Here is a 58497-nt window from a genome sequence, read left to right as displayed (position 1 = left end):
GTTATTATTCATCCTAGCGTTGCTTCCCAGCACATGATCCAGTTTTAATTCACAACTGTTGAATTACAAAGGTGTCTGGTGAATGGGAGGAAAAAATGTCACCTTTCTTTCAAGCACAATTGGAGTTTCATGCCGGGCAGCTCCATCAATTTGCCCAAGAGCTGAGAAACACTGAACTAAATTATTCACATGGTTCAATTAATGATAGCCTCAATGGTAAAGTCAGTTTAGCTTGTGCTACAGGTCCTGAAGAAAATATTGCTGAAGAAAATAGCTTTTTATTCATTCTTTTCTTTTTTATTTTTTTCCCTGCCCCCTTTAACTCTTTTGACTGATTTGCAAATATTCAAGGATTTTCCATTACTTTGATTTCCTATGAAAAATGTGTGTTCTTTAGGTGCTGAAATAAAGCCCAGTACAGAGAGGTACAAATGTTCAGGAATTCTCATGTAATTTCTCCTTATATTTATTGTTCCACATCACTATCAAAGGAACAAACTGATACATCATGTTGTTGAACTTGTGTTTCTCATGGGCTGTCAAAGGGAAAAGCTCTCAGGCCTCAATTTTTTGTTGTCTCTATTAATAATCCCCTTTAAAAATGCAATAATTTGGGGTAAAATTTTAAGTGATACAGAGTTTGAAAGAGGTAAGTGTTGAAGAGACCAGGCTGATAGTGGTCTCTGATTAGTGAAATAATGACTAAAATCACATGAAATATTGCTCTGAATGACCAAAAAGGACAACAATCCATCTGGAAACAAGGCTGTATGTCCCACAGCCACCACAGGAAAGCATGATGTTTGTAAGGGCATCGGTAGGATCCAAAATTAAGAGGCTCAGAGGAGAACCAGAAGGATTTGGAAGATTATTTATTTCTAAGGCCGTATTTTCTAACTGCTGTGCTTATATTCCGAATTTCATCTCCCAAATGTTTGGGACCTTCTTGTGGCTTCAAAGATTTTCTTGTGGTCTTTCATTACATAAAGAGGCTTTGTAAGAAAGGTGGAGCAAGACTTTATTAGGGTTTTAGACTGAAAAAGGATAGGTTGAACTTGAATATAAAGAAGACATTTTTTTGCTATAAGTTGAGGTCCTGGCACAGGTTGCACTGAGAAGCCGTGGCTGCCCCATCCCTGGAAGTGGTCAAGACCAGATTGGACAGGGCTTGGAGCAACCTGGGATAGGGGAAGGTGTCCCTGCCCATGGCAGGGGGTAGAACGAGATGATCTTTTAAGTCCCTCCCAACCCAACCCATCCTATGATTCTGTGGTTAAAGAACAGGGCAAGGGAACTGTCTTCCCTAAGACAATATCACTTTTACTCAGAGTTTCTGCAGAAGGTAAAGTTCCCCCCAGAGGGTACTTGTCATTTCTTGCACCAACAAAGGATTCACTTAGGGTACCAAATGAACTTTGGCATCTGATCTCCTCTGGCTCAGTTTCAGGGTGGCCTTTCCAGAGAGGACATCAGTGAGACTTTTATGTATCTGACCAACAGTTAATTGTTCTTACAATGAAAAATAATTCTTCCTGGCACACAAACTGGCAAAGATGAGTCACACCACATTGAGTTACAGGTATGTTTAATACAATTTCCTGAGAGAATGTGATGTCAGGACTGTTCATTGCACCCCCAAATCCAGGAGAATGATGCATGTGGCTCATTACTGCTCCTCAATGGATCCTGCACATCTTGGGAAGCTGACATTGAACAGGGTGGAGCTGGGAAACACCATCCCACCAGTGCCATGTAGTCAGCTCCTCTGCTGTGGTTGTTCACATGCTGTGAAAGCAGTTAAAAAATAATTTTAGCCATATAAACCCATTTAATTTCATGAATTCTTTTATGGTTTTTAGATTTGTTTTTTATTTGAAGGAATAGAGCCCCTGAGTTCCAAAGGCACAGAGCTGTTGACTTTTCTGGTAAAACACAGATTCACTGTGCACCTACCTTAAAATCTGAGGAAGTATTAGTCAAAACTAATTAAAGGTACTACAATTTCAGGAATGGCTTGGGAGAAGCTAAGGGGATATCACAGATGAAACTAAAAGGTACTATAAATATTATTTATTTGCATCAGTCGTCAGACAATATTAGCTGAAAACAGAGTCTCGTTATTAGGTGTAATTTACCATTCATAGTAAAAGAGAATTTCTGTCCAAAAAGCTCACAATCTGAAGAGGTGGAAAAGACAGGAGAAGAAAGCAACACAAGACATAAGAATATAACTGCTACCACAGAGAAGGGGCATTCAGGAGGGAATAAAACTTGCTGCAGGTTGCAAATGAGTGCACATGAGGTCCCACTCAATCACAGAACTGGGGTTCTTTTCTGGATGAAATAATTGTGGAGGGAGAAGCTCACCTGAGCATTGCCAGAACCTGCCAAACCCAACACTGATCACACAGCTGCAACCTTGCAACTAAGAAAAATAAAAAGCATCTTAAACTTGAAAGACGTTAGTGTATGTAAGAAATTAAAATGTCAGGGGTAATTTGTGACTACATCTAGTAGGTGATAAAGGAAAACACAACAGTCCTCAGACAGCAAAGTGCATCAGCTGGATGTATCTCCAAAGTACATGTATGAAGGACAAAAGATGAAGAACTGTTTGGGCATGTGTTTTTCTGAGAAGCCCGAGATGTAAGGACATGAAGATAAAGGACTTCATAAGGAAAATGTGGCGAGATGAGAAACCATCAGAGCCCGTCTGCACATGTAGTTCCATGAGAAATGGAATTTATGATTAATCCTTAGTCTTACGTTAACCCCAGACCCAAATACATCAGCCCAGATTTCTTAATTGACACCATTACTGATAATTTGGTTTCTTCTAATTTTCGCAGGAGAGAGAAGGCTGGTTCTCCCATCAGAGAAGCACAGGCAGGAGGGAGAAAGGTTTCTACCTCCACTGGGACACATCTGCTGTAAGCCCAGGCCTCTTTCCATGGTCATGGGTGATGTTCATCACCACGACCAACCAAGCTCTGGTGGGTCCCATGTGGATTTCCCCAGCCTGGGTTTCTGGTGTCTAAGGGAGTGCCTGAAGTGATATTACCAATTTCCAGCCAGTGGAAATGTTGATTTGTGTTTCTCTTCTCTACCACATTGTCAAGAATGAACTTGAACACGAAACTTAACCATTAGGTGAAGTCTGAGGAAAGTATGCTATAAACACAATTTTTTATGGGATGACTGATGGCACAACTGCCTTCACCTCACTGCCAGAGGAAACCAGGTTAAAAATAAAAATCCTCACAGGCAAAACATGAAGCAAGGTTTTGCTCTGCTCAGTATGACTTCTGTAATACTAAGACTTGTATTTATTATTTCATTAAACTTCAGTAACACAACTATGATAACATACATGCCTTGGTTTATTCTATAAATCGATCATATGGGAAGAAATCCACTACACTGTGGAATATCTGTGGATCATGCAGGGTCTATGTGGGACATCTGTCCCTAAACATAAAAAAAAAAAAAAAAAAAGATTTAAAAAATCAGCAGCCATTTGCTAAACAGGTTTATAATTATAGCATCAATTAGGAGTGGAATAAATTTTAGCTCCTTTCTATTCTTCAATTTATGCTCATATTGACATTCATTTCCTGTTCTCCAGTAGATCCAATGGTGCTTGGACTTTCCTCTGCTTCCTTTACAGGGAAAATATCAGCTGAGGTTGCCTACCACTGCTATGAACATGTCACAGCACTCAGGTACTGTGGGACCTGCTGTGCAGTGGGATGCCCTTGATCAAACAGATCCAAAAGCTTTCTCTGAACTTGTAAATATTGAAGAAAACTGAACACAGCAGAGCCAAAGGCCATGATTCTCCAGTTGCCGTAATTAACTGATCACCATCAACAGCCCTGGTTTCACAGGGAGGCTGCCTCAGCTGACATGTATTTACTATATCATATTCTGTGAAAATTTAAAAATATTCTTAACAACTTTGTCACCGATTAACTACTTAACACCTGGAGATTGTTGATTGCCTGTTATTTCTCCATTCTCAACCATGAGATTGCCACTACTCTCCCTTGTGACGCTGTCATATGACGGAGGGATGGACACTGAGGACGAAGTTTCAGACTTGTTAGCATTCCTACCGTAATTTGCATGCAGCATAGATGCAATAAGTCCTTCGTTTTCTGGAGCAGCATCCCCCAGAGTGTCAGTGCTGCAAGTTCTGCGCTGGTACAGGTAGGAAGCCTGTTTGAGGGAGCGCAGGAGCAGGTGACACCTGTAGGCACGCTGGATCACCGTGGCTGATGCTTCCTCTTGCCTGTGTCTGAGTGTAGTTGATATTGGCTCGTAGGATTGTTTTGATGGGTTGGCAGCCATGAATTTCTCCTCCATTTGTACTTTCAGAGAATCCAGCTCCCCAGAATCTCCCAACACCCTCTTGGTGAAAGCAAACAAGATATCCAAGCAGTGTATCTTGTCCCCACTGACCACAGGCAGGTCCATTGCTGTGAGTTCAACTTTGTTTGGTTTTGGTACACGCAAAGGCTTAGACAGAGCATCTGCAAAGTCTGAAAGTACAGAGACGGTTATAAACTGGGTTGCCTCAGGATCAAACTTCTCCCAGATTTCATAAAAGATGTCAAAGTCATCTTCCCCTAAAGGCTCTGTACTTTCCTCAGTGGCAACATTGAAGTTCTCTAGAATAACAGCTATATACATGTTTACAACAATGAGAAATGATATAATGATGTAACTTACAAAATAAATAATACCTATGGCAGGTTTACCACATTCACCTATGGTACCTTTTACGTTTGGATCACAGTAGGGTGGCCCAGTGTTTAAAATAGGACTGAGAAGACCATCCCAGCCAGCTGATGTGGTGATTTGGAAGAGACAGAGCATGCTGTTAGCAAAGGTTTGGAAGTTGAACATATCGTCAATGCCACCTTCCATCTTCACATAGGCAAAGTTAGCCATGCCAAAAATGGCATAAATGAACATGACCAGAAACAGCAAGAGGCCAATGTTGAACAGAGCAGGTAGGGACATCATTAAGGCAAAAAGCAGAGTTCTAATTCCTTTGGCTCCCCGGATGAGTCTCAGGATTCGCCCAATCCGGACCAAGCGAATGACCCTGAAGAGTGTGGGTGGTAAGAGATGTTCGAAGGCTTTGCCAATGCTGGAAAGCAGTAAGGCTGAAAAGGAAAGGATAACAACTCATTAGAATATCACAATTTTCCTTAACTAGTAAGGAGGCTGGAATGATAATATCTTCAGAGCTCAAAAATATCTGATGTGTGCTTGCTAAGCTCTACCAGAATTACTTTTAGGAGAAGCTGACTGAAAAAAATAGTTGTAGAAATCAGCAATTATGAACTATATTTTTCAGCCATCAGAGGACAGTCCCTGTTGCACTAAAGATGACAAGGAACTTTCTGTGCACAACTTCAAATATCTGTATCAGTTGACACTTGGTGACTGATGGTTATCTTTGGCTCTGGTTGCATGAATATTTCAGCAGGTTCAGGTTACCTTCTACATTTGTCTTCAAATACTGACACTACAAAGGTAAACTAAGGAAGCAAGATATAATGCAGTGTCATGGTTACTATTGAGATAATATAGGCAAGATATGCAGAAGCAAACACAGTAATGGATGTAGAGTGGCATGCACAACTTCTACAATGGCTCTTGGTTCATTTAGGGACATAGCTACACACGGATGTTACTTTTTCTTTGTTTGAATGAAAAAGGTGACATCTAGTAGCACTAGAAGAGGCTTGTCTTTTCTAAATGTAGCTATTTTGGGTACATTTTTCTGTATTTACAATCCAGAAACTTAATTTTCTCAAGAAAGGGCCATAGTCTTACTGGAATCTTACTTACCCAAGACATGAGTCATACTAAAGAAATGAAGTATCCTTCTTCCCCTAAATGCCTGTTGCTTGTTGGCAGTACTAGCCCTAGGAATAGTTAAATGGGCAGAAAGCTCAAATTTGCAACTGAGCTCTTTACCTCATTCTTCCATTGCAATCCCTTCAAATTAAAACTAATACATTTTTTGTGATCTTTTCTATCCTGGTACACAATGTGTATTTTCAGTCAGCAATGCCCGAGTTTAGAGAAACTGAATTCCATTGTCTATAATCTAATTCCAGTCTTCCTATTCTCCATATATTTCAGTCATCTATCAAAAACACAGATGACAAAACCTAACAATTTGACCTGATTGAAGATTTCTTAGTTGGCACTAAATCTGTGACAATGGAAATTATCATGTAATGTGATAATGCTATGATGGGATATTCATTCTGTATTTCTGATGAGGAAAAAAAACCCCTAAAGAACCATTATGAATATATACACACTTTTACTAAAATAATTGTTTTAAATCTCATTTAATATTATTTAATATCATCATAGGGGGGTACTTATTTTTTCTTTAAGACTTTACAGTATTACGACTTACATTTCAATGCCTATTTGCAGTTACTAAATTTTAACTACCTCTTTTTTCCTAAAAAGAATAATAATTGATATAGTAAAGAATTTTCCAGACAATTTTACTTACCAACAAGTGATATAATAACAACAACTAAATCAAATATGTTCCAGGCATTTGAGAAATAGTACTGCCTCAGAGCCAGCAATTTCAGCACACATTCTGCAGTAAAGATGGTAACAAAGAGTATATTGATTTTGCTGAGCACGTTTGTCTTCGTTTCACTTTGCTCATAGGTTTCCACCATCATCGTGATCATGTTGAGGCAGATGAGACCCATGATGACAACATCAAAGATTTGGGATGTTGCAATGTCGAAAAGGAAGCCTTGATATCTGTTCTAGAGGGGGGAAAAAAATACATCTGACATCAGTTATGAAAATAAGGAGTACTCATCCATACATGTTTCCAACATTTTCAATTTTTATGTTGCAAAGCCACTCAGCTACAGTGAAGTTGGTGAAATTGGAGAGGGGCAGAGTATAAAAATGACACTGAAATCCCTTCCCATCCTGAAGTTTCATCACTTTCAAGGTGAATATAAAACCCAGTAATATTTATGCAGAGAAGTTAATGAATATTTAACCCATAAAATAATTCAGTCAATGTGTATCAATGTAAAGACAGTATGAATCATTTGTATGCAATATATAAATATATGCACTTTTCAGTGAATTAAATTGTACTTTTGCAATGTTTTTTCCCTTTGAAGAATTCAGTCTTACCAGTGGTCTTGGAATAGGTTTTTGAGGTTTCTTGGATCCCAACTTTTTCATTGCATTGTAGTATTTTTTCTGTTCTTCTGTCATAAAGATATCTTCCCCACCTAAGTATACAAGGAAATGTCACTGTTATTTGGTGAGAAGATAACTATTGTAGTTAAAATGTCTAAAATTCTCGAAACTGGCATTCCTTCCATTTTTACACCTTGCTGGTACTGGCCCTTTTCATATCATCTAACTGTGTCCGAAAAATCAGTGGCACAAACCAGACATTCACAGAGTAGAAGTCTTGGTGTGAGGCTCACTCAAAAAGCATGAAAACAAAAAACATGGACAGGAACAAATCTATCCCTGACTTCCCACATGCTGGGCTTGCTGAATATCCAAGATACTCTTCAGAGCACCTGTAGCAGACCACTTACTAAATAACAAGTCTCCTGTCACGCTCAGCTCCCAAAAAGGAGTGAAATTTTAAGAGGCTTTGAAATGTTTCAGGAAGATCTAGGTGTTCAGGTTACAGGGGAAAAGAAAGGAAAAAGTTATTTCTTGTAACTTAATCATTAATACTCTGGTAAATGCTGATAGAAATTTTAGATTCCAGGTATAGGACCTTGCTCTCAAAAGCACAGCCAAGGCACTTATCTTTTTCTTTTGTTGGTTGAAGTTGTCAATGATTACACCGACAAAGAGGTTCAGGGTGAAAAAAGATCCAAAGATGATGAAGTTCACAAAGTAGAGATACATATACAGACTGTTCTCCATCTTTGGCTGATCATCTTTCTGCAAGAATGAGAAGCAACTTGAGAAATAATCAACAACAACATGGGCCCAGTTCAGAACAATCTTCATGTTGAAGCTCCTCTCAAAAATTGATTCCAGGAGTAATTATGATTTACAGCCTTACTGCTAATTGTGACAGAAGTGGTATAGTTTAAAACTACCAATAGTGCATAACTCAAAATTTTGTTTGAATATTCTTGACATGATTTTCACAGGCATTGCAGAAGTTCAGTTCCTTCCAATAAGAACAAGAGCTGTAAATTTCTCAGTACATGAAAAATCAAGCAAACTATGTAGAAGTCAAACTCCAAGCTCTTGCCATTAAAAATCTTGGCCTAGATATGTTGTTATTCTTTTTTCTCTTCTTAGCAAAAAACTTCTGTGATGGTTATTATTAATAAAAACAAAATCAGAAGAAGAAAAATAACTTTTCACATTGAAGAACAAAGAAGAAATACATTGAAACACACACAAAAACATATCAGTATATGAAAATACTATTATTATTTTAATATTTATATTATTATGATATAAATATTATAATTATTACTATATGAATAACATTGTATAATATATATTATTTTTATTTATCTGTATTTTCATATATAATATTAGCAGTATTAAAATATTAAAATAATGTAAAAATTCTTTTATTCCTTCGAGCTCATAATAAAATTAAGACATCCTCTATATTTCAAATTCTTTCCCTTCAAAGTCATTCCACTTTGTTCTGTTTAAGTGGGTGGATCTAGAGCTGAAACCCTCTCCCCATTGCAACAGAGGAGCTTTAGGATACTATGAATCATTTGCAGATTAAATGTTTATATCATCTGATAAAAAATAATTACTGGAAGTATTTAGCGCAGACAAACAGCAGATGTAGAAGTGCAAAACTAATAATGCATTAGGAGAAAGCAGTAGCATTCACCAAAAATGTGGTTTGAATACAATGACTGACCTCTCGTGAATCTACTGCTGCATACATGATGTCCGTCCAACCCTTAAATGTTGCCTGGAATGAAAGATGATGGAAAATGTGTTGAACTTTGACCTTAAAAGTCTTCACATTATTCGCAATATCCAAATGACCCTGACTGGAGCAAGAGCCTTTGCTGCGTTCCCAAGCACAAAGCACCGAGCTCTGGCTGCTGCTGTGTGTGAGACATTCTCAGCCTCGTTAGGATATGAAAGCTCTCAAGGGTGGGACAGAACACTTTATCCTAGGATTCTGACAAAGCAAACCTTCATCAGTGTGGTACTTAAGGCCATGCAACCCTCATGGCTGAGCAAATCCATATTTTGACAGAAATGTCACTATTTGCCCCAGATTTCCATCTGAGATTGACTCCAGCTCTCAGGATCGCAAAACTGCTAGAGGCTGCAACAGCACCTGCTCACCAAATGTTACTTTATCACCTGGAAAATCACAGCAGGATCTCATCTGTCCCCCTTTTGCCATTTGTGTGCATGAACAGCCAGCTACAAGGGGAGAGCAAGTTGTAGGATATTTCACTGCTTGCATCACCCTCAGAGACGAGTTAGGAATTGACAAAAGGTCAAGCCCATCTGACAAGATGCTGACTACTGAGGGTAAGCAGCACTTACCACCTGAAGAAGAGCCAGGTAGCCAGAGCCAACGTTATCAAAATTGACTTTAACGTTGACCCAGAATATTTTTCCAGTGTTGTTATACATCCCACAGTCTGTTTTGTTGTCGATGGAGCTATTTAATTCAGAATTTTCATCTGTCATATTGACACATTTCCCAAACTTCCCAGCAAAGAGGTTCACTCCCATGATGCTGAAGATGAGCCAGAAGATGAGGCAGACAAGCAGAACATTCATGATGGAAGGGATGGCTCCCAGGAGGGCATTGACCACAACCTTGGGTGAAAAGGGAGAGGAAAAATACACTTCAAAAAAAAAAGGATGGGCCTGGGTATCTGTAAGCAGTCACTTAGTTGTCTCTGCAAGAAAAATATCTGATGTTTTCCATGTAAGTACTAGAGCTGGCAGGGGGACCTTGAACAATGTCTATTAGGCTTTCAAAGCAAGAGCTGATACTTCTTGGTCTGCTGTGAGACCCTACTACTACTAAAATGCACTTCCACCCTCTTTTTTTGACTTTCCCTTGGTTCTGGAATAGGAGAGAGTCCATTTGCTTCTTTGTTTTAAACTGTATTAACATAAAATTTCTGAAGTATTCATCCATGAGCTCTAGTGCAGAGGACTATTTCTGAGATTGTCAAAAGTAGTTTTTAAAAGGATCAGTAATAATTCTCCACTAGTAATTTGCTTCATTTACTTTTAGCAGATTATGATTGTGTTTGGGGTCTATAACCATGAGCCAGGTACATTTTCTGTGCTAAGTGCTGTACAGGCACAGAAAAGTGCCTGTAAATGTAGATTTTAACATATGCTAAGACATAACAGATTGCTTCATAAAATGGGGTAAGGGAATGGTGGGAACATTTCTTTGAGTTTCACAGTGAAGGCAGCGAATTCATCTGTGAGGTAGCAAAGAAAAACTTGATGGACCAGCAGAAAAATTCAAAGGCCCTGTGAAGGTCTTTTGGAGACCCCGTCACATGCACACTTCATGGCAAGACAGAAAGTATGACATCACCTGTTTCAATTTCAAAATAGACTCCAGACATGGAAATTTTGATAAATTCTGATAATTCATTTAATGCCATTTCTGTCTCTCTTCATAGTGTCAAGATTGCAATCAGAGAATTTTCAGTCTCACTTCCAGAATGTATCCAAAAGCAATTCATGTCCCAGCTGCATCGAGTCTGCTTTTTTAGAAGCACAGAATGGTTTTGGCTGGGAGGGACCTTAAAGATCATCCAGTTCCAACCCTCTGTCACAGACAGGGACACCTTCCTCTATCCCAGGTTTCTCCAAGCCCTGTCCAAAATGTCCTTGAACACTTCAAGGGATGGGCCAGCCACAGCTTCTCTGGGCAATCTGAGGAAGCAATTTCTTCCTAACATCTAATCTACATCTCTCCTCTATTAGTTTAAAGCCATTGCTCAGGTAAGTGTGTGACAGTGATATTGTTTGCATTTCTATCACCTGTTTCCACATGCCAGAGCACATCCCACAGACCTGACTTTTGCCTAAATACCACTGTGGTTATCCTACTGTTTCACATTGCAGTGTACAGATATATTTTACCAGATGGATAAGGGAATCCCTCTCTGCATTTGTACAATGGTAAATTTGTAAATAAATGTAATTAATGTCCAGCAGCACCTCTTTGTTCCAGGTGCTTTTTTGATGGAAAAAAAAAGCATCAAATATTCTACAGACAAACACTTTTGCTTTCTGAAAGAACACTATTTGCAACAATAATTTGAGTAAAGTACCTTTTAATAGGCTACAGGTTTTGTAAATCAATCCAGTAAAATCTTTCAGAATTGAAATGACTCCTCTGAGTTGGCTTGCCATCAGACTTCAAAAATTGTAATTGTGCTCACAGTTCTTATTCTCTACTTTATTTTTGTCTACCTCAGTAAGACAGGAACACAAGAATGATTGAGCAGCAATGGAACAAGATTCCACCTAGGCCAGTTTTAGTTTCAACAGCATTTGGATCAATCACTCCAGGAAAGTCTATAAGGAACATACAAGTACAGAAAAGCACAACTAAGGGGCTCTTTAAAAATTCATTTTATAGTTCCTAAACTGAACTCAGGGTAAACGTGTGAACTTCATAAAGACACAGCGATGAGTTATAAACCTGTTAGGTGCTCATCAGTTCTGACAAGCTCTAATTTGCAATCAGCCTTACCCTCATTCCCTCAAACCGTGACAATGCTCTCAAGGGTCTCAGAGCTCGCAGAGTCCTAAGAGATTTCATGGGGCCAAAGGTACTGCCAAAGAGGTTTACCAACGAGACCTGAGTGGGAGGACAAAAGACAAGTATGAGCAATGTCCTGTCACCTTTATTTCTGTTAAAAAAAAAAAACAAAAACAAACCAACAAGCAAAACCATACTTTTGGTGCCTGGAATACAATATCCCGACACCATTGCTACAGGAGTTGAGGGCACTGTCTGAAATCTGCATCCAGGAAATAATCAGGGATTTTGCTACTATTCCTGTGTAGAAACAGCAAAGGCAGAACTCACATTTACAATAAGGAAGTCCAGCCAGCACCAGGCATTGGTAAAATACTTCTTGAAGCCATAAGCCACCCACTTCAGGAGCATTTCCAGAACAAAGATGAAAGTGAACATTTTGTCAAGAAATCCCAATATCGCTTGAATTCTTTCTCTCTTATGAATATGGATGTCTTCAAATGCCTGAAACCATAATTGATATAGATAAATGGCAAAAGTCAGAAATGAACCTTATACTGTTAAAGTCAAGCAACACTGAGATCTCTTTGTCCCTCAGTTTGTTTTAATACAGAACTGAACATCATCTATTACTAAAATCTATGCCAGCTGATAAAAGTATAGTTCTCCCTGTGCCTTCTCTTTTTTTTTCTCTATGTAGTACAGCCCTGTGGATGCATCCTTCCTGCACAATGAAATTGTAAGAGGACAGTATATATTTTTTGAAATTTATATCATAAAGTTTGTATATTGAAAAAAACTAAGTATTTTTTTCCCAAGTATTAAGAATCACTTGTTTGTTTTAATGGTATAAAATTTCCTTAATATTTCACAATTGTGACATAACTTCCTGAGAAAAATCCAGTATACAGCCAGAACAGAAACAGCTTCTGAGATTTATATATTCTTAGCTTTGCTCATGGTCTCTTATAATTTTTAAAAATATCAATAATAGATTTGCAATAATTAAAATGGTGAATAAATGACTGCTATTTGAAGACTCTTCCCTCATTATGAGTTCAAAGATATTCACTGTGTTTGCTGCTAAAAACAACTTCTCTGGGTGTAAATTAAAGCCAAAAAATCCTTCTGAGTAGATACATGAAACTGTGCTACACAAACCAGGGCTCCACTGCTCAGAAGAATCATGAATACGATAAAGGATTCAAACCAAGAATGTTCAACAATCTGGTAGCAGGTTTTTCTCAGATTCCACCAGGTTTCTCCTCCAAACTTTACAGCACTACCCGGGCAACAATGAAAGTACCGAACACAACCTGAAAGTGAGAGACAGCAATGAGTGCATGGAAGGAATGTACATGAATGTGAAGGCATGGCCAGGAAACTTCTGGGGATAGGAAAAAGTCAATGGTCACAGTTACTGCATCGTTGTTGTTGGTTTTCCCTGTTTTATCAAGAGAAAAAAAATTGGAATACATCTAGTTTGTCTTGTAGTTCCTATTTTTATACACAGTAGGGAGAGCCCCTTTGGACAACTTTCCATTATTTCAAGAGCTTTCTGGGACACTGGACAGGCTCTCACTGACCTGAGGCTGGGACACACAAAACGTCAAGGCCATGGGAAGGGTCTTGATACTACTAAAGCCCTTCTCAGTTTCTGCATACTCTTTGGAAAGCAGAGGTGAGATGCCCCTGAACAAAAAGGCTCGGGAATAGAGGAGGCAAACAGTTGTCTTCAATATTGCAGCATTACACTGTGCCTTGTGAGGTCTATTCATTTATTTATTTGCTTCTGAATTTTATTTATTTGCTGATTTTATACCATAGAACCCAAAAAAACCATGTCATGTTCTAGCTGATACATAGACCCCATAAAATGAGACGTCTCCTTTCCAGCTCACCAGATTCCTTCTCACAGCAGACAATGATGCCAGGGCCACCTAATATTTCCTGATCACCCATTTACAACATCCTGGGTTTGCTTGCTTATTGATTTTTTCACTAATTAATTCTCTTTGGCTAACTTTTTCCTTTCTGTATTCTCTGCATTAATTCATTTTCTCACTATGGCAAACAATGTCAGTCAGAAGGCTTCTGTCATTTCCAGGCATGGAAAAAATAACGTGTATATATGCAAAATCTTATACATTAATTATATAGCAACCTATACATAACTTGCATCCATGATAGGTTATAATATATGTAAAAAAATATTCATATTCTTTTTATTGCAATATTCTCCAGTAATGTGGATCTGGAATTTGAGGCAAGGAATGGCACTTGCACAAGATAAGGACTTTGAGAGGGGGGGAGGGTGAAATCTGTGTTAGGTAAAGGCTTGCTGATTGATTTCTCTCATGGTTTTGCCACAGCAGGCACATTCCAGCCAGGGACTACAGAGAACAAAACAAGACATTTCACTTTTCTTCTCTGCAGCAGGAAAAAAACAAAAAAACCACTTTATTTATTTTGTTCTAATGTCTGAACTGGCACAAAAATGCCATTGATGAAGTAGTTAAAAAAAAAACAAACAAAACAACAGAAACAAACTAAACTAAAATTAACTGAGAATAATCTGACCCTATTGGCTCAGTATCACTAGAGAAACAAGGTGAGATTTCATTCTTCTCACTTCCCAGTAGTGAAACCGTGAGAGCCTTACCTTCTGGAAAACATTGTTCTGGAGTCTTGAAGTCTTCAGAAAATTCTGGAATCTGCTTTAAAACATCTTCAGGATTTGTCAGATCCACTGTGCTGACTTCAGAAGAGCTGACACTGACCAACTACCGAGCACAGTAATATCAGTTACTGATTCTTTCTAATTCCGGTACATGAATTAATCCATGAACAAATAAAACTCAAAATTAAAGCTTGGTTGTGTACTAATATTACAAGTAGTATTGGTAATGGAATAAACTTTGTGACTTTAAAAGGTACAAGCTTAGAAGTACCAATGGGTGCATTCAAACAGAGGCCAAAGCTCTATAATTACAATATCTATCTACATGAACCAGATGTAACTGCCTAATCAGCTGGGAAATTGAAGAACTTTTAAATTGCATATTAGTGTATGTAGTTCTCAAAATGGGATAAATTACTTGGGTTAAACCCATGAAATCATGGAAATTGAATGAATCACATGCATTCACACAGGAGATCCAGATAAATATATCTGTTGTCATGCCAGGAACTGAGCACCCATGACAGTATTCCTGAAGTAGAAATTGGAATTATACACTGCATTCTTCAGTTACAAAGCTTTTTGCCATCCCATTAAACCAAAGACAATGTGTTATGAGTCAGCAATTACGTACTCTCTGCTTTTGTTCCTTCATGTTTCCATAATGCTGTTTTTTACTTCTTTGAATGTATTCTATATTCAAAATTATTTGTAAAATACTTTAAATTACTAACTATCATCTTTAATGACATAGAGAGAAACTCATTTCAAGCATTATGTTTCTTGAACCCAAGATACTTGGACACAGGCAGACTTGATGGAATTTCCCACATGGAAGCTTATCTTTCTTTGAATATATTTTTAATCCTCCTCCCCTTTTTTGGTGGACTCAGATTTAATAAATAGAAGGTATCAGAGAGTATTTTATAAATTATTCATACCCATTACAAAAATTACATTGTAGTTTTCCCATTTCTACATGCTCTCTTTCCTACACTTCTATTTTTCTTTAAAATAAATACCTAAAAATCCTTTGATTTTGCTCACAGAATTCCAGCTCCAGTATTGGCTTCGGTCCAGACAGACCAGCTACTGCAAGTTCAGAGCTGCTTCTGGCACTAAACTCCACTCTGGTAAATCCCTGAACAGGAATATTCCTGTATTTGACCAGTTTTGGAAAGACAACATCACTGAAAAAAAAAAAAAATTGTTACCTCTTTTTCTTCTGGTGATGACAGTTCACCCTTCCTGTCCTTTCCTAGATAAAGCACACTGAATTCTTCAGAGGAAAATCCCGATCCTTTACTCCAGCTGCTGGAATTTTTTATTCTGTCTCCTCTTTGCCTCAGGTGATTTTCATCCTGAAATTAATCTGTGGATTAGAGGGGCTTTCTTTTGCCTTTTTAGGGAGTGTACAAGTCAGAGGGAAAAAACCAATAAGCTATAAATTTCATTTAAAGTGGGAATCTCCAGACAAGAGCCATAAGAAAGGATCATACTGAGTCTCTGATTTTACCTAAGGATAGAACTTTTTCCCAAAACAGATGCAGAAATTAAAGGATTTTGGTGATCTATCCAAAACTTAAGTGAGAATTTTTACATAGGAATTAAGAGGGAAACTTAAGGTGGGAAATTGTGATACCAGAATGACAATTGTGATTAAAACAGAACTGAAAAATTCATAGAGCACAAAGAAATAGGGTAAATATATGATGTCATATCAAAAATATGTCCTTAGTAGAGCCACTCCACACTTAATCCTATCCACTTCTAGTAATTACTACATTCTACACACAGCAAGGACAAAGTAAGGATCAGAGCTATAAATTCATATTCTGAATCCATGATAATGTTCTGTATGCAGAACATGTATTTTTACTCTTTTGTGCAAATAATACCAAACCAGTTGACATTAGTCACATAGATTTTTACAAAAAACATCCAGGTTCACCAAGGACTATCACAATTACCTGTGTGCACCACAGCATGTCAGCTAGGAATTCCTGCAACAATTTTCTTTTAAAATCGTGAAAGAATCTTGGTTTTAAAAGGCTCCAAGTGACGATTTACCCTTGCTCTAAATATTTTCACTTTTGGTTCTAGTTCAAAACTTTGTAACTCTCTGGAAATGGATCAACATATCCCACCCTGTTCTGCTAGAGACCGTCTTCTCCCACGCATCCCTCCCTCCCTTCATCTCTCTCCATGATTCTAGTGTTCCAACACAAATAAAGGAATCCATTACCTGTTTGCTGTGTTCTGTGTCTGTAAATGAGCTCAGTTTATCGTCATCTTCAAAACCCTCACTTGTATTCTCTGCCTCAGCAATAGGGACACAAACAAATATATTGGGGTTGCTAACAAAGTCTTCAAGACCTGGGCATTTGTCCCTGTTTTTCTCAATCCATTCATTATTGTAATTCTCTTTACAACTCTTTGTTTCTGTGCAAGGAAGTGAGTTCTGTGCAGTCAATCTGATTTTCTTCCTGTGTATTTTCTTTATCTGCCTGAGCTTCCTACAACAGGCATCCCACGTCACGCTCTTGACAAAGTGGAATCCCTTGTGGATCCGAGCGAAGGCAATCCGAAGATTGTTCATTTCTCCATCATCCTCTGTTGTCTGGAGACTGTCAGTACTAAAAGAACTCAGCAGCAATGCAATGAAAAGGTTGAGAACCTGAAAGCAGTCGAAATAATAAAAAAATTAAAAGTCCGGAGAGTAGCATTCAAAAATCTGAATTCTAACTTTGAAGAACACAGATGCTACCAAAGTTCAGTCTCTACTGAGCAAACCAAGAAAACCAAGGTGATAAGGAAATGACAGCGACTGATCACATTTTGGTTGATGAAATCCTCTGTCAGAAACGTCAATGTTCCCATTGCCCTCCTCCCAAAAAAAGTAATTTAAAATACCAGAGAAAACAGACCTGTGTGTGACAAAAGCATTACTTGGCCAAAGCAACTTTTCAAAGGTTAAAGTAGTAACATAGATTCACATCTTGTCAGTTTAATAATTGTCTCTTCATTCTTCAAATTAGAATTAAATCAGGCCTCTGTAGAGTTACTTCCAGAATTCTGTGAGATCAGATTCAGGCCCAGAAATTTCCTCAAATCTGCCACATTATCACAAAAATCAAAACCAAGAGAAGCTTGAATTTCCCATTTTTTAAGTACCTTCAAATAAGGGAATTTTTAAACCTCTGTTTGTTTTTTGTTTGTTGGCTTTTAAGGGAATGTGAGAATTTAATTTTTTCACTAGTGTTTTGGTTTTGAATGGGATCCATGTATCTTAACTTTTATCATGGCAGAACTGGGCAGATAACACCTGTGAGCCATCCAAGGACCACAGGCAGTGGAGAGTATCAGCTTTCCAGAGATCAATTCATCCCATCTGTCTTAGTTATTGACTTTAGACTGGAATAAATCTGTCCCAGATACCTCTCTCGGCTTCCTTGGACCATAAGAAAGCCTGGAAAAAAGTGCAGGCTAAACACTTCATTGCTTGACTGTTAACGTTATGTGATAGAAATATCACTCACAGCATTTCATCACTGACATCAATCCTTGCGGTGTGGAACAGGCAGGACATTAAATACATATTTGGTACTCAGCCACAGAACAGATATTTCCCATAAAGGTCTGCCTAGAGTTAATTATGTTCAGATTTTTTTTTTACAATTAAGAGAAATTTGGTATATGAATGAAGGATGCGAGGAACAAAGTTACTAAAAGAAGATATTTATGACTTGGGCATTAAGAAAGGAGAGCATAGGACAGGAAGGCAGGCTTGTTTCAGCACAGAGTGTGAGGCTGTGTAGGTTATGCCATTACAGGATCTAGCTCTTGGATGTAAATGTACTTAGAGATTCCCAGAGAAAATCCTGATTTCAGTGGTAGCACTGTAGATTCTGCCATTTGCTGATAAAGAACTCAGTACTTGCGTGAGATCTTAAAAATAATTAAATAAAATTGATTTAGAGAGGGACTTAAGCACTTGGCCTAATTAATTCAAGCAGGTAAGCCATAAGCCTCACTGATTATTTACATCCAAATCCCAAGATGTGAAGAAACATAGCTGCCTGTATTGTATTTACCATGAAGATATTCCTTGTCACATTGCCCCATGAAAAGGTCAAGTGATGCTGTGTGCAAAGCACACAAAATGGGAAAATACAGGCAATGGCTCAAAGGTGAAAGGAAAAGGAGACTAAAACATAGATAGGTAACTTTTCCACCTGTTTTTAGGCAAGCTACCTTTTGTTGACAGAACAGCCATTAAGTGGAGTCCACCATAGACAGGATGATGAGAAGGAAACTTACCACTAAATTTCCTATCACCATGACCAGCAGAAAGACAACAAGACACAGTGATGGTTCAGCAACCACCATGCAGTCCCACATGGTCTCAATCCATTCTCCACACAGAATTCGGAAAATGACGAGGAATGAATGGAAAAAGTCCTTCATGTGCCAGCGTGGCTTGCAGTCTTTGTTTATTTTAGAGCAGTTGAGCACATAATTTTTCCCAAAAAGTTGCATCCCTACTATAGCAAAAATGAAAATGATGATTGCCAGGACGAGGGTCAGATTACTCAGTGCTCCCAGGGAGTTACAAATTATTTTAATTAGAGTGTTTAAAGTTGGCCAGGACTTTGCCAGTTTGAAGACCCTCAGCTGTGTAGCAACATAAAACATAGTGTTAGACATCGGTAGAGATAACTCATCTTTGCACCATGCAAATCCTACAACAGCCAAATTACTGATATTCGGAATTATTCCAGCCATGCAACATTTGTGGCACATTAATACTTTTTAAAAGTATTTATAGATGTTTTTTCTTTTGACTGGGCAACATTGCAGACATAAATTAGTCACCTCATAAAGGACCAGACTAAATTGAGACCCTGATAAATGCTTGGCTCACAAAGGGAAATGTCCATGCAATGCTCTTGATGTAGATTATGGTGCTTAATTTACATGTAACACAAAGGACCAAAAGTTCAGGGACTGCTGCTGTAGCACTATGAAAAGAGTCTATCTTTTGATAAACCAATTTAAATCCATCCCTGGTATATGAAAAGGATACCTTAACATCATTTCCACATCTCTTTAAATACTGTTTGTACTGACACTTTTTTTCTTAATTTCCTGCGCTAGTTTTTAATTATTTGCATCAGTTTTATAACATGTCCATTCTGGAATACTTTTTCCTTTGAATATTTCTCAGTGTATTCAAAAGAAATATACTTATTAAACTCTCACTCTAACATCACAAGGAGTTTGAGTGTGTTTTTTATTCTTAAAGCCAAGATGAGGAAATAAAAATAATTTGGGTAAAAAAAAAATATCATTTCTTGCCTCCTAACTACAGAAGTATTCTCTATTAAATTCAGAAGATAAAGTTTCATACAACTGAGCATGCATGAAGCATTACCAGTCTGAAGGATCGTAAAACTGACAGGGTTCCTCCTTTTCGCCTTTCTTTCTTGCTTTTGTGTTTGGGGAAACTCAGTTCAATTAAACTCAGTGTCACAATGACACTGTCAAAAATATTCCAGGGCTGCTGAAAATAGTAATAGGGATCTAGAGCGATGATTTTTAAGATCATTTCTGCAGTGAAGATTCCTGTGAAAACCTGTGACAAAGAAACAGTAGCATCAGCCTAAAAGTAGCCGTGAATTTATCTTATCTTTAGGTCATGTTCCCTCAAATAACATTCATGGACAGGTTAATAAAACCCGTGTTTATGAAGTCCTAATGAACTTTTAATTAAAATGAGAGGATTGTTTTCTGCCTTCTCAGGAGCATGCCAAAGTGTGTAAAAAATCCAAGAGTCATCTATATTAGAAACAAAGTTTAAAAATGCAGAGTTTGCTAATTTTTAATTTTTACTGTTACTCTTTATGTTTCAAGTAAAAAGACACATCAACCAATTAATTAATCCTATAAAAAGCCACATAGCTGAGAATTTGCTTACCAAGTTGCCTATTTTAAGCATGAATTTAAAAGTGGGTGACATGTTATTGTGCTCCAGTGCCATGAACAAAGTGTTCATCACAATGCAAAGGGTGATGGTGAGATCAAAAAAAGGATCCTTTATGAAAGCAGCCACTTTTTCCTTGATTCTCAACCAAAGTGGACAACAGTCCCAAATTAGATACTTTAAAGCAAAGTTCTTCAGGCGTGGTGGGCATTTCCTCTGAGCTTCTTCGTGTTCTAAATGCAAAAAAAAAATCCTTCTATCATTAGTTATCACTGAGCAAGATGGTGAAATGACAACTTCAAGCATTCAAAAGACCAGAGAAGAAAAAGGAAACCTCTCATCTCTCATAGAGCATGAAGCTCCCCTGCACTTTTTACCATTCATGTGGTTCTTACATCAGCTGATAAACATGAAAATAAAAATTCAGAGAAAATTGGATTCCAAATTCTTTCATGAGCACTTCCTTCAAAAGCCGTTGGAAGGAGTTGTATTTGTCTCAGACTGGTGCTACAATAATCTGACAATGAAGATATTTGTGATGCAGAGGCCTCACCACAGCCTCTCGTTCTCACAGGACAATAGAGCAGCTATGGCACTTCCCACCTTGTCCTCATGTGAGTGTCTGGGACAACATCTGTGTCACACCCACCAACTTTTTGTCTCCCTTGACTCTCAAGGCAATTTAAAGAATCAGTGGCAGACACAGGAGCTCTGACTCTGGCAAATCCAAACTGTCTGAAATTTGGCCTTTGGCCATTTCTATGGGAAAAGTCACACCTACCATTTCCCAGCTGATGCAAGTTCCAGACATCTCCATTTTCCATAAGTAAAACTTGGGACAGAAGCTGTTTTGTCTTTGTCATTTGCGTCTTTTTAATCAAATCTAAATCTCATAACTTTTCTTTCTTCACCATCAATATTAACGAGTCCTTCAAAATGCTTTTGACCCAGCTTAAGTCCTGTGCAAATTCATTGACCAACTGGAGCTAGCTTTAAATACAAGCACAGTAGGAATTACTCCTCTGGTTTTCAAGGACCTGGAAGCTTTTCAGAGATAGATGATCTGGATCTGACTCATTTCCTTTTCTTAATTGGACTTGTCCTTATTCCTGTCCTCTGTTTAATTTTCATTTCTTCTCCCCCAGGCTCAAGTACCAGATTGCACCCTACACCACTTATTCCAGAGTGATCACGTTGACTCAATCCTCGTTTCAGGTCTGGCTCTTGTCTTCCTCTAGAGCTACAAGTCCTGTTCCACCCCACTTCGCAGCTCAAACTGTGCAACAAAACCCAGATCTTTGATAAATTACACTGCAAAGCAAAGCTCAACTGGATTTGTTGCAACTGTGATTCTCCCAAGAAAAAAATCTCCTAAAAAATTAAGGAAAGGGACCTCCCAGCCACAATGGTACCCCCCTGTTAAGTCCCATACTTGTGGTCCAAGAACTGGTGGTAGAGCTGCTCAAAAGAGCCAAAAGAAAACAAAAGTTCATAATCCTGAATAACTTGGACTGAAAATTTTCAGCAAGATCTGCAACAAAAGTATCAGTCATCAAAATAACTATCATTGATTAATTCCCACCAAAAATTCACACGGGAAGTTAAGTTAAAGGAATAAAATTGTGAGGTTAAGTATTCAGTGTCCAAGAATAGCCACAACTAATTTTACTTGCATAATCTTATTAACTGTTGAATTCTGCATACCTGTGTGTCTGCCGCTGACCCAACAGAAATCACAGGATCAGGAGGAGAAAACCGTGTCCCAGTCCTGCAGGTCAGATGATCAGAAACACCTTCCACCCACTCTTCCAACCCCCTTCACTGTCTGTCCTACAAAATGAGCCTTTTCAATAGGCAAAGAATGTGTTCCAGTACATAAAGACATATGTATAAGACCTTTTTTTTTTTCCTAAAAAAAGTCCAAATTAACAATGAAATTCCTAACTACACACCTACAAATCACTGCTAACCTTTAAGAAGTATATTTTGTTATTTCATGGTAGTGTTACCTTGGGGTTGAAATAAACTTAATGAGGAACCACTTACCCTCCAAGACACTGGTAATTATGCTGACGACACTTGCTGCCCTTTGTCTCTGAAGAGCCTCATTAAAGTACTCCGCTGACAGATGAGGAGGTAAATGCATCATGCTGCTCTCATTATGCACAGCTGGCTGCTCAGAGAAGTAAACACGATTAGGGAGATACCACAGGAATGAAATGAGCCAGGATGTGATGATGGGTAACTGTGAGAGTTAATAGGAAAAATGACATGCAGCCAAATAAATATACCTTCTTACAAGATGTAATAGATGGTGAGATTGAAGGTCCTGCTCTGTAATGGGGCTGCAGTGAATGGATCCTGCAAGCCCGTAATACGGGGCAAGCACAGCCTTGTAAATGAGTGCATGAGGGGAAATAGGCCTAGGAATTATTCAAGAGACTAATGGAATAGGAGAGAGGTGATGGATAAATGGGGGAAATTGGGAAACTTACAGGCAAAAGCTGCTGCATGATGCTAAAGGGGCTATGAACAAAAAAAAAAAAAATCACAGGTATTATTCAAAATTACACCCCTGGGCAGCATTCAGGATGAAAAGACTCTTTGGTGACTTGTAATTTCAGCACTAGGAACCTTTAAAACTATGTTAATACAGTTAATGAATGGCAGAAACATAAGGTTTATAACAGGAAGGCAAAAATCTAGTTTTCAGGAAGTATCAGACTATTAAAAACCAGTTTCTACAGACAACTTAAAAATTCCCCACATCACTATGCTTGAGTTCACATCACTGTTTACCATTAAGCTGAAACTCTTAAAACAACCAAAAACCTCCCCTGCCACTGATCGATAAGCCACAATACGAAGCATATATTTAAAATAATAGATTATTCCTTACCAGATCCCTCTTTCCCGAGTCTTCCATGACTGGTGGAAGCATGACTCCTTCAGAGGACACTGGATCTTGGCTGTGCACCCTGCTGCTCCCTCCTCCCACCCCCAAACCCACCCCAAGGTGGTCATCCACGTTGGTGCCCTTGCTGCTCCGCGCGCAGTTCGGGGTCGCGGGGTGGGAGCTGTGGCCCCTTTGGCTTTGCAGGCTGGAGCGTCTTCCCATCTGCGTTCCCGACAGGGACTGGCACCGGGTTTTGTGTCCCCCAGCGCCGTGGGTCTCCTCATCACTGAAATCCGCCCTGGAACCCACCTCCACGGTGGGCATTTGGAAGTTGAACACGCTACCGTGGCTCAGCCTGCGCTTCGCCTGGGTGGCGTTGGGGCCATACACCAGGCCGAGGAGAGACTGCAAGCCCAGGAAAAGCAAAGCAGAGAGAACAGCATAACATCACAGAGAAAATCTGGGGAAGCAGTAAATTATTAGAGCTTCGTAACATTTACTGTCAACCATTGCAAGTCCAAAACTCTTATTTGATTTCAATTTTTCAGGAAGGATTATGTTTAGATTTTAAAGGGCAGGTAATAAAATTTTATGAGCTGTACCAGCCATTTTTGAGAGAAGCTTTATACTTAACATTTTAAGTATGAAGTTTTTAACAGAGAATGATGGTATAAAAGCCAGGTTCTGATAGTCATTCACTTCTTTTTATTTCTCAATGTTATAGAAAATTTATTTAAGTATTTTAACTTTCCTTTCATCCTTCAGTTATAATACTTACTTTTCAAATTAATTTTTACATCTAATTCTTCCTTATCCCAAAAAGTTGTTTATTTTAAAGACTTAAGAGTGATCTGTGTTTGCAATGGGATTTGGTTTATGTTTTCAAGCAATTAATTTTAAATTAAAATTAGAAAAGCTGTAAGGATCTCAGATTCAGATAATAGATTACCAACTTTCGTTGACTGTCTGGGAGCTGTGACTTGGGGAATACTTCTTCTTCTTCATTATCTTCTATCCCCAATGACTTATTTCTCTTTTTTCTATTGTTCCTTTCTTTGACTTCTTTGGTAGACAGAGAAGAGGCTTCAAAGGAGCTAAGTGACAGGATATCAATCCCTTTAATGCCCAATGACTGAAATTAAAAGAGAAACACGGATGATATTTTTGCTGGGTGCTTTGAATAAAAGCAGAAAGAAAACACTTCTGTGCTCTATACTCTTATTTCCTGTAAACAACTTGTGTTTCACAAAGCTCGTTAAAAATCTTCAAATATGTGATAATGCTACAAGAAAGAGTTTCCCCAACATATGGAGCACTGAACAATTTGCTATTTGCAGTGTGTTATATGATCACGTGTACTGGGCCTGCCAGAGGCAAAATAATCACATTATAGCTCCTACTCCTCCATATGGCAAATTTGCTTACAATAAAAATGCTCAGTTTGAAAATAATGCAGTGGAATATATCCTTTCCCCAAAATAAATGCTCAAACAGTAATAAAATTCTCTCTTTTCATTTAGGATCCTTGGGACTGTATTCACAGTGTAGATGATTTTCCTTCCCATGATGAATTTAGGATGATATTTTAAAAACAAAGGAGTATCTTGTTCCAGAAGCTTCTAAGCCATTTAAGTTATCAAGAGACTTTTCATTCAACTACAATAGGTTTTGGCTCAGATGTTAATGCAGCAGAATTACTGTATGTTTCTTTGCTCAGCAGCCCAAATGACAAAATAGAATAGAAAGCATTAAGAAACAACTACATTTTCTTTTGGAAGCTGCTGGTTGATGGAATTTTGTTTTCCAGATTTTAAAATACCACTTTTCTTAAAGTAACATCAACCATTAATGCTTTTTATCCAGAATAAAAATAATTGTTTCACAGGAAACATACACCACTGAACAAGGAATTGTTCTGCAGCTCCTGGAATCACTAATTTCAGTAAGTTGTCACTTGCTCCTGTTTCCATGAGTGGCTTTTATACACAGCACTACACAGGGAGTGATGCTTTTTCTTATGGATGGGGCTCTGAGCAACCTGGTCTAGTGGAAGGTGTCCCTGGCCATGGTAGGGGCTTAGAATGAGGTGATCTTCAAGGCCCCTTCCAACCCAAACCATTCAATGTGATCAACAATAGAACTCTGAGACAAACACTTAATAAAGCAAATAATTTATGTACCTCTTGCCCCTTCTGCAATAATTCCATGGCTTCCCGAAATTGCCTTTCCTTTGCCTCGGTTTCAGCAATGGTGGCCTTGTTCTGGTCCTCATATGCCATTGTTACTACAGCCAGAATCAAGTTGACTAGATAAAATGAGCCCAGAAAGATGACCATCATGAAGAAGACTATATACACCTTCCCAGAAGCTCTGAGGGTCTGCAAGCAACACACCCCAGAGATAAACATTACCACAAAAAATACCAAGTAGCCTTTCAATGTGTCTCTGAAATTCTTTAGAAGCACTGAGCTTCCTAGACACAACCCTTTAGGAAGCTTAAATGGAATTAGATCTTCCTTAGCCCTTCTTCCCCGTCTTTCTCCCTCCTCCTATCCCCTCACATGTGAATCACTGATTGTACACCCCATGATGACAACCAGGGAGGCATTTTTATATTTTTGAAGGACAGTACAGAACCCTTTTCATACTTTTTTCCAAGAGCAGGGTGAAAGGGCTGGGGGGCACTTCAGCATCCCTTTTCTGGGAGTCACAGGGAGAAGGGAAGACATGGGCTTGATGGCTTGCAGCTATTGCTTTTATTTGAGGTTTCTTGTCCTCTCTACACATTTTCTACTTCAACTAATGACAATCAGTTCTTCTGAACCATGCACAAAGCTGGTACCTGTTGGTACAGACGCTCCCAGTAGTCCTGGGTCATCAGGCGGAATAAGGAAAGAAAAGCCCAGCCAAATGTGTCAAAACTGGTGAAACCATAATCAGGATTTGGCCCAATTTTACAGCATTTATAGCCAGGAGGACAGACCCTAGAATTAATAACAAAAAGTGGAGCTCTCATAACAATGCAGATTTCAAGGAAAACGTCAGCTTATGCAAGAGTTCTGATTATGTTTCATCTCTGCAGTTTATTACAAAACAATTTTCTACTCCAGGTAGTATTGGCTGAAAGGAAGGACTCTCAATCCAGCCGCAAAAGAAGATAGGCTGGAGTAGACCACCATCCCAGGACAGCTCCCTCATCTCCTCATCTCCAATCCTCATCTCCTGCCCCTCACTGCAAAGCAGCCACATCTCTCTTCTTGCCCAAACCTGCCCTCCAAATATCGTGTTTTGTTTTTCCAGTTTAACACTCATGAGCCTTCACAGAGAGGAAACTGTCTGTCCTGTGCTACTCCCCAGACCTTTCACCTTTTCAGTTCTCTTGTACATCCATGGAGAAGAGGAAGAGCACTTCTGGAAAGTCTAAAAGACTAATTAGATCTGAATAAGCTGACTGCAGGTTCATACTTCATTCCCTACAAGAATTAAATTATCTGACTGTTTGCTCTACTTTGTTTTCTGTGTTCTTGTTTCTGCATTCAAGGAAAGCTTGGAATTTCTGCTTTTGTCTCACATGACTGAGCAAACATAGGGGCACTGAGGCAGAGAAAACTTCCAAGAAAGAAATAATCTTAAGTGCACTTACCCAGCACCATGACCACACAGCAAAATATCCACAGTACCATTTTTCCTAGCAAAATAATCTATTAAAAAAAAAAGGGGGAAAAAAATTAAACCCAGAGCACTTTCTAGCCTGAATACTCTATCATTTAATATGAGTAGTGATGAGTAACCAGTGACCAGTAAGAGAGAGTGCACAGGTTTCCCATGCTCACATTAACTGCACTGGATTGCAGGATGTCCTGGCCTCATTTATAAGCATGCATCTGTGTATGCACAAATTTCAGACTGAAGGCAATCCTTAATGCAGAATTTTTAAAGATATTGTCACTTTGGCTATGTCTGTATAAAGGAAATGAGGAATAGGAAGGCATAGGCTCAAATACAGACACGGAATCCCAGAGTCATTTGGGTTGGAAGGGACTGTAAAACTCAGCTCATTCCCACCCCCTGCCACGGGCAGGGACACCTTCCACTATCCCAGGTTGCTCCAAGCCCCATCCAACCTGGCCTTGGACACTTCCAGGGATCCAGGGGCAGCCACAGCTTCTCTGGGCACCCTGTGCCAGGGCCTCACCACTCTCTGAATAAAGAATTTCTCCCTAAAATCTAATCAAAATGTTAAACCAATTCAATATTTGGTAAATGTTGGCACAAACTCTGGCACAGTTCTGGCCTGTAGCAATTACCCCTCTCCAAGATAGTGTGTGAACATCACAAGGAATAGAATAGACCAGCTCTGTTTCCAATGAGCAATAAAAAACAAAGTCCTGTTCTGAGGAGGAAGAAAGAGTATTCGGCTGTGTGAATCTCCACCACTGCTGAGCCAAACAGCAGCTCCTAACCCTGCTCAGCTTGTGAAACAACACAGATTTTTAATTTCTTGAGCTCTACTTTCTCCAGGCCATTGCCTTTATACAGCTTCAATGTTCTGCGTATACCAAAATATAGATCCTTTTGCTTCCTGTTCTTCAGCACAGAAAATCAGCATTTTTAGCCCTACTTTGTCACATCCATTGTTTCTGTTATGTTCTAGTGTTCTAGTCACTGGTTCCTTTTCAAGTTTGCTTTCAATTGTGATTTTTACAGCATTCTGTACATGTAAATTACTTGCTTCTTATGTGTAGACTTTTGGTAGGAACAAGTGAAAAAAGGTTTTCCTCAAAACCTTTTTTACACTTTCTTCCCCTGGACTATGAAGTTATTGAAGAAATTCTGTCTGAACAAATCTCCCACACAGAGTTTGGACAAACAGCAATTCTGGGTGGCTTTTCCTGTATTTCAGTGGTTCTCCTGGGACAATTCTTCTCTCCCTCTGCAACTGCTACTATGTCTGAACTCACTGGGGGAGATTTTCTTCAGTGATGAAGCCTTCTTCATATTTCTGGCACAGACATTGATTATTTTGAGCCTGTTTTTTTCACATAAATTGAGGCTTCTCCTTTAGCACAAGGCTTTGCTATTCTGAATTGCATCTTACAGTTGTTCCTCTGAGAGTGCTTTGATGCATTTTCAGATCTCTGCTCCATGGTTCCATCACCATCCTCAGACAAGGTGTAAATGTGAAAGATGTATATTGTATATATCTTATATAAGACATAAAATAAGATATATTTGATGTCAAGTAGTAAGTAATTTGACTTTTCAACAAATTCCTCTGTTTCAAGCTGAAGAACAGTTCTCCCTGGGCAGGAAAATGAAGAAGTATGGGCTCTTCAGGCTGTAGTAAAAGGTGAACTTTGGGGAATTGCAACAGAGAATGAGCTAATGTGTGTTTCAGTTATTGTCATATCATTCAGGGAAACAGAACCGGATGTTACTGGAAAATTTGGGAGTGCTTTTTGCTATAATGAAGGGAAGGAGTGCATTCCTGGATGCCTGTGAGCTGCTCTGGCAATCGGAAGGCCATTATCAGGTAGTTACTCATCAAAATATCAATCAAGACATCAACATACTTCACAGCTGTGGTTATACATGTGTGCATAGGTGTCTATATCATTATCTGAAGAAGAATTAAGGAGAAAAAATTACCTGAATCATTAGCAAACTCTTCATAACTTTCCCATGTTTTATTACAAAACTCTGTAGTGTTCCTAATGCACTTTTGTCTGAGATTGCCCTTAAAAAGCTGGAGGCCTATGAGGGCAAAGACACTCAAGCAGAAAACAGTCAGGATCATCACATCAGCGAGTTTCTTAACAGACTGGATAAGTGCCCCTACAATGATCTTGAGTCCTAAAAAGACAATGTAAAAAGGAAAAACAGGATGAAAAACTGAGATTCAGATATCATACTTGATTAGAGTTAATGTATAAAAGCCAAAGTACAAGAATTACAGGATAACATGTGGCACATATATTTGCAATATAAGTATATTTGGGATGAGAGTGACTAATATGAGAAAAATATTTTTTTCCTCCTTTTGTTGTCCCTACAATTTTTAGATTTTTGTTTAATCCCTGAAAAATACTCATGCAAAGGTGACAAACTAGAGATAGCCTGGTTTTCTTAAGCCGTAAAAAGTAATACTCATGATGCAAATGATACTTCCAACACTGGTAATTTGTGAAGGTAATATCCAACCTAAGCCTCCCCTGGAAGGGATAGATGGTGTAAGATCATTAGTAGTAAAGCCCCCTGAATATTCAGAGTTATTTCTGCGGGACCATAACACACAGACCGGCTAAAGAATATTATGTTAAATTGACGTTATAAAGTACTAACAGTATCTTTAAAAGCATAATGAAAAGAAACTATATTCAATATTCTTTCTAACACTTGACTCATTCTGACAGGGACAGATGAACTGAGACACTTTTTGTGTCCACAAATTCAGTTGTGTCTACAACTTGTGAAAGATACAGGGGGGAAAAAAAGGCAGAAGCCAATGGTTTGAATGAAGCAAAGAATGAGTTGTAAGGAGGAGAAAATACTCAGCAAATAAGATTTCTTACCTGGGACTACTGAAATGGTTTTCAAAGCTCTCAGAACCCTGAAAGTCCGAAGGACTGACACACTCCCCAAGCGGCTAAATGCTCCCACATACCTGAGAAGTCCAGATGTGAAATGTCAAGTGGTTGGACAGAGTTGACAGCACAATTATCTTACAGTGGTCATTCTTGGATGTCAATCTTTCCAAGAGTATTTTAAGTAGTAAAAAAACTACATATCAAGGATTTGTCTGAAGACTTATAAAATAGAAATGTATTTCTTGATTTTTAGAGTTTTCCTCTAAGGTGGCTCCTGGCTTGTGCACAGCTGCTTTTGTGTAAGCATTTTCAAACATTATTCATTTAAAATACAAATGTAACACTCCAAATTATGAATTTCCAAATGCTGGCTGAACTGTTTTGATCTCCCTTCTGTAGCTGCATTTAACCACTATATAGAAACTTGATAATTAAGAGAAAATTAAGCTTAAACTATGATTTTTGGAGATGGAGCCCTAATTTAATCCACTGTCCTGGTGTCTATACCCATCACCCTAATTGGAAAATTATACTTTCATTCATGGGATCAGTAAGTCTGTATTTATGCCCAGCTCTCACATTTCACCAGTCTAAACACATCCATTCACATATACCCACCACTGGGAATATCTTTCTCTGCACAGCCCTATTCCCTTCTTGAAAGACTAAAATGTTGTAATACAGCGAGTGCTAAACAAGGAGAAAAGTCAATGTTCTAGACAGTTTCAGATGCAATTAGGAGCCATGGGTTGGTTTTTAAACCACAGACAGCCTTTTGCACCACAGCAATGAGAACCTCCAGCACAGAGAGCCAAGGCAGGTAATCCATATTTTATGCACTCCCACTTACGCCATGACGATAACGGTGAAATCCAACCAGTTCCAGGGATCCCGAAGGAAAGTGAATTCATTTAGACAGAATCCTCTTGCCAATATTTTTATCAGTGATTCAAAAGTGTAAATGCCAGTGAAAGTAAATCTAAGGAGGGGAGAAAAGTGCCAAAGGGAAACAGCAGTATTAGCACTCAGTGGAAGAGGCATGGTCAGACTATTTAATGTCTGGGCCAGCAAACTGAGACAATGGTGGAAAGAGTAGGCTCCTGCTGGATTTCAGTGTATTCCATCAGGATCTGGTTCCCATGGAGCTGGAGGCAGTAGGTGACTGCAACCTGAACATGCCTGTTAATGTGCAACCCATGACATACTTTTTGGCGTTCAACAATTTTCTCCAAACTCTTTCATAGAAGTTTTCACAATTGCAGAAACACCAAACTCCCAGTTATTAGCTAAAATAAAGATCAAAATTTGTTTCTTCCTCCAGTTTCAAGTGGCCAAGTGAACATGTGATGTGCTGTGTTATTTACTTTGGGCACACGGCAATCATTTCTGTGCAGAATATGTAAAACACTTAGAGGAATACAAGAGTAGAGGGTTTTCAATTTAAGACGGCAATTATTCTTATTAATGGAAAATTAGCAGTAAAAGCTCTTCTGGACTTAGTTGAGTGCACTTATAGTTTCAAGAAGGCAGCAATATCCCTACAGAATTCAAAAGGCTTTCATTTGGTAGTCAGCAAATGCACTAAGAAATTGTATGGATGTAATGCTTCCCTTTTCATTTGGAAAGAATTATTCTGAAATTATTCTTGGAATGCATTTGAATGCTAGTTGATACCAACAGCAGATATAACTCTGATCCAACCTTTAATTTTCTCATAGGTAGAGAAGCACCTCAGCATCTTCTGGAGAGGTGTATTTTAATACCATGCGGAGTCTTGTTCCTGCTTGCATGAGGATTTGCCATTCCAAGCTGTTTCAATGTCATTTAACATGAGATAGTAAAAAAGTAATTTTAAAACTGTTTTTAATACCAAGTATTTGGGAATCTTGTCCCTTGTGTTAGGTATTCAGTATTCACATTCTAGCATATTTTGCCAAAGTGAAAAAGTGAGAGCTGAAATAGTCTCTAAAAAAAAAACCAAAAACCAACAAACCCATGGCATTATACGTTTCAAGGCTGACTACAAAGACATGGATTTATTGTGATTTAACATTACAGGTGTTGGCATGCTGAAGAGAAAAGCTTTACATTGTAACAGCACCCTGCAGGCCAAGAGCTCCTGACAGAACATTTTATTAGAGCAAAACTCAGCATTTCAATATAATTAGCCAGAATTTTAAAAGACAGCAGCTCCCTTGTGCTCAATCAACATCAGTGACAATGGGAAATGCATTTTGATAGAGAGCAAATAATTACTGAGTAACTTCAGAAAATGGGAAAATTGGAGCAGCGGAACAGACATGAAGCCAGTTCAACAGTGAAACTTCATCTACACTCACTCTCTCCTATAACACCAAAATTATTGTAGATATTGGGTTTAAGGACAAAACTACTTCCTCAAATAAAAAATAAATTTAAAAACACCCTTAAACAAGCAACTTTCCTTTTAAATCTCCCACTAACTATCTCGAGTGAAAGTGGCAAGTCTCAATAACTCAATACAACTACATAATTAAAAAATATACATACCCCCAGATACTTACTCAACATATGTGTTCCATGAAGACGACGACGACTCAGTCAGAGCCATGAATACACAATTAGTTAATATGGTGCACATGATAAACCAGGTGAATAATGTAAGTCATGGGAGTGAAGGCAAAGAATACGACATGGATTCAGAAATGTAACTAAATATTCCATCAGTCACTGACATAATATCTGGCTTTTTGTTTAAAGCACGTATAAGAACAGCAGGCACAGGTATTCACTGATTTTGAGCCATGTTAGATGACAACACACTACTGTTGTTATTCATGACTTCTGCACTGACTACAGATCTGCTGCTCTAATCATTTCCAGCCTGGAAAAAGGACCCTCAACCACTCTAGGATTGGGTGGAAGGACGCAATTTTAGTTTCATTTTATAGCATAAACACTTGCCCAAATCACACAGGTGGAGCCCAAACCTGCCTCTGACGTGGCACACCTGTTCTCTTCCAAAGGACAGCATGAAGTCTGACAGGATGGTTGCAGGGGTCTCAAACAACTCTAGATCATAGAATCATAGGATATGCTGAGTTGGAAGGAACCCATCAGAATCATCAAGGCCAACTCCTGGCCCTTTTCAGGACATCTGAAGAGTCACACCATGTGCCTGAGAGCACTGTCCAAATGCTTCTTAAACTCTGTTGTGTTGTGTTGTGACCACTGTCCTGAGGAGCCTGTTCAGTGCCCAGCCACCCCCTGGGTGAAAAACCTTTTCCTGATATCCAACCTCAACCTCCCCTGGCTCAGCTCCAGCTGTTTCCTCAACTGGTCACTGGTCACCAGAGCGAAGAGATCAGGGTCTGCCCCTCCACTGCCCCTCACAAGGAAGTTGAAGACCACGAGTCTCCTCTCAGTCTCCTCCAGGCTGACAGACCAAGTGACCTCAGCCACTCGCACACGGCTTCCCCTCCAGATCATTCACCGTCTTCATAGCCCTCCTTTGGATGCTCTCTAATAGATTAATGGGGTTTTTATAATGGGATGCCCATGTTTAGCCAGCTCTTGAGGCTTCCCAGCTGCTGTCTGGGACCTGCTGGCCCAGAGACAGGAGCTTGGGCAGCTACCTCATGTGTAGACACCTTAGCTCAAACACGTGACTCTGGAGTTGGATCTCACGCCGTGTCCTACCACACTTTGGCAATCTATAAGGTAGAAGAAGATGGGAAAGCTATCTAGCTTTGCCATTAGCCATCCTCTCCATCCCCACAAAAAAAAAAAACCCTGGCTTTAGCTCTAGGCATGGTCCAGGTGTCACAAGGAGCTGGGCCACTCATGTTGAAATGCCAGCATCAGCCAACTTCTGCACAGAGAAAACCTCAGATGAGAGGACATCGCTCTTCCAGGGATGTCTGCACACTGCTACGATGACAACCCTGGAGCTCTTGGAGCTACCTCACACCACAGAGGCAGGAGGTGGCTGGAAATCTGAAACCCACACAGGGACACCACAGACTCTGCTCTGAGTTTGATTCAGTCCCAAGCAACAGCTCAGGTGTCCTTCCCCAGTGCCAAACTGGAGTAGTACACTTGTGATTCCGATCCCCTAAATTCGATATATAAGGTGGGATCTATATTACCTTCATATTCCCAAGGCATTCCCTGCAATAGCATTCCTGGAAATATTTATTTTCATAAACCATATGTATGCTTTTTGAGTCTTATTTCCCAAAGAAACTAAGTTTACATGGGTTTTTTTTCTGTGTGTTTTCCTGTGTGTACTTGCCTAACTCAACCTGTTCTCTCAAAACTGGCCAATGGTTCATCAGCTCTATGGGTGAGTTGAATTTAATTCCCACATTTGGGTAAACAAGATGAGAAAAAGGATAGAAATCACATCAATCTTCTCACTGGGAAAGGCTTCAGAATGAGATACTTGTCTATGAGACATCAGGAAATCAATATCAGAGCTCAAAACACAAATCTGTAGAAAATCAGGCTAAATAAGCCCAATACTCACAAAACATTTTCTTTTTAACTATCACAAGAGCACCAAAACACTAGTAATATCTAAGGTGATTCATAATTAGAAATCTATCTATAGTGAGGAAAAGACCAGATTAATTCAATGCTCTAAAATACGAAAGCATAGGATTATGTAGGGTTTTATAGTCAAAAAAAGTGAATAAAACCAACAAAAGGATATGAATGTACTAAAATTTTAATTGCTCTTCTTCGTATTGGATGAAAGGGACTGAAGATCCACAGGGCACGTGTAGCAGTAAATCTGTAGATTGTTTTCTGCTTGTTTAGCACTATGAAAACCTTTTAAAAATAAGCAAAGAATTTTTCAGGAAGTTGATATATATATATATATACGGAATATATATTTTGTGCTGTATCCTGTTATATCAGTCATGAACAAGAGCTTGAATTTCAATTTACCCTGGTTAACTGGAAAGATTCTGTATTACTTTGCCATCCTTTCATCAGAAACTGATGAAAGAGTTAATACCCTTTAACATTCAGGCCACAAAATATTCCTGAGCACAAACTTCTTTTTTCAATCTTGTGATTTGTGAAGAGGCGTGCACAGAACTAATCTTGCTTATGATTATTCTCTTAAAATAGAATGAACCCCTCTTTGAGTCAAGATATACAGAGGTGCAGGGAAGAACTGCAGCCTTTATCATTATTTGGTATTGTTGACAGCGATCCTCAAGCTCTTATATTGTGGAAATTAGTTCAATGCTTAACCTCCTCTCAAGCAAAAAACATAATTCCCAATGGATTAGTTCCCATTTCTCTATGTGTTATTGAAAATAATATTCTTCAATATGTCACAACTAGAACATAGTATTCTTCAATATGTCACAACTGGAATATAGAGCCTGAGTCAGGAGGTTTTAAGGATTCATCAGCAATTGTTTTAAAATAATTTTTATGCTTTATCATTTATTGAATGGGTAAGTGGAACACCGAGATGGAGTGAAACACATTGTTCGAAACGATGGAATTTAAGAACATTTACAAAATTACGTACAAAATTAACAAAATTAATATTACTCCTAATTATTATAATTTCTTTCTCAACCCCCCTTTTCTTCCTTTATCCAGTTTATTTTTTCTGCTTCTATTCTGATTCAAATGTCAATCAATTCCATATTATTTCATTCCTAAAATTCAAAGTTAAGCTTTTTTTTTAAGGATAACAGCACACCACTCAGCTGTGCCAACTGCATCCATTGTTTAACCTAGAAAAGGATGAGAGTTTGTATAAAGGGATGTAAGCAAAACTCTTTGATAGATTGCCCACAGAAACTTTTGGCAATACAATAAATTAAATTAAATTAAATTAAATATAAAATTGAAGTATCTTGGTTGGCTCTAACCTTATGATCTTTGTAGTAGGGGTCGAGATCCTCCAGTGGTTCCCCAATGAGCTCTGAAGGAAGGTTTCCATAGAGAGCTGGCAACTTCTGGAAAGCTTTTAGATCAAGCTGAGGACGTGCTTTCTCCTCAGTTTTCTGCTCTATGGTATTTCTTTGACAATTCTTTTTGGTGGCAATTCTCTTTTTGATCTCTGCCAAGGATTCCTGAGTGAACCTACGGAAGTTGTTGGTACCAGGTAGCAAGAATTCAGCCATTTTTCATGCTTCTCTTCCTGTCACTAATTCTGTCCAAACAAAAGAAACAAGTTGAAAGGAAGTCAAGTAACTGTGAAATAGGTAAGTTATGGAAATGAAACAACTGTTTGCCCACACATGGCTAAGAACATCAACTTTCTGAGCCATCAGTTTTTAAAAAGAAAAAGAAGATACGATGAGTACCTTTTTCACTGAGAAATCTGCTCAGTATTTTTTTATTATTACTGATAGGATGTGAGCAAACCTCTATAAACTTAAGAGTGTATTTGGAGCACCTCATTTAAGATACACATTATCCTAAATGCTCTTGAGCTGCTCAGAAAAAACCCTACTCTTCTGGTTCAGCCCAATATTTGGAAATGGGACAGTAAAACCAATCAAACTGCAACATCAAATGTGTGGAAGCTGTCAGCAACAGGAGGATCAAGTATTAAATTAAGTAATGCAGATGGAAATACTGAGATGGAAAGTCCACCCTGGTAGAGCCAGCACAGGAATGAGCGTTGTCCTAGAGGGTTTAATTTGTGACCCACAGAGTCAGTACTGACTGACACGGAGGACAAAAATGCTTGATCTGACAAAGTTTATATTTTATGCCTTCTTGCCAGAACAAAAGTGAGAATAGACTGGAAAAACATTTTGCATTTTTGATGAAGAAATCCAGTCAGGTTTTGGATAGAATCCATCCGCTGAATGCTTCCTGAGTCCAGGCTTTGCAAGGAGCTATCTCTAAAATATTTCCTTTGATTAGGACCTTTGGGAAGACATTCAGTAATGGGTCAGGGAACTCCTGATTTAGTGCAGCCCCTCCTGCACACTGCAATGATCACACCTGGTCAAGGGGTCTCACTGGGGTGGATCACCGCTGAGCAGACACAGAAGAAGATCACATCAGAGGCACGCAGTCAGGCTTTTTCCATTCAGAAGCCACCACTACCACTTCAAGTGTTCTTCAAAGTTGACTCCATAACAGCAGTGAGAGCTTAATCTTGAAGTTTAAGTCCCCCTGCCTGACAACATGTTCTTCCACCTTTCCTTTCCAGACACTACATGGAACACCCCAGGAAAACACAACCCAAATCAAAAGGCTTTCTTTTATTTTGGAAACAATTTTTTTTGTGTGCTGACTGCCTGTATCTTCCCCTGCCATGCAATGCCTTTTCATTTCTCCCCAGATACAACATGATTTCAGTTGACCTCACATTGCTGAGCTGTAGGAAACCATTGCTGTGAGAACAACAGCTGGAGGCCAGTGACAAACTAACTGCAGTGAAATTGCTCCATTTTTGCAGCCTGGCTGCCTCTCCCATTAAAGCAGCACATGAAATTATGAATATGAGAAGTAACCCTAGCTCCCAGCACAAATTAACGTCATTTCTGGAAGAGAAATAGGACATTTGGGCAAGAATACTCATTATTCTACACTTTTCAAGATAAGGTTAACAGTCTGGAAGCCGTGTGCAATATTACATCAAAAACAAAAACTACATCCGCTCGCAAGATTTCAAGTCTTCATTTGGACAAAGTGGTGTTTGTTTTGTTGATGTTCAGAGTAATTTAGATGTTGTGGTATCAGTAATGGGAGCTGTGAATGATGCATGAAAAGATGCAATTTCTGTGCAATGCACAGAGGGAATACAATAATTACTTTATTTGCCTTTGTGCTAGATCATCCAAACATACCCATCCCTCTACTTCCATAAAAGTTTACCTGATCTCAAAAGTTCACCATTAAAATTCTGTGTTTGTTGCAGATTTCATTGCGGTTTTATCTCTTCCCTTCCATGAAACCATCTTGTAACCTTCTAGAAAAGAAACTTTGCTTCTCACACCATTTTCCCTCAAGACTATTAGAGGGCAGAGGAGATTCTAGGAAAACAAGAGGTTGCTGGCTAAAGCCAAGGATGGGGAATTAGAAGGAAGCATGAGGGCACATAGAGCCTGGAGTCCTTTGCCAGAGCTGGACAGCAGGCAGGGATATCTTTCCTGGTGTTTTTATAAATTGCTTCAAACAATTATGGAAAAATCAAATTTTCAAACATTAGGGGAAGGAAATCAAGGCTTGAGCTTGCTGTCTCACATGTCAGCAGCAAAATTTCCATGAGAACAGCTGCAAGCCATGGAGCAAAAGGCTAAACTACACTTTTCATCCATGGGCCATTCTGGGCCACTCTACCTAATGCTGAAATAAATTATTAGAAGTCGAGTAATCCAGGAAAAAATATTCTTAATTCATTCAAGCATCTTTAAAAATATCCCCAAAATAATTTCTGTTACTCAGAGTCCCAGGGAGGATAGCACACAAAAGACAGTTGAGATGTATTTAGCTTTTATGTGACCAGGTATTGATGAAGCAACTGGACCTAAAGAAGAAAAAAATGTTAATGCAAAACCATTTTTCCCCATTATGAAGAAACAAAGTACCATTTTGGCCTTTTCTTGAGACTTCAAATACCTACAAAACAGTGTGATATCTAATATCTCTTGAAAATTAAGATTTTTCTTTTCCTTGGAATTCCTGAAGATCAGACACTGATAATGAAATCACCATGATCAGAGAATAATGATTTAAATTAAAAATCACAAATAAACAAACAAAAAAGCATTGATGGTTTGTTCTATCAGTTCAAACATATTTTCTTTGAATTTTTTCTCAAATACCAAAATGTCTTGCTGGATAGATATCCAAAGTAAGCCTTCTTCCCAATGTGTTTGACTCTTCAGGAATACTCATTGTGAACAGAGCAGGAAACAAGGTTGTTGTCAAAGATATTTTCACTCCTTTTATTGCTATAACAATCACCCCAATTCAATCCCAGTTAATGAATAAAATTGTTCTCAATTATTTGCTTTTACGGCTTCATCATCTGCTGTAAAAAGAGGTGAAAAATGTTGACTATTACTGTGTTCAGCATGACCAAAGTAATTAGTATGATCAGAGTGGCCAGGATTACCTTGTTTCTTTTTGTTTGTTTGTTTCTTTAGCTCGGGAGGTTGTTACTATGCTACACTTGGGCTGCGTTGCATCTTTCTACACCTGAATTTCCAGAGGAGAAGTCAAATTTTTCTAGAATGAAATAAAAACAGATGTAAGTAATAGCAGATCAAAGTTTCTGTAGAACTGTTCTACTCCTTCCCCAAAAATGTTTCTGTTTTGAGACAGATGATTTAATCAAACCAAACTGACATTTTCTTAATGGCTCTTAAGATACATCTTAAAATAGCACTTGTATATTAACATGTGCAACTTTTTAATCAGAGACTAAATTGAGTTGAAAGGGAACTTAGGAAGTTCCTCAAAATGGGTCAGTCATGAAGTCAGGGTTTTATCCAGACAAATCTCCAAGGACAGAGTCAGCACAACCTCTCTGAGCAACCTGTTCCAGTACTTGACTCTCTCAACCCATTTGGCTTCCCCTTGTTTTAATTTATGCCCCTTGCCTCTTGTCTTCCCACTACACAAAACTGTAACAATAAAAAAGAAAGAAAATATTGCATTCATCGAATAATTTAATGGTTTGGGTTGGAAGGGATCCTCAGGATCATCCAGTTCCAATCTCCCTGCTGTGCAGTAGGCAGGGACACCTTCCGCTATCCCAGGTTGCTCCAAGCTCCATCCAGCTCGGCCTTGAACATTCCCAGGCATGGGGCAGCCACAACTTCTCTGTGCATCCTGTGCCAGGGCCTCCCCACCCTCACAGGGAAGGATTTTTTCCTAATATTCAGTTTAAATCTCCCCTCTCTCAGTATAAAGCCATTGTCCAGTCACTCCATGCTCTTGTCCAAAGTCCCTCTCCAGCTGTCCTGGAGCCCCTTTAGGCACTGGAAGGGGCTGTAATGTCTCCCTGAAGCCTTTACTTCTCCAGGCTGAATAACTCCAGCTCTCAGCCTGTTATTAATAGAAAGGTAAAAGGGAACTCCCCAAAACGCCTCTATGTAAGAAGAGCCCTTACTACACCTTCCACAGCCCATTTAGTTACTCCTCTATAGCAGCCTACAAGGAACCTCTCCCAGGTCTGATTAACACCACCCTGTGCAGCTCCACTGAGGTTGCCATGAGAGGCAGACCCTACACCCTCCTGGCAATCAACAAAAGCGTGAATGCAGAGCAGATAATGATGAGTAAACACAGAGATAACATAGACACATGAAGAGTACAAAAAAAAAAAGCAACAGATTTTTCTCATTAGTGTGAGATAAATCCTCTCTTCAAACTGGGGTTTACATTTTACAGTTCTCAGTGCTGGGGAGTTAAGGTAGCAAAAAGCGTGGAGATTCACAAAATAATTCACAAAGATCTGATAAAGCCGGTTAGCATTCATCCAGAAAGCCCCTCTGGGTGGGATTCATCTCACCTCAGTTCAGACATCTTGGAGTTACTCAACTACATCTTCATGAGCTCCCAAGCTGCGTGCTGAGACCCCTTTTCACATTTATTTCAGGATGAAATGCCAGTTGACTACAATTTATGACCTGAGATTTGTCAAGTGAGACCAGATAAATTCAACTCTTTGCATCCATTACACCCACTCTACTCGCTGCCCCTACTAATGGACAACTGCTAAACTTCCAAAGATTGGTGATTCTACAGTCAGTGGCAGGACTGGGCAAACATCATTAGTCACCAGCAGACTGTGAACACATCAAAATTCTGTGATTGCCTAATATTGAATAGTCTCATTAATGACTGCTTCCAGCACAAGCCTTCTTAGCAATTAGTGAAGCGTTAAGTCACATTTTCTTTTGCCTGGTAAGGGGGCACTAATTTTCAGCTACTTTGCCATCATAAATAATTTAAATCTGTGCAGAGATCACTTTCTGTAAGTGCTTGAGCAGTCAATTGACAAGTTGTCAAATGGCCAGTTGCAAGCACTGAGGAAGCACAGAAACTCTGTGGCAGCAAAGGAATGGACCTGAGAGGAAACAGTCGAAAAGCTTTTAATGACCATGGATGAGTCCATTGCTGCTGGAGTTAGGATGAGTTAGATGTAATCACCTGGTTATTAACATCAGCCCACGAACTTTAACTGGTAGCTTTGGTGTCCCCAAGGAAACAGCCAAAGCATGGAAACAACCTTTTGGTGATCAAGAAGCCCAAAAGCTTTCAAAAGTGACCAGAACAAGATTGTAAAAGCCAACAGCAAATGTGACAATGTGGTTTGAGCTGAGTAAACAACATCCAAGCATTCCCTGCCCATCCCTGTTCCTAAGGACAGCGGGTGTAGCCCAAAGACAAGGAAAGATTGGTTGGAAACTCCTTGAGCCAACAGCAGGATGCAGAATCATCTCTCCAGCCTCTGAGGAGCCCAGGGAGTAGAGAAGACCCCAAGGAATCCCCACAGCTCAGGACTAGGCATGGCATGGCTGGAGCTGCCTTACAGGAAAGTCATGTGACTTTAAAAATTGCATGTATTTGTGATTAAAGTGTGATGATACCATTGATCCTCCACACTGTGGTCTTATATGGTGGCAGCTGCACAGAGACCTGAGATAACAATCTCTTTCCTCTGCTGTTACCAAAAAGATGGATCAGATGCTGGTCAGATGACAGGGCAATAAACCTCGGGTGTGGGGTTTTACAAAAAAAAGAGGAGACAGGTCAGGACACAGCCCTCTCCTAACTTGAATGAGAAATGGAATATATCTCAATTTAGAAGTGCCATACCAAGAGATATCAGCTGGTCTGGGGGCAGCTTTAAGAAGCATGGCCAGACAGTGTGAATTGCTCATTTTTCATCACTCTGAATTTGGGAAGAGGAGAAGGAAATGGAGTAGAAAGGGAAATTCATTTGTTTCACCAGCTTGGCAGGCAGGCCAAAGGGACAACAGTGGAAGGAAGCAGCACTGGATGCAGGTTACACTTGGCTGCCAGGAGAGGGACAAGTTGTGATTTTTAACCCTGTATTTTCTATAATTCTGTACTGAACCCTCTGCAGATTCAAGCTCTGAAGCAAACAGGGGGAATCTGAATTGTCTTCACCACTAAGGAATAAGAGCTATGCTCTCACTGCCTCTAATATCCAAGAGCTTAAGGACATCCATGTAGGAATTGCTGCAGCTGTTAACTTGTGGGTTTTTCCATTTGAGATTTAGGGTTTTAAAGGTCAGGCTGACAATACATCATATTTTTTGTCTTTCCAGATGTAAGCAGTGTTTCAAAAGTGGTTAATGTGATTAATGGCTCTATAAAATTTTAACTCATTAACATGACTTGATTACAACAAACAAAAGCTTTAGAAACTCATGGTTTGGATTTTGGACTGTTACCATTAACAGAAAATACTAAATGTACCAAAAGTATCACAGATGTGCCATTTTGTCATTCTGAAGATTCCTTTCATTGTGTACATTTTGAGACAGAAAGGTCTCTCAGCAGCTAAATATATGGAGGACAAAACTTAGGATGAAATGCAAGAGAAATATTTCTCCCAAGACCATAACAAAATTCAGCTGGTCCATTAAATAAAACCTGAAAGAAAACCCCTCACCCGTCAATACAACACAGTGAAAAAAACTTCTAACTATAAGTTTTGGAAAAACTTAACTTGAATGCACAGTCTAAATTTTAACTTGGATTCCCAAAGGTTTAGTAGTTCCATAATTTAACGAAATTTTCAAATTACGTGGTCTTTTGTCTGACACAGTTTTCGAAACAAATAAAAATATATCTAACTGGAAGTTAGTTCTGAACAAACCTTTTGCATTAGGTATGTCATTTAATAGTGCCATTTAATAGTGTCACTCAATAAGGACATACATAATGTCATTAGGTTCCTCACTTTTCTTCATTAAACTCACTGTTTGTCCTTTTCAAATTTTGAAAATTGAAATTTCAAAAAACTTTTCTTCATGAATATGGAAAATAATCTCCAATCAAGTCAAATAATTACAAAGAAAACCAAAACGTCGTACAACAAAAAATTAAACCTCTGAGACATGGAAAAGGAGCAGCACTTGTACCATGCGAGGAACCTCCAGAGCATCCGGTTCTCTTAGGTCTCTGTACTGGTTTTCTCCACAGCTTATCACCCTAATAAAACAGCTTTGTATTGGACTTTCACCAGCTTAAACACCAGCCCAATTCCAGTTAAAACCATTTCTTTAGAGTTTATCTGCTGTCTCTGTGGTGAGCTGAACACACCTAAGCTGCTCCCAGCCCACGAAAACTATTGCAGCTGCAAGAGCAAACCTGAAATGTTTAATCTCTTCTGCTTCATCAAAGCAAACCCACCTGTTTCTGTGAGTTGCAAAAAGTCTGTCATCCTTTCTATTGCCAATTCACCACCCAAGAGTAAAATTTATATTCTCTTCATTTGTTAGTTTACTTCCCTGTCTTTGCCCACAGTATATCATGATAAAAGCATTCACCCAGCACAGTACAGCATATTCCACAAATAAAACAGATTTAATTATGCCTTATTCACAAAAAAAATCTTTTTAAGATCCATTCTTAAATCTCAAAAACTAAATGTTAGTCTGTATCAAAACAATATTACTTAGCATAAACCTATGTAAGAGAGAGTAATCTTATAAAACTTATGGCTATTTAATCTTTTCTGTCTTTGTTTTGAATTAAACATTATAACTAAAAAAGATGAACTTTTTATATAAAATAGATATATCTGCAATTTTCATGCACAGAAAAAAAAACTTCCTTATATGCCTATTCACTCCTCTAAGATTCCATTTTTGACCACAGCTAATTTATTTCAGCAAAATAACAAGTCAAAAACACTGGGGAAGCTCCTGTGTAAAGGAATAAATAAATACTCACTCCTCCCCACTTCCATTTTTTTTCATGCCACTCAGGAAAAAAAAATTTCTGCTCAGGTTTTTTAATGATTTTTAGGCAAATAAAAGGTCACTGAATCCTATAGAAGAATCTACCACAAACCACCTTTTTTTCTAAGAAGAGCAAGTGCAGTAAACCACAGGACTTACATTATTTTCCATCCCTCTAAGTGAAGGTTCAAGGAGTCACTTCTTTCTGTGCAAGAGAAGCATTAGCTCAATCCAGTTGTCTCCCAAGAAAGAGATGGAAAAACGTCCTCACTGCATTGATCATCTCTGTGTCCCCTTCCAGCAATCCCTCACCACTCTGGAGATGCTGTTCCTCCAGGAACTGTGCTATTTGTACATGGGGGTGTTGAGGGAGGTGTCTGTGTGAGCCATGGAAGGAGCTGATGTGATTACACAGGGTCTCCTGGGAAAGGCAGAAACCTCAGCTGGGGAGGCTCCAAGATGAGCATTTCTCCGTGAGCTTGTTTCATCCCTGGATTTCTGAGCGTCTTTCGCAGACAATCAGGAGTGAAGCTGAACAAAGTGGATGGGAAACACAGAGGAAAATGTGTCAACCTCACAGTGTGAGATTTCTGCACTATAACAGATTGTTTATAAAAGGTGTTGGCCTTTATATTTTCTGTGATTATCTCAGTTTCAATTATCTGCTTTAATACAGCCCAAAAACACGAGGGTGAATGTGTAAAGTGAACTAGAGAACTACAACTGAAGCTGAGTGGAAGACTGGAAAACTGGTGGCTGTTACCTCTTTCTATGTGTGTGTGTGTGTAAATGTATGTGTCTGTGTGCAGGTATACACACATATATACAAATAAAATGTCAGTGTATGTGTAGGATTTATATGTATGCGTTGTTCAGGGTATGTACGTGGTTGTTCCAGGGTTGCTCAGCCTGGAGAAGAGAAGACTCCAGGGAGATTTAGAGCCTCTCTAAAGGGGCTCCAAGAGAGCTGGAGGGGGACCTGGGACAAGGGCCTGGAGTGGTGGGACAAGGGCCTGGAGTGGTGGGACAAGGGCCTGGAGTGATGGGACAAGGGGAAATGGCTTCAAACTGAAAGGGGGAAGGTTAAGGTGAGATACTAGGATGAAATTCTTTACTGTGAGGATGATAAAGAACTGGAACAGATTATCCAGAGAAGCTGTGGCTCCACCATGCCTGGAAGTGTCCAAGGCCAGATTGGATGGGGCTCTGAGGAACCTGGTCTAGTGGGAGGTGTCCCTGCCCATGGCAGGGAGTTGGAACTGGGTGATCTCTAAGGTCCCTTCCAAACCAAACCATTCTATGATTCTGAGATTCATATTAATTTTATACAGATGATGATATAGGCAAGAAGTAGATCAGAAGCCTGGGAGAATTCACTCACTCCTGAGACCCTCAATTCCTCCCTGGTTGAAGCCACTGTGGCTGGGATGGGAGAGATCTTTGTCTTGCAGCTCTGTCTGTACTCCTAGAAAAATAGGACCAGGCTCATTCCCTGGCCCTGAAGCTAAATAGCATAGTAAACTTCTGCCCATAAAAATAAGTTTTCTTACCCTTCAAAAACAGGGAGGGAAAGCCCACCTCCCTAAGGAGGAACTCCTGCAATTTTAGAGGATCCTTCCTCTCCTACAGGGAAACCAGGGTTTCTCTTCTTATTTCTCCATGTGGTTTGCTTAGGGACAGAGAGTGTAATCTTATTATTAGTCTGGTCCAAAGGAGCAGTATTCCTAAATTACCTTGGCTGATAAACTTTGTAAGACAGAAGGAAGATGTCGTCTCTACATTAAGCATTGGCTGCACAGGAAAAGGATTAATTATCAGACACGAAAGAGAGAAGTTAAGAATGATACAATCATTACAGATAATACTTCACTTTCAGGAGGTCTAATACTGCACTAGTTAAAATGAGATAAATCAAAGGAAGAAAAGCCAACTGACCCCTGGGTTGAATATGAAATGGTGCCTCTCCAGCAAGAGAACACATTAAAAATGGGAGCACTGTTTTGACAGAAAAGATCTGGGTGCTGGATCCTTATAGGGACTAAATATTGTCAGGATTGATAAAATAATTTGTTACCCCATCTGCATTTAGCCCTTGGCAGCTTTGAGGTACACGTTGAGGTAGAAGAGAAACTTTTAAGGGAAGTAGCCCTGCAATATTCTGAGAAAAATTCTGTTTTATTTTCTGTTGCATTAGTGTTTGTTGCCAACCTCCTTCTATTTTTAAAGCATGCTTCTTTCAGAGCATGCAGGGCTGTGAGGAACGAGGGAGAGAAGTCATGGTGGAACACCAGATCTCTTCCTTTGATGTGTTGGTGAAAAATTACTGTCTTTTGTCCAGAGCTTTGCTTCATTAGGCTCTAAATGTCATGAGTGTTGCTGTAAAAAGTTAAACTCTGTCTTGGATGCTTTGGACAGGGCACTGCACAGAAAGTTTGATTTCACTGGAAGATGCATGTGTGTGATGGTGAGGAAGACTATCCACAAATGAAATTAGGAAATTTCATGGCAGGTTAAAGAGATAAAAGGTTTATTAATCCCTCTGACTTCAGAATTGTCACCACTCCCCCACTTCAACGTAATATCAGGTACAGAACAAATTCAATTCATATTATCTCTTGTTCCCTCCAAGCTATCTGTCTGTCATAGATCCAATACAGCTTTTAAACCATCTGACATTAATTTTATGAAGCTTGAGCTGTTTGAAGCTTAGGTATCAATGAAGGTGGGTAAAATTCACCTCCTCTGTACAAGTATCTGCACCTTCCGTTCATAAGAAAAGAACAGACAAATAATAAGGGTAGATTTTAAAATATGTTTATGCCCCCCAAAGAAATATATAGATGCCAAACTGGATTTTCAGTGAGAATGGCATTGCAATCAATGTGAATTAAGCTCCTAAACACTCTTAAGAATGCCACTATAAAGGGTCTGTAGCAGCAGTTACATAGACAGCTTTCCTATCCATCTCCAGTGCTAATTTCAAATTACATTTAACCCAAAGTTAGAGGTTTCACCCAAAGTTACTCACACATCATCCAAAGTTAGAGATGAAAAGCAGACTTGAAGCAGCAGCTGGTGTTGGCCTCCTCCCTATTAGTTATTCTCCTCTACTTAAGGGGGAAATATAACCTGCAGTTTCTAGAGGCAAGAAGGAATTATTGTCATCTATGTGTGAAGAAAGCAGGAAGGCATCTCCTGTTTATCTCTGGCTTCCCCAGGTCCTTGTGCTAACCTTGAGATGGCCCAGACTGAATGAGAGATAAGATTAGCTCTCAATAATTACAAACATCCCAGGGTGTTTTCAAGGGGAACTTTCTTTTACAGGTTCCTTTCCAGGTATATCCCTGTGCGCACTGGGGCATCCAAGCCTGCTGACTGCTCATGGTGAAGAGGTCACTGAATCCTTTCTGGCAGTCAGCCTGGTTTATCCCAGGAACTGCTTGAAAAAGCAGGTGTTTCATGTTCTCTGCAGGGTTAAGTAGCTTTGGGTCACAGCTCCCTGCAAAAGCCAGCAAGTGCATGAAAAACGTGGAATTGCTGAATTGCAGTAGCTGAAAAAATGCATATTTAGGTGCAGGTGAGAGAAGCAGCTCTCTGGGCTCCCCTGGCTGCGCTGATGAAATCTCCTCGGGATATATAGACAGGAATTTAGATGTGTCCCACCTCCTTTAAATATGTGGGGAGAAAATAGACAATCCCTGCTGGACAGGGAAGGATGAGGAACCTTTGGCATTGACTTTTCCTTCCCTGTCAAAAATTAAATCCTCATTTTTTCCCACTGGACTCAGAGCAAAGCTGTTTGAGTCCCTTCTACCCCATCAGGAGGAAAGCAAAGAACCTCCACCCTCAGCAAATTCAAGTCAATGAGAGCAACTGGAGGGAGATAAACCTCAAGTTCAAAGAAACTTTAAAAAGTAGAAGAGTAAATGCTGCCATCACAAAATCTAAACCTTGCTAAATGAAGAAGAAAATCCAAAAAGCATTTTCCCTTTGTAAAGAATAAATATGGAAATAGTCTATAAAAAAATTAAGGTGTTTAGAGGGAAAATGTGGAGAGGTATTTAAAGAGCTCAGCGATATCTGCATTCAAAAATGATACAGAAATGGCTTAATGGAAGAAGGCAAATATTTGATATTAATGGATATTTGAACTTAAGAAAAATTAATACTTAAAGACAAGTGAAACTATCATGTAATGTATGTTTGCTATTAGAAAAGAATATTCATTAAATATAAAGCAGTTTAATCTAAAATAAAGCTGGTCAGCTTTAAGTGAGAGTCAAATTGCCCTTCAGTTTTACCCTCCACAGCTTAGAAATGACTTTGAGGTAGGAAATGGTTACTCAAAACCAGTACAAAATAACTTCATTTCTTGGTTCTTTCAAAAATACCTACTACTGACTTATTTCTCTGTGATTCCTGACGATGCTGTAATTGATATGTGTGTACACACCTATCTGTCATGATAAATGGTGCTGTTTTAGGCCATTTAGGAAGTCAGGAATGGAAGGCAGATTGTGAAAAATTATATGTGATATGCAGCACTCAGTATCTCTCCAGGTTTCTACATAGATTTCATCAGTATAATAACAGAAACACAATGGTGAATACAATGGCAGCTTTAATTGGGAGAAGGAGGATGAGTTTCACGAGTGCAATCCCTTTCTAATATATTTCCAGGCTCTCACAACATCACCAGATTTGGTAAAGAATTATTTCTGGCTTTTCCTAAGAAGTTAGATATGATTTGGAAATCTCTGCTGTAAATTCCTTTTGCATTTCACAATCACCTTCTTTTAAGGATACAGTGTGGGGTTTTGTTTGGTGACTGATCCTCATTTTTCATGTCATAAGGGTTCACCAATCAGAACCATTTCAACTGCATGATGTGGGGGAAAGGAGATGAAAACCAAATAGGAAGTGTTAATGTCTAATTTATAAAAATAGATCTGAATTTGCCATCTGGAAAAGGAAAAATATCAGCACTGTGATGTCTTTCCTTCACTGTTGACTATTTCATGTTATAATTCTGTGACAGATTTGGGATATGCAATGCAGAATTATGCAGTCATTAACCAAAAGGAACCTGACACATTCTGAACAGCTCACCTCTAACTAAAGAAAGTAAACTACAGCTTTTCAATTGAAACCACTGTAATTTCTAATGCCAACCAGCACAGACTGGAACAAATTATTTTGCAACTTTGGTGCAATTAATATTTCAGTACAAAAATTAAAATAAATTTAGAATTGCTCAACTGACACAGTTTTACACAGATAAGATAAAGAGCATACCACCCATCTTATAATTCTTTTTCCCTCTCTAGGTTGAGGTTTATATAATAAATTTCCCATTTCTTGGAGATGTATTGTTGATTTTATTTGGTTAATGAAATTATGGTATGAAAACTCACCTCCCAAATGCTGCCTGTCAGCTCAGGAGTTATGTTCACCTATTCATGTTGAAGCTTTTCAGTGTTTTGGGATTTTTTATAACACAAGGGAAATTGAGACCTTCTGGCCATGAGGGGAAATCCTCATAAATTGCTGTTTATGGGATGAGTATTAACATATGTGGGATTTGTGGCCCAGTGTGAAACTGAGGGAATGATGCTGCAGAGAGCTTCCAGTGATTTATGAAGGCTGTTTACTGCACACAGATTAGAATAGCTTTCACCATATATCATATTGCTGCTTTGCTTTAAAAGAATAGCTGAAGCCATTTTCTGATCCACATAATAGTGAAGTCTTAAATGGTATAAAGCAGCTAATTGACATTTTTGTCAAAATTAAGACCTAGAATAAAGGAATCTCATCTCCTTTTATCAGAGAATGAAATTATATTTTAAAAAAATGATGATGTAAAATTCGGACTCTTTTGAATGCATAATTGTTATTACACAGTAACAGGAAATTGCTTTCTCTGTAAGTGTGTATTAAAATCATTCTCTTACATACAGTAATCTCCAGCTCGCTAAATGGTCCGATGCACATTTCCATCAGGAAAATTTGCTTATCATCTACTCAAATGGAAAAATATGGATTGCTCTTCTGTCTCTCCTCAGTGGCCTATCAGAATAAGACTAAGGGAATTAGAGTAGTGAATGAAATAAAGTTGTAGTATTAAAATTCCTAATATCGCTTCATCAAGGAGCATTAGGTGTATCTAGAAATTTCCCTCATTGTTCCAGACACTGGATATTTACATGTTGTGAGACCTTCTTTTTTTTTTATCCATTGTATCTTTACTTTTATGAAGAAGCAATACACAACAATTTTCTTATCTGAGGTGAACCAGAGGCAGCTTTAGGTAGCTGAAGATATCACGCCCTGGAATTAAGGTCCAGATGGGTCAGAATAAACCACAGCCTTCAGGAGAGGCACATTTTAAGGACCTAAACACAGAGCAGAGTGGATGTGCTATTTAATACATAATAAGATGATTGACTAAAGCATCTGTTTGGCAGAGTGTGGTTATTTAGAGAGTGTATTATTTATCAGATGGGAATAGCTGAAAAAAAACGAGTGTCAGGCACTGTCTAGAAAAGGAGGCCCTCTTTTACAACACAAAATAATTGCAAAGGCAGATCTAAACTGCACAAACCCCAACAGATCAGTGTGCCAGGTGATGCACTGGGAACTGCATCCTTTATTCTTTCCACCTTACCTGAAACAGAGGAGTTCCTCCCTGCCTGCTCTCTTCAACAGTTTTCTGCAGGAATTTTCACTTTTTCCTTGGAAATCTTGATATCGTAATTCTGCACTTATGACATGCTTCTGTGAGGGTTTTTGTCAGCATCTCCACCTCTGTTTTTGTGGTTTCCTGTCTGATGATGACCTTGCTGCCTCTTGTAGTCTGTGGTACAACAGAAGTGAGTATATGTATTTTTAATAGTATTTTTTCCCCAATTTTTGTACATTTTCAGTCGGTCTTTAAACTTCTTGTGTAAGAGGAGTGTGAAGAAAGGCCAAATTCATGGCCAAGGCATCAGTTCATTACCACAAGGCTTTATAATCCAGTGTCTCAAAAGAGCTCAAGAGGCCCAGTTTGAATTCAGCAGGCTCATTCCAGGTGGGATGCATAAATCCTCTAAATGAGGGCCCAGATTCTGGGAAGAGCAGCATAAGTGGTTTGGGAAAGGATCAGAAATTTTGTGTACGAGAAGCCACCTTAATCATAGGATAACTCTGTGGGTATTTGCAAATCAAGAAACTGTTCTGTCCTTTGAGCCAAGAAGAAATTTAATTTATGATATTAAAAAAATAATTAATTACCTTTTTAAATAGATGATAATGTTTTCTTTCTTCTTCTTCTTTTTTTTTTTAAGTTATGCTTATGTGGAAATTAAGGCCTTTTAGACATCGGTGATCAAGAACTTTCTTTAAAGAACAGCAGGAAATGACTAATACAAATATACAAAGAAACCATCCAGTCATTTACACAAAGGAATCTTCCTCCAGCTCTTTAATGGACTAATGCATGCTGGATTGTAATGGGGCTAATTTGCTCAACACCTACTTAAGGAGAAGATGCTGGGGTGCCTGATTTTTCCCCTCTCTTGGGTCTGAAAAAGCAATATATTGCCTACATGAAAGCACCCGTGACACTTTGATAGATGCAGTGAGCTGCAGCCAATGCATAATTGGATGATGCTAAGAGAAGTGTCTGAAATTGCCTCTCAGAAGCCAGGCTTTAAAAGTCTATCAAATTCAGCAAACAGAATGGGAAAAAATGTCTAGGATTTGTTTCATCACTCATCTCACCCTCATCTTTTCAAGCCAAAACTGGAGCTTTGAATCTGTGGCAACAGGAACACGTGACTGGAAGGTCAAAGGGATTTTCTCCTGCTGTGAAATGTGTAATGTTCAAAGCACCTGCCACAAGTGTTTTTGGGTCAAAATAATATAAAACCCAGAGGAAGTAATAATCTGAAATGACATCAGTGTCTCATCTATGTAAGTCATCCTAATATTTCTTGCAATGTGTGAGCTTCACTGTCCTACAAAAGAGGAAGTTCACGCAATCTGCCTCTCGTTGTTGGCACCTGGTGTAATATACCATGAACACATGAGCATATTTACGCCTATAAATGCCAAAATTGGGAGTTTTCTTCCCAAGTAAATCAAAGGTTGTGTAGCTGGGACCACACTTTTATGTTATAAACATTTTCATTCTTCTATACTTACGAGAATACAAGCATTTGCTGGGTGCCAGACATGAAACACATTCAACAAAAGATTTGTAGGGGCTGGTTTAATTCTCATATCTTATCATGTTTCCATCATGCAATTTTTTGCAACACATAAAATATAAAGAAATTGAAGTTAAAAAGGGGAAAAGATGGAAAAAGGTGGGAGGGAAAAGGAAGGAAATGCTTGTATTTAACCGCAAGCTTCACACAACATCCTGCTCAGTTACTGAGCCTACTCAGTTCTGCTGAAACTGGATTCAGTTTCTTTTTCTCTGGGTGGGAGGTTGGGTTTTGACATAAAGAATCCTTTCCTTTGCAAAAAAAAAAAAAAAAAAAAAAAAAAAAAAAAAAAAAAAAAAAAAAATCATCAGTTCACAATACCAGAGCTGGTGCACTGGGCAGGAATTACTTTTAAGGTACCAAAATCTGGCGTTTTCCACACAGACACACAAAAAAGTGTCTATAGGAATCTTTACAGCCATGTTGGTACATTAAAATCATTTGTTTGTGAGGTGTTTGGTCCATCAACAGTCTTTGGTTTAAAATTCAAGCAGAAGCTAAAGGAACAGTGTTAATAGTTGGGTTTGATTACATCCAAAAATCTCACAACTTTGGGGATTTATGGGAACATGCTCCCACTTTTCACTTACAGCACTGGACAACCTTAGGACTCTCTTTATTCATTTTTTGGGGGACATATACATGGGGTACCTGATATATAATCAAGTGATTCCTGAGTGTTTGGGAAGGGCAGACTTTACACGGTTCCTGGGGATTTACTTTGCTGCCTGGAGCCTGAGGCCAGTGAAAGCCTTTCCTCTCTACTCAGGTAAAGGACTTGAAAATTCAGCATTGAATTTAGCAGAGTTGGCACCAGGTAAAGGGAACCAACCTTATAAACCCAGTAAATACCTCTATGCTCTTCCACACCATAGAAAGATGGAACTAGACAAAAGCCTTGCAAGAAGGATGGAATGAAATTTGGTTATGCAGAGAAGCAGGTTTACCAAGTCACCTTCAAAGAGCCAGGAAGTGTTTTGTGAGAAAATTGCTTTTTACTCCCCAGACATTTACAGTGATCCTCTCTTTAACCCATGAGTGATGGGCACTGTGGAGGAAGTGGCCACAAATCCAGGTTTGAAAATGTGGATTTTCCAGTGAGGAATGGCCCTCTGAGCACTGAGCACTGGCATGAGATGAGTGGGGCACTGAGGTAGCACCTGGAAATGAAAGCCTTTGCCACCCCAGCCCATTCTTTCCCCCTTACTACAGCTGAGTGTAGCATTCAAATCCATTAATTCACATCACCAAACCTGGAAATATGGAGACAGATTTCAATTTACTTCTTATATATTATTCATGGCATGCTATGAAACATTATGGAGTTAATTTAATTGCACTGCAATTAAAATACCTGTTTCTGTGTACATAGGGAAACATGCAAAATTTAAAACGTAAAATGAAGATGATTGTTGTCACAGTTTCTGCATCATTGATGTGAGCAAATAGGCTCTAAAATAATAATTTTTGCTTTTACCATTGACCCATCTTTAACAAACAGAAACGCTTTCCTCTAAATGTTTGCTCATTTGTATTCTTGACCCTGGATAATTTCAGAAAGAGGAACAGCCATGCCTGGTTCTCAGAGTCCAATAATCCAAGCAGATTCTTTTAGCAGTTCCAAGCATGGAACACGAGATGTTTAATGTCAGATTTATTTATTTCAATATATTTGATTTTACATGGGATTTTGATTCAGCAGAATGATACATAATATGCTGAAATCCGTGGTGGTACAATTGTTCCCCTCCCACTCCCTCAGGCTGCACTGACATCTCAGAAATGCTCATTAGGCCTCAGCCTTGATGAACAGCTCCTGGGCTGAGCTTATCAGGAATGCTGTTGGGCTCCCAGGAACTTGGGCTGTCTAATGAGCTCCTGGTTTTTAACCAACAGCCTTGGAAACTTCTTTTTCTTACCTAAATAACAGCCCAAGTGGAACAACATTTTCGTTATTGAACTTTCAACGGAAGTTACCAACCCAAATTGAGTCCAGGATGGAAAATTATTATGACTAAAGCCAACTCTCTTGCGACCCTATAAGCAGTGGTCCAAAGTGAGACTGTTTGAGCTCTCCTGAAATGCAGAGGGCTGTGACCAGAATCTCCCTCTGAGTGGGACCTCTGGAGCTCGTGAACTCTCAAGGTTGCTGTGCTCGGAGGGTTGCTGCCAAAAGCTGATGATGGGGCCTGGGCTGACACTCCCCAGGGCTCAACGTCTCACGTGCTGAGAAGATGCAAACACATCTGCCCTGAGCACTGCACTGAACCAGAGTGGAAATTTTCACCTTGTACAGACTCCTTTAGGTCCTTTAGGTGTGTGAGTGTGAATATTCTATAGCAAATGTACCAGGAATGTTGTTTTCTTGGATTCACTAGAGTCCTGAGTAGGGGTTTTAATGAGTTACTGTTGTGGTTAGAGTAAATTCCATAGAAACTTTTGTTAAAGTGTTTAAATTTGGCTATCAGTTAAATGCTGTTAAGTTCAAATGTTATTAAAACCTTTAGGCTTAAACTGCAGGTCAAGTCCAGGGCTAAGTTTGGCAGGATGATCCACTGTGAACCTTGTGACCCAGTGGGAGGATCTCCCTTACTCCTTTTCATCCTTATGCTTTCCCAACCTTACTCTTTTCCATCCCCAGCCTCCAAATAGGTAATTTTACCTTGATTTTAGTTTTAGACTGATTGATTTTAGATTTTAGCCCGATTTTTCTCTGTGTGCTTTAACCATCAAGTAAGTAGCAGAGTGAACCTCATCACACTTTCATATTAAGCCTGCTTTTGCCAGTGATTCTTTGAGCAACCTAAAACACTCATTTGTGACAAAATCACAGCACAAACTTAAGGTTACACTTAGCAAAATACAGGGACATAAGATTTCAATCACAACACCCGTGGGAGCTCCATTGCCCTCTTGTTGGTGGATTCCCAAGTGTATCACAAAGTGCAGCTTGCACTGATTTTACCCATCCTTGTACATTACTACTCTTTCCTATCTGGATTTTTGGCAGGCCTGCCATCTGTATTATTGGCTATTTGTTAAGGGGTGAGGCCCCCCATTCAGGAAAGTAAAGGACATGAACTACTCCCCATCATATTTTATGTTCTGGCAGCCATGAATCTTCTGTCTTGTGCAGAGCTGGCAGACAAAACGATTTATAGGAGGAAGCTGAAGATCAGTGCAATGGACATAATGGACATAAGCACAAGTGTTTTATTGAATGGGATGTCAGAGAGCCTGATAAATGAGTGATGGGCACCATGCATGTTTAGGAAGGAAATGTCATTCTCTAAAGATGCTGTGGTGGAGTCCTGTTGCTGCTGCTTTCATTAAAACTTTTGCTATCTTATTGAAAGGGGGATAAATTTTCTGTACACTCTGTTCAGGATGGGGTGGGGTTGAAGAAACAGCTGGAAATATTTTAGTGAATTTCTGTGCACAGATGTTGGAGAATCTGTCTTCTCATGCAAACACAGATTTCTGGCTACAATGCACCAAGTGAAGAACACAAGGATGACTTTTTATTTGCCTCATCATGTCTGTGTTATTACTTCAACCACAAGCACAAAAAATAGATAATTGAAGTACTTGTATGAAATCTCTGCTGATAAATTCTGCAGAGACTGCTGAGACTGGTAGTATTACTGAAATACTGCCTCCAGTTCTACCCTCTTCATTTCAAGAAAGGTATGAATATATAAAAGAAAACTTAGAAAAGAGTGAATTTTTCTGGTGATCACTTTAAATTGTCTGTGGGGACAAGTTCTACCCAGTATTTGGACAGCAAGGTAGGGTGGATGTTGTCTGAAATCTGACTTATGAATATCTGACTTTGGAATGCTCCTGCATAAACCCAACTTCCCTGGAACCTGGAGAGGAAACTTCAGTTGCTCTCAGAACTCGAACAGCTCTGCATTAAGGTAATGACGATCATTAAAATCAGCTTGGCCTGTCTTACCTTAACTCCATGGAACCACAAAGCAGACAACTGCAACAGAGTTGCCCAAACAGCTATATTTTCCTGAGGAGTTGCCAAAACATCTCTATCGCTCTTTCAAAAGTCTCTGAAGATCCATAAAACCACTTACTAAGTTGATGCCTTCACATATTTTCCCTGGAACTGGCAGAGCAAAGAGTCAAAACTTGTGCCACCACATTCAGCTCTGACATTTAGCTCAGTACCTTCATCCAAATATATCTAATGCATGAGGGTGCTGAAGAAACTTGCAGAAAGAAAACTGACATGATGCTGTGGAAGTCATAATTTGGTTCCCAGGGGTGGGCAGGTGAGAAATCTCTTGTTAATTGCTCTAGACTAGGGACCAGAAGTGCATACCCAAAACAGTATCAATTGATAGACTCCCAGGCTGTTGATTAAAGTGTCTGTTTAGCCATAATATTTAAGTTTGAAAAGCATGTGGCTGCTGCCGGGCTTGCTTTTAGCTGGTGGTTGTTAACGAAAGTATTTAAAGACAGCTCCTGCATCTTTGAAACTTTTACCATAAGTATTGAATAATTTGTTCTACTTGGCTCCAACACAACAGATCTCTTCTCCATCACTTCTAGCCATAATCCTGACCTCTGCCTCAATCTGCTGCAGCTGCTGGGTGTGCTTTTCTTATGGAAACATCACTCTAAATATGAGTTATAAAAGCACATTTTGGGATGTCTTCCTGCACCACTTAAGTTGTGAGGATTTCGCATACTGAGAGAAAATGTTTAGCTGAGTGACACTGAAAGTGACACTGCAGATGACACACTTGTCAAGCACAACAACCTCTGGTAGGTTCAGTGGTAAAACGAAATGATGAGATTCTCTTTCTGTACCTTTCATAGCATCACAGAATGATTTGGGTTGGAAGGGACTTTAAAGATCATCCAGTTCCCACCACCACTAGAGGTTACTTCTTTTCAAATAACACATGGGGTCTCTTTTAAGTCCTGAGGAAACACTGGACAGTGCAAACATTGCAAGGTGAGCAGTAACCAAGCAACTCCAGAAAGTAAAAGGACAATTTCCACAAAACCTTTGAGGAGCCTGTGCTGAGGAATACAGTGCTACCACAAAAGTAGGAAAAAACTCTTACTTCCCAGAGGTCTGTTTCACTCTATTTCTACACAGGAACAGTGACGTGTGGACATGTAAAACAGAGGTCTGCACCACCACTAAAGAGGCAATGCTGGTTTGTACTCAACTGCTGGCCCTCAGAAATTCTCTGGGAGCTCTACATTCACAGTGTTTCTTGACTGGAGGGATCTGATATTCCTTTGTTTCTGCTGTTCTGTGATTTAAGTATCAAACTTCACAAACAGAAAGGAATATTCATCCACTGTGTTCCAAACATGCCTGAATTTTTCATGGAGTTCACATAAATCCAGGCAGTTTTACCTGGAGAAATTCACAGTTCCAGATGAACAGAATTGTCAAAAGCTCCCCGCTGTTCACTGCTTTACCTCATCAACACTTACAGACTTCTAAAGAACTCTACATCTCCTCAGCAGCTGAATTGGCTTTTGGACAACTACAGCAGGAAGAAGCTGCAACAGCTGGATATCACCATTCTCCTTTCAACCCTGCAACAGCCTGCTAAGGCAATTTTAATGCTTAAGCAATACTAAAAAATTGGTCAGACTTTTAAATTAGCCCCATGGTGAATTCAGGTGATTTTATATTTTGCTGAAGTAATATAATCACTCAGGATGTGAGTGAGCCAGATGTGTGATTTTGTCCAAAATTGCTGCCCCTGCAATGGAAATAAAGTGCTCCTCTTCAAAGTGTTTCTAGTTTTGGACAGAGAACCTGATGTTGCATTCAAACAGATTATTTTTAATTGCAAAGATCAGACTGATTAATGTTTTAAATTCTCTTACACGGCTTTTCCAGTCTTTCCTTCTTTTCCAATATGCAAGAACAAATCAGTCTTACCTCTTCTCTAAGAAACATTTCCTTTTACAATGCTATAGAGAAATGCTTGAAAATACCCCTCTGGAAAGTCCAAGCACACAGGAGAACAATTTTATTTCTTTTCACAACCATTAAGGTCTATCAGACACCAGAACAGTAAGAAAACAAGCACTTACTGAGAACTGTGGCTAACTTGAAAGGCCAGAATAGAAAAAAGAGAGTTGTGACACTTTTTTCTAAACAATTCACAGTTAATTTAGTACCTCTACACTGAAGTGTGCAATATTCACCTGTTTCACTGAAGACTGGCCACATCCTAAACCACAGTAAATGCTGCCATCTAATGGAACATGATCGTTGAACAAAAGCTGTTGGTTCACTCCAGAGCTCATTCCAGCTCACACCAAACAAAATTTATAGTTTTAAGTGACGAGCATCACTGTGCATGAAACTGTCCAAGCTGGACAGGAGACAGGCCCACCCAGCATCTCTG

At 39.1% G+C, this 58497-nt stretch overlaps 1 protein-coding gene across 1 annotated transcript; it reads right to left on the bottom strand.

Moving 5' to 3' along the window:
• Window positions 1-3972: 3972 nt before the first annotated feature.
• LOC116444130 (sodium channel protein type 5 subunit alpha-like) lies at window positions 3973-36065 on the bottom strand. Its single transcript, XM_032109241.1, has 27 exons — window positions 35811-36065; window positions 34629-34743; window positions 32475-32574; window positions 30782-30910; window positions 29917-30008; window positions 28994-29197; window positions 28302-28304; window positions 26988-27045; window positions 26187-26328; window positions 25525-25722; window positions 24294-24476; window positions 23348-23749; window positions 22495-22621; window positions 20443-20681; window positions 19900-20100; window positions 18786-19139; window positions 16711-17142; window positions 14448-14568; window positions 12947-13101; window positions 12116-12289; window positions 11777-11884; window positions 9586-9864; window positions 8939-8992; window positions 7839-7980; window positions 7204-7304; window positions 6548-6818; window positions 3973-5171 (listed from the first exon to the last, which is right to left on the bottom strand). Exons 1-27 carry the CDS (start codon window positions 36063-36065, stop codon window positions 3973-3975), a joined length of 5838 nt encoding a protein of 1945 aa, XP_031965132.1.
• Between the last annotated feature and the right edge of the window lie 22432 nt (window positions 36066-58497).

The sequence above is a fragment of the Corvus moneduloides genome, chromosome 1 (assembly GCF_009650955.1).
Source record: "Corvus moneduloides isolate bCorMon1 chromosome 1, bCorMon1.pri, whole genome shotgun sequence".
Classification (NCBI taxonomy): Eukaryota; Metazoa; Chordata; class Aves; order Passeriformes; family Corvidae; genus Corvus; species Corvus moneduloides.
The sequence above is the reverse complement of the archived record's forward strand: the minus strand, read 5'-3'. Positions and strand labels throughout refer to the sequence as shown.

What these genes read in the sequence shown, in the direction of transcription:
- LOC116444130 (XM_032109241.1), bottom strand. Translation starts at nt 36,065, where the DNA reads ATGGCTGAATTCTTGCTACCTGGTACCAACAACTTCCGTAGGTTCACT. An exon ending in AATTACCAGTGTCTTGGAGG is followed by an intron (nt 20,682 to 22,494) that starts GTAAGTGGTTCC and finishes TTTTGCATTTAG; the next exon opens with AACACGAAGAAGCTCAGAGG. An exon ending in CCAACAAAAGAAAAAGATAA is followed by an intron (nt 7,305 to 7,838) that starts GTGCCTTGGCTG and finishes TTGTATACTTAG; the next exon opens with GTGGGGAAGATATCTTTATG.